The 72,089-nt window shown below is 39.1% G+C and overlaps 2 protein-coding genes and 1 non-coding gene across 8 annotated transcripts in view; 2 read left to right on the forward strand and 1 right to left on the reverse strand.

The window, feature by feature from the left end:
• The first annotated feature begins 8,535 nt into the window (after positions 1-8,535).
• Positions 8,536-44,802, forward strand: MAX (MYC associated factor X). Of its 6 annotated transcripts, none has more exons than XM_027843754.1 (5): positions 8,536-8,841; positions 9,590-9,616; positions 17,167-17,274; positions 41,871-42,000; positions 43,201-44,802. In XM_027843754.1, the coding sequence occupies exons 1-5, from the start codon at positions 8,806-8,808 to the stop codon at positions 43,386-43,388; spliced, it is 489 nt and encodes a 162-aa protein (XP_027699555.1). In that variant the 5' UTR covers positions 8,536-8,805; the 3' UTR covers positions 43,389-44,802. The 6 variants fall into 6 exon arrangements, with proteins under 6 accessions (XP_027699555.1, XP_027699556.1, XP_027699558.1 ...); XM_027843755.1 differs by having other exon boundaries at positions 41,877-42,000; XM_027843757.1 differs by lacking the exon at positions 9,590-9,616.
• A 4,097-nt stretch (positions 44,803-48,899) lies between these two features.
• On the forward strand, positions 48,900-49,027 carry LOC114029375. The gene has a single exon (XR_003567485.1). It is a non-coding gene; the product is annotated as a U6atac minor spliceosomal RNA (small nuclear RNA).
• Positions 49,028-56,836: 7,809 nt separating this feature from the next.
• Positions 56,837-72,089, reverse strand: part of LOC114029326 (protein farnesyltransferase subunit beta) — a 108,860-nt gene continuing 93,607 nt past the window's right edge. The window contains exons 10-12 of the mRNA XM_027843715.1: positions 60,809-60,920; positions 59,656-59,770; positions 56,837-58,554 (exon numbers count right to left, since the gene is read on the reverse strand). Coding sequence (XP_027699516.1) covers positions 58,429-58,554; positions 59,656-59,770; positions 60,809-60,920 — 353 coding nt within the window. The 3' untranslated portion in view covers positions 56,837-58,428. The remainder of the gene's footprint in view (positions 58,555-59,655; positions 59,771-60,808; positions 60,921-72,089) is intronic.

Consider the following 72,089-nt stretch of genomic DNA (forward strand, 5'->3'; position numbering starts at 1 on the left):
ATTTTAAATATAACCTTTTTCTACTCTTTATAGATTGAAATACTCACATCTTTTTATGGTTGTTCATAATAATGAAAATTTTTAAAACACATGTGTCATAAGAAATTACTAAAATGATGGATTCAGAGAAACCTAGAAAAAAAGTATACAAAATGATGCATAATAAGGCAAATAGAACTAGGAAAACAATTTATATGATGATCATAATAATGTAAAGGAAAATTGCTTTAAAAGATTTTAATATGCTAATCAATGTAGTGACAAATCATGACTTTCATTAGATGGATGATGTAATATGCCTCCAACCTCTTATCTTGTTTAGAGGTGCAGAAAGAGGCATACATATATTTATAGAGTCAATGTGTTGATTTGTTTTGCTTGACTATATTTACTGGTCATAACAGATAAATGGCTTTGATACATAGATGAAAAGAGAAGTCGGTGCTTATTGATAGTGATGCAAAAAAAAAGAAGAGAAAAACATATTAGATATTTTTAATATATTTTTTAAAAAAGAGTAAAAATAGTCCAGTTTTATTACTGTCACGTTAAATTTAATATATTTTCTATGATGACGAAGAAATAAGTATTCCTTCAGAACCCTAATGTCTTCAAGGATCATAGAGTTTTATAGACAAACAGAAGGCCTGTGGACAACTTTGTTCTTTTTCAGATGATCTTAAGACAAGTAGGAAGAGAGGATAAGAAATATATAAGGGGGTAAAGAGGAGGAAGTGGGTAGGATTTACTATCATCTCACATAATCCTAGTGTGGGAGATTATACAAATGTGGAAGAAGGGGAAAGGAATCACATGAACCTTACTTTCATCTGAACAAAAGCAGATTAAACACACACATACATACATAAAGACACACAATTTGGCTTAGAAATATATGAAACTTAACAGAAAAACAGAAAGGAATAGGGAGGGAAGAGGATGGGGTTCAATTTATGGGTAGAATGGGGTGAGATTTGTTGTTGTTCAGTCATTTTCAGTTGCATCCAACTCTTCATGACCCTATTTGCGGTTTTCTTGACAAAGACAATGGAGTGGTTTGCCATTTCCTTCTCCAGCTCATTTTACAGATAAGGAACTGAGACAAACAGGGTTAAGTGACTTGCCCAGGGTCACACAGCTAGTAAGCGTCTGAGGCCAGATTTGAATTAGGAAGGAAGGAAGAAAGGGAGGGAGGGACGAAAGGAGTGAGGAAAGAAGGGAGAAAGGAAGGCTAATAACAAAGGCAGACCTACATGATTAGAGAGACATTAATTTTTCATGGGTGGGCCATGCCAATATAATAGAAATTAAAATACTACCTAACGAAACTGCCAAGGTATTATTTTTATAGAACCAGAAAAAAATGACAAAATTCATCTGAAAGAATAAAAGTGAAGGCAAATCAAGAAAACAATGTAAGGAAGTAGTAGGCTTACAATTACCAGATCTTAAACCACAATACAAAGCTGTGAACATCACAATTATTTGATACTGGTTAGAAAGAAACAGAAAAGTCAATTAATGTACAAAATAGATACATACAATTCAGAAGTAAACATACTATTTGATAAATCCAAAAACTGTAACTATAGAGGAAAGGATTCACTATTTAATAAAAACTACTGGAAAAAGTAGAATGCATCCAACAAAATATTTAGTTTAGACCAGTATTCTCACACCTTCTAACACAATAAACTACAAATGGATACATGATTTAAGATATGAAAGATCACATCATAAATAAAGTAGAGAAGCAGGGAAGGAGATACCTTTCCCAACTACTGATAGGGGAAGTATCCTGGACCAAACAAGGCATAGAGAAGATCACAAGGCATAAAATGGACAGTTCTGATGACATGCGATTGAAAAGATTCTCCACAAACAAAAGCAATGCAGTTAAAATTAGAAGAGAAACAGTTAAGTAGGAAAAATATCTTTTCAATATTTCTCTGATAAAAGGCTGATTTCCAAGATATATAGGGAATTGATCTAATACCCCAAAACAAGAACCATTCCCCAGTTGATAATTGGTCATTGGCTATGAACAGGCAATTCTCAAGGGAAGAAATCCAAGTTATCATCAACCATATGAAAAATGTCACAAATTCCTAACAATAAGAGAAATGCAAATTAAAATAACTCTGATGTCTGCTTTATACTTAGAAGATGGGCAAAGATGACAAAAAGGGGAAATGATAATTACTAGAGGGGATGTGAGAGATCAAGCAAAGTAATGCATTGTTGGTGGAGCTATAAAATTGGTAAGCCATTCTAGAGGACAATTTGGAACTATACTCAAAAGTCCATAAACTGTTCACATCCTTCGACCCAGTGATACCACCACTAGGCTCATTCCCCCAAAAGATCAAAGATGAAAGGAAAGGACCTATACTTAACAAAAATATTTATAATAATACTTCTTTCTGTAGCAAATAACTGCAAACTAAGGGAATGCCTATCAGTTAGGAAACAGCTAAAGAAGTCATAGTATATGAATATAATGAGAAGGGAAGGAGAATAGGCATTTATATTGTGCCTACTATGTACCTGGCACTATGCTAAGCACTTTTACTACTACTACTAGTAATAAAAATAATAATAATAATTAACATTTATATAGTACTTACTATGTGCTAGGCACTGGGCTAAGGGCTTTTACAAAATTATCTCATTTGATTCTCACAATAACCTTTCAAGGTAGGTGCTATTATCATCTCCATTTTACAGCTGAGGAAACTGAGGCAGACAGAGGTTCAGTGACTTGCCCAGGGTCACACAATTATTAAGAGTTGGACAAAAAAAAATTTAATACATATCTTCCTAATTCTGGGCCCAGCACTCTATCCACTGTACCACATTGTTGACCCTAATGGAATCCTACTGTATAATAAGAAATGACAGGGGGCAACTAGGTGGCACAGTGGATAGAGCACCGGCCCTGAAGTCAGGAGGACCTGAGTTCAAATCCAGCCTCAGACCAAACACCTGACACGTACTAGCTGTGTGACCCTGGGCAAGTCACTTAACCCCAATTGCCTAAAAAAAAAAAAAGAAAGAAAGAAATGACAAAGGGACAAAGTTGAAGAAATTTGGAAAGACTTGGATGAACTAGTAAAAGTGAAATGAACAAAACCAGAAGAACAATTCATACAATGACAATAATACTGTAAAGAAAAATAACTTTTAAAGACATAAACTCTGACCCTTCCTGACTCCAGATTAATGATAAAGCATGCAATCCATAACAAAGTGCTGATGAATGGGAGATGTGTGGGACAGAGATCACTACTCAAACTCAAAACAAAGACTTAGATACCTCAAAACCAGAAAGGAGTTTATTGCTTTCTCATGAGAAAGGGTACCGCTTCTCCTCACCCTAATGGCATCCGCCAGGGAGTACCAGTACATACAGAAAGCAAGACTTATTTATACCCTAACTTGAGTTCCTTCTCCCTAACCCCTTTCCCCTTATACCATTGGCTGGGCTTCAGGGGGCACAATCTATTCACAGAAATCTTCCTCAGCAACAGAGAACAAAGGTGGCTACCTGCTTAAAAACAGGGTCTGAGAAGAAGGTTTTGACAAGGTCAGAAGGGAATGTGTTTCAACAATACAATTAGAAGGCCATCTGCAACAGGTGCCTCCAATTTCTCTCCTCCCACTCTCTTCTTAATCTCCTATTATCTGGCTTTTGACCTTATCATTTAACTGAGATAGCTCTCTCCAAATGACTAGTGATCTCCTAATTGCTGCCCTTTGTGAGAACTATTAACAAGAACTATTAACCCTCTGAGGAAGCTTCACTTCTGAGAGATCATCCCTCACAGAGATGCAGAATGATATACACACCTTAGAACAAGGCCAATGTGTAAATTTGTTTTGCTTTTCTATGCTTGTTTGCCACAAGACAGGGTGTTGGGTTTGTTTTTTGTTTTTTTTTTAAGGGAGGAAGGATGGGGTGTGAGGGCAAGGCCTAGGGATAATGATGTTCAAAAACAAAGAATGAAAAAAGGGTCACCAAAACATGTGGGAAATAAGACCATACATAAATATAAAGAAATTGGTCCAAAGGGAGGTATAGACAAGCAAAACAGCTTTAAAATTAACACGTAGAATTTATGTGCTTTTTTTTTTAAAAAAAGGATAAGGTATTTACAATGGAGATTTATGGTTTTACATACAATTCTCTTCCTTCACTTTTCTTTGCATACGGAAATGCTCATGTTAATTGGTGTATGGCAAGTGTAGAATAACACAAAATTTTTTTTAATTTAAAATTTTCATATATTCCAAATGAACTGGACATAACAGAAGCTCAGTTTCATAAACGATACTCTTCTCTGTTCTCTGTAAATTAAAATATTTATGTTTGTTGATGTATAAATTCATAATAAAAATTTTTTTATTAAAAATTAAGGTGCTGGAGAAAAGACAATGTTGCATACCTCCTTCCTCATTGCAGAGAGCCAGGGAACCATTAAATTAGAATATTTTATATATTATCATTCGAGACTTCCTTACTGGATGTTTTTACCTGTTTTTCTTTATCACAAAGGTAGGGTTCCATCTGGAGGGAAGGAAGAAAAGTGACTATGATGTAAAGATCAAAGGCATCAATTAAAAAAATTAATGAAATTGCTGAAGAGAAACCTCCTCACTCGTGGCAGAAAGGTGGAGGAATAACTGGGACAACATTAATGTTTCTGTTTAATTGGGTTTGGGTTTTTTTTGTAACAATGTTGGGTTCAATTTGGAGGGTTGAGTGACAGAAGATTGTTATAAAGGTATAGACAAAAGATTATAAAGTTATCAATAAAGCACATTTTAAATAAACTGATTTCACACCTTTTGTTGGTATTTTTGTCACCAAAAAATTATTTTTAACTTAAGAGTCAAATAAGTAACTTCAAGGACTCCAACTAAGGTTGAGAATAAACTATGGCTTGAAGCCATTCTCATGCTCTCCACACCGACCAAAAAGTTCTTAGGCACGAATGCCAAAAAACAATCTTCACAGAGAAGCATTAGTACGGATCAGCACCACTATCAAGCGTCCTGGCATAATATCACTGTGCCAAGGAAATAATCTCTTGGGTTTCTGGAGAATATATTTCTCATCTACCACACGAATGTTAATTCCACATCAACCAGGTGAACCTTAAGTCCAATAAGCAAGCTCTAACTGGGAGGAAATTGAGCAGTTCAGAAGACAAGATAATTTCTACCTTCCCATCTTGGCCTTCTAGGAGAGTATAGCTTGTCCATGAAGTCTTTGAAACACAACAGGCTTAAAACAAACAAGTAACCCTTGTCAATCACAAAACTAATTATGGCATCAGTGATTTATCACCTGGATTCAAGTTGAAGGAGAGCTGCCTAGTTCAAAAGGCAGATATAATTATAAAGTACAGATATTGTGCTGATGAATAATGGTTTGCTGGTCCAAATACAAACATAACGAAGCATAAGTACACAACAAAAAATCTATTTAACCTGGTATGAACTGGAGTGGCAGTATGGTATAGCAGAGAGCAAGACTTGGAGTCTGAAAAGCTGTAGGAGCAAATCCTGCCTCTGACACTAACTAGTTATGAGACTCTAGCTAAGTCACTTTACCTAAGATTTAGTTTCCTCCTCTGTAAATTAAAGGAAATTATTTGTAGTACTTACTTCAAAGGGCTGTTGTGACTGACGATCAAATAAAATGACGTAGGAGAAGCATTCTTCAAACTTAAAAGTGTTATTTAAATGTTATTTATAAATTTGATTGATAAAATTCATCATTCATGGTCTACTTACTTCAAAATTTCAGGGATTTGTGATTTCAGCAATGTCAGTATTCCTCCTACCAATGAAGATCAAAATTCCTCTGTGATTTAGGTGGTTTAGTGAGTTCCTGTGACCAAAAAAAGCAACATTAGGTTAACCATTTGGTGACATGCTTCTCCAAAGCTCCGAGCTAGTCTGGTCTTTACACAATAAACATATTGTGTCTTTTACCAGTCCTGTAGCTGAAACATTTCCAACTTGATAAGACCTACTAGATCTTATAGTAGGTTGGCATAACTTTGAGAATCCAGTGCCACTTTCACACCAGAATGAAACACTAGAGCGAGGCTTTGGAGGTTCATGTTATACCTTACGATAGTCTGAAATGATATTCTCATCCACTCTTCCCACCTATTTCAAAAGGTTTGCTTGTTTTTGCAGGGGAGGATCTGGACCTGTCATTTCATAATAGAAGGTTCTACCACCACTCATATTAAAAAAAAAAACTAAAAATATATCTAGTTCTGATTAACTAGGTTGCCATCCCTTGAATAATTTTATGCTCTCATGCCTCAGGATCTTTGCTCTTCTAGCCTTCCATTTAATGTGAGATCAAATGCTGAAATTTAAAGGTGTTGAAAGGTTTAGAGAGAGGTGAGATTTAGACACTTTAAAAAACTGGGCAGAAGTCAGTTACAAAAAGGAGAAAATAATCATCATTTGGGAGAGGGTGCTGAGTTGAGTTGCTGCCTGTATGGATGGTGGTAAATTAATCATGTATTCTAAAGTATTTAATGTATTTGGGAGGTTGCTAGGTGGCCTAGTGTATGGCTGTGTGACTTCAGGTAAGACACAAACTTTCCCAGTCTATTTCCTCATAACAGTGTAAATGTTAGCTATTATTATTAACAATACTAATAACAATAATTCCTTGGTAGAACTATGTGAGCCTCAAGGTGAAGATCATTTGGCTTTTGTATATGGTAATATTTAATAAGGGGCAACTAGGTGACACAGTGGATAGAGTGCCAGGCCTGTAGTCAGGAAGACTCATCTTTCTGAGTTCGATTCTTGCCTCAGACACTTATTAGCTGTGTAACCCAGGGCAAATTACTTAACCCTGTTTGCCTCAGTTCCTTATCTGTAAAATGAGCTAGAAAAGGAAATGGCAAATCACTCCAGTATCTTTGCCAAGAAAACCTCAAATGGTATCACAAGGTTGGACATGACTGAAAAATGACCAAACGCACACAAGATTTAATAAAACGTTTGTTGAATTAAATGTGGCAAACACACCGCCATGCTACAGTGGCAAAGGTACTGCTTTTGGAATCACAGACTCTGGTTTCACATGAGTCCTCTAGAATTAAAGGATCATAGATGATGGTACTAGGTATTTACAGCTGGGAAAAAAATTTAAATGTTAATTAGTCCAATCCCTCCATTTTTCACTTAAGGAATTATACAGGTAAGGTTTCAAAGTCATTTTGAAACCCACATCATCTGACTCCATACCCCACACTCTTACCACTATACTATGGCTCTTTCAGCTAATTTCTCATTTTATAAATAATTTTATAAGTAAAATATATTAATTTAGTCAATTGTTTATTATTTAACCCTATTCAGGTTTTCAATTCTGATCCCTCAACGACACTTATTAGGTTCAAGGGGCTGCTGGGGATTCTAAAAGAAAAATTAAACAGTCCTTCCCTGAACTCAAGGAGTTTCCATACTACTGGAGATATACAACAGGTACATAAGTAACACGAAGCATATACAAAATAATGGAGTAGGGGTGAGAAGACAGATGTCGAGGGAGAGAAGTTCAAGAAAGGCCTTGTACAAAAGGTTGGCACCAAGGCATTTCCAAACTACAAAGTATCAGTTTCCACTTCTCACCTTTGGCCAAGTTTCATTTGCTACTTCTGTTACTTTAAGTATCCTAAAAACTATAAAGGTGGTAATTTCCCTTCCATGTATTTTAAAATTGGAAGGATTTCATGGCAACTGTTACATTTTTGGGCCTCCTCTGACACACTAGAAATTGTAAAGATGCTCACAGCCTGACACTCCCAAAATAAACAATTCCGGGTCTGAGACGAGAAGGTTCACACTCCCGGTATGCAGTTCACACCGAGAATGCCTTTGCTCAGACTCTAAATACTAGTGGCAGATAAGCTGTACCTCCCACTGGACCAGGGGGTTCTCCCTTCCGTGGAGTTCCTCCCTGCAGCCCCAATGTAGGTTACACCTAGAAGCAAAAACACGTGGCTGGTGAGTCAGTAGAGAGGTCAAATTATAAAACCACGGCGACGTAAGATAATTAGGACGCTCTTGCGCCGCGCTGCATGCGTGAGAGGTTTCCCCACCCTCTCCCGCAGGCCTGCTGCCCAGCGAAGAGTGCGTGCCCAGACACCCCACTCCACTCCCGGAGCTCCAGCAGCCTCCACGTGTCCTCCCTTACCCAGCAGCCTCTACGGCTGCCCTGGGAGAAAAACCTCCTGACAACTCGCTCCACACTCCCACCACGCCGAGTACTACAGCTCCCAGAAGGCTTCACGTAGCCGTTTCTCCCTTCCTCCTCCGCGGGACACGCAGGCGCTCTTGTTCTCATCAACATGCCGGAGCGGCTCTGAGTGTTGATCGTGCCTAACGGGATTTGTAGTTCTTCCTGGACCTTCAGTCCTTGGGCGGCTGAAGGAGAGTGGACTCCAAGTCTCAGCGGCCCTTGCGCGGAGGAGGCCGGTCACGTGGGCGGGGGGGCCGGGCGTGCGTGCCGCCGTTGATCCGGTGCTGCAGTGAGGAGGTGGTTCTAGCCTTGTTGTGTGTGAGTGTGTGTGTGTATGTGTGTGTGTGTGAGTGTGTGTGTGAATGTGTGTGTGAGTGAGGGAGTGAGTGAGTGAGTGAGTGAGCGAGCGAGCGAGCGAGCGAGCGTGTGCGGCCCGGCTTGTTGTTGTCCCTGACTTCCCCTCCCCTCCACCCCTCCCCCTTTCCCAGCCGCCGCTGCAGTGGCCGCTCCCTGGGCCGTAGGAAATGAGCGATAACGATGACATCGAGGTGGAGAGCGACGTGAGTCTCGGGGTTTCTTCCTTCCCGTGCGTGTCTGTTCGGGGGTCGGGGCCAGCGGACGGAACTGGACGGGGTGGGAGGGCGGGGGAGGCGTGCGGAGGCCGGGCCGCTTCCTCCTCGCCCTTCCTCTCTCTGGACGGGTCCGCCGTCGCCGTCTCGGTCCGGGCACTTCCCTCCCTTGCCCGGCCACCGCGGCCTCTGGAGTCCGGATGGGGAGGAGTGGCCTTGGGGAGCCTTTCTTTACCCCCAACTCTCCCCTCACCTTATCCCCGCGGGGGGGAGGGCAGCATCACTGGGGCCAGTCTACCCCCCTCCCTGACCCCCCGGTGCCGGGATGGGGGTACACTCCGCAACTCATTGTCCAGATCCAGGGAACGGGGGCTGTGCTCAGGACCCTTCCCCCGCCCCCCCCAACCACGTCCAAGATCCCTCGTTCTTTTTCTGTCTGGGGCGGGTTAGGGTGCCCAGAATGCCCTTGGCATGGGCTGACGAACGGGTCATTCAGGACCTCTTCCCCCCAGCGCGTACCCTCTGGCTGGGCTGGATCCTGGAAGAAGGGGCGGCGCACAAGACACACGCCCCCCACCCCCCCAGCCTAGCACGGGGATCCCGGCTGGGGGGAAGGGAGGAGGGTCGGGCTTACTCCCCATCCCCTGCTTCCTTCACCGCCGGCATTTTCTTTCTTATTCTTGAATGTGAAGCGTAAAAATAACTTCTATATTTTCTATTTTTTTCTCTCTTATTCCAGGAAGAGCAACCGAGGTTTCAATCTGCGGTACGTCTCCTTCTCTCCATTTCATTTTCATTTCCGTTCAGTTCTAATCCTTTTCGGGGTCAGAGAGAGTTCTGTTACTTTCAATGTTATGATGGTAAACTGCACTGTGAAATGCTGGAGGTGAGGTGGGGGTCTACCTCGGGGATTCTAGATGGGGAGAAGGGTTGCAAACTTAATCATTCTAGATTCTCAGGTGTTAGGTTCCATTGAGTCTAGGTGAGTGGGAGGAGCTTTGTCCATAGGAAAGGATCTGATTCTTGAGGGATCAAGTCCAAGGGATCTATATACTGTTTGGATTTAGGAAAGAAGAAAGTTCTGAATTAAGTCGTCATTATTTGAAGGCAAAGTAGCCAAGAGAATATTTGGAGGCAAATAGCTTTTAAACCATTGTTACTCTGGAGGCACATATGATCATCAGAAATGTAAAGAGCCATATGAATACTGTATTCTTTAAAGAGCCTAACAGTATTATGTAAGAATGTAATGCAGAAATTAAAGCCACAAGTTGCACATACAGGAACAGTAGCAGAATGTCACTGCTCTAGGCCCATGGGTTGAAGAAGGTTTTGAAAGTAAAGAGAAAAAGCTTTGGAGTTGGTGTGGAAGAGAGGAATGCCAAGATAGAAGAAAATGTGTTAGATCATTTCTTTGGTTTTCTGTATTAATGTACTCAATATTTGGTTCAGTGGATGTCGATGTGTATCTTAAATTGATGGGAACCTGGAAGTGTTCAGTGAATTTGAATGGGGGTGGAGGGAAGAGACTTTTTTGGGTAATAAAACAAAAGGAGATTAGAGTGGGAAAGGGGAATGAAGCACAACAGAATTCCTGATAGTTTGCAGTTGGAAGCAATAAGGAATATTAATTATTTTGAAAAGAGAAACTCTTGCTGAGTTAGATTTGATTCAATAGAGCAAATTGGGATTCAGAATCTTTTCCAGAGATTTAGGGCTTCAGAAGAATTTAAACAGTATTAACAGAAATCCTGGGATGTAATTGTTTTATTAGACTTGAAAACTGTTTCTGATTGTCGTTTGTTAAAAAATAATTTGTTTTAATGGGCTGAAAGAAGCCTTATTTTGGATTTTTTGTTGTAAATCTTCTTAATAGTATATCCACTTTAACACTGTACTTTTTTTAAGCAAAATTTTAAAAAATACTTCACTTTTCTCCTAAATTCCCTCGATGTGATTTGAAAATGGCCCCCAAATCAAGGGTGGTAAGAGGGGAGAAAGAGTCCTTGAAGAGCTTCTTTTTCAGACTCTTATTTAGAACAACTAGTCATGGTTTTTCAGCAAGAAACCAGATCTCTTTGTTGAGAGATAATTGGATTTTTAAAAACCTTTTTAATTTTAAAATAATTTATGCATTGATTTTAAATGGCCGTGAAATGATTAAAATGTACTTCTCTGCACCTTAACATCTAATCTCAGAGCTTTGTCTGGACATTTATGGTTAAATGTTAAGGTGTCTAGAGTTTATCCCTTTGATTTTATTTCTTTTTGGCTTTTTAATTTGGCTTGGAGAGACTTTCAGACATCTTGCACAAGGTAATCACAACAGCATAGAGAAAAGGCAGGTGTATTACAAGCATGTTTTTCGGTATCACAAACAACTATCAGGACCTGATAGAGGAATAAGAATTCCCCTTCCTATGATGAAGAAATTTGTGCTCTGAGGCCTGGGAATTTTTTTGTTAAACTGAAAGAAATTTTTTGTTATAAAGAAGCCATTTTTAGGCCTTAACTTTTGAAGGACAATCAAGCTGAAATAACAGGAAAGAATATTGAATAATTTGGGTCAATATTGTAAGAGTTTTAAAAATTATTTAGAGAATGTTATGTTTTACAGGTGTAAAAATCCTGTGTCATGAGATATGAGACTGACATGAAGTAGGAAATAAAGCTAACTGTAAGAGAAAGTGAAACTGAATTTAATATTCTCTGGGAGCCATGCAAAAGATAAAAGACTTTCATTGGTAGAAAAAAAAATAAGTTTGACTAGAGAAAACAGTCTGAGTAACCCAGAAGAATGACTTGGAGAATATTTGAGCAATATTTCCTGTAACAAAAATTGTCATGTTGCAAAAATCTCAAGTGATGTGATTTTCCTTTTATTTTAATTCTGTGAACTTTTGAAAAATAATGGAAGGAAGATAAATTCCTTTTGCACATAATGTTTTTATGCTTTCTTTCTGTTTTGATGGCATTCCACAGGAAGGGGTTTAAGTTTTGAATACAAGTATGTGAGACCTGAGACTATTTCTAAGAGATTGTCCTTCATGCTAGCTCAGCATACTGCAATTGCAGCGTATCTTCTAGAAGTTTTAAAACAGGTTTGTGCAATTCCATTTCTGATGTGAAGTGTGTCAGCCTCTCCAGTATATTTGCTTTACAGAATTGTAATGTATTCAGAAAGAAAGGAGAGATCTGTGTTTCAGATTTGAACTTGAGTAGCAGAGTACTGTATTTTAGTAGAAGGATTGAGTTTTATGGCACAGATGATATGTACTCTGCCTCTTTTAAAGTGGTTAACCACAATGCTGAAATTCCAACATCATTGGTTCCTGAATAGACCTTTATTACTATTAATAAAGGAACTGTGCCTTGCTGTTATAATCCTATTTAAAAGTGATTTTCTATAAGATGGCTGCAGTGTTGGAATAATTGACCAGTTTGGATAGGACTCCAGGGTTCTGGCCAGAAGTTTACTAGGCTCAAAAAAATGTTTTCTCTAATAAATGACGTATAATGTGATGCCACTTTGTGCTAGTCATATTCCTCAACACCAAGGATTAATTTTCAAAGGAAAGCTGGAAATTTGGTCAGCAAGCACTAGTGAGTGTTGTAGCCTTGCCTTGATATTCTGAGTCAGTTTAAAAGTTATTTCCTCAAATAAACCTGTGGAAAACTGGAATTAATATTTTTGTTCCAAGGGCTTTGGTACATTTCTATCATTGCTGGCCACCACCATTGTTGGTTGGGATTTTCTGTTGATCAGGTTGAATCTTTCAAGTGGCTGTAGAGTAATGCTTGGTTTTTGAGGTAAGGTAATATCAATTGTATCTTCTCCAAGTAATGACGGGAACTCCTAGCTCTCTTATAAGTTTTGAGCCCTGATTAATTCATTATTAATGTCAGGAGCAGTGTGATAGAGGATAGAAAGCTTATCTTTGGAGTCAGGACAAACTGGGCTCAAGGCCCACCTGCTACATACTTGCTATATGACCCTGGGCAAGTCACTTAACCTCTCAGTGTCCCAGAGTCTCTAATACTATAAATTGCAGAACAATTGTAGATATGTATAATTGGGGGAGATTTCCTCAAGGGGAATTCCCTGCCCCAGTGGAGTCACAGGGCCAGGACATAAAGTCTTTTTGCAAGAAATTTAGTTAATAGTGAAATAGTAACGATGATGGAAAAGAGCTAAATTAGAGTTGGGAGACCAGTATTCAACAAAAACTATGTGACTCCTGGGCAGGTCACTTAACCTCTTAGTGCTCCAGACACATATGTCATTGGTGTAGTATGTACATGGATGAAATCAGAGATATGGATTAAAAAAAAAAGTCAAGACTATCTTAATGGTTGTGGTAATAAACTATAAAGGTTCAAACTCAGAAATTTCTTAAAAATCAGTGAGTTGTGATGGATTGCTACCCTGTGTCAGGCAAGGTAACTATCTGTTTCCCTTTACTTGGAGGAGATATGTGTGTAGCTGGATTAGTTGTGAAAGAATTCTACTCACAGAATTCCTTAACTATTTGGGAACCAGCCTGATGAGCTCTTTCTCTGTACTATCTGCCATTTGCTTGGCCTTTTCAGGAAAAAGGGATGCTGGTTAACAAAAAACATTGAATAAGGATAGAGTCTATATTCAGAAAGTTGGAAGGAAATAATTTAAATAGATTTCCCCCAATTTTAAGCAGAATCCATCAGACTATATGAACTCTCCTGCAACTTAAGCAACTTGGCTAAAAAAAAGTGGCATTTGCTTTCAACATTTAACAACTTAACATGTACTTGTTAGTGTCAGGGATGGATGGACAAATTGTAGAAGATTTTTATTCTGGCTGCATCTGTGGGAAGTTCAGTGGAAGGAGAACTGAATGGAAGAATAAAGACCTTGGCAGAGAAGTCAAAGCTGGAAGCTCTTTTGTGCCTGAGTTCCTGTTGAGCATCTGTGGGCCACTCTTCAGTATCTCATAGTATTTTTGTAAGCCTGGGATGGCCTGAAGGAATGCTACTTTGGCAGGCACCATGAATCCAGTTTACTTAAGAAAAGGCAGGATCTGCAGCTGCTATCTGTATGGTACATGTTGGTAAGTTTTTCCCTGGGCTTACTGGCCACTCCAGGAATTTTCCTGTCATCCTGTAGATAGGGTTTGTCTGACTGATTTTGGAAAGGTACTTTCATTACCACTTTACCCTTATGAAAGACCTTTCCCAGTGCAGGACAGAGCAGAGTCATCCTAATTTGACTTCCTTTGTACAGAGCATACATCTTTACACATTTTGTGCATATGCCTGTGGGAGGAACCCATATACTGTACACTGGCAGTAATCACTAACCAAGGTGAGGTTTTCTTCTTAGTAAAGGAAATGCCAATCTGTGAAGGCACTTAACAAGGCGTTGATGAACAGTAGTATCCTGGCAGCTGGCCATACCATTCTGATGAATGGGGGACAGTGTTGTCAGACTGCCCTGATTTGACATTGAATGTATCTGTGCCAAGCACGGTTGTCTGCTCGGCCTAAGGGATTTATGTATGCTCCAGAGCCCCTGGAAATATGGATGAGAGCTCTGTTATTTAGTACAGATTTGCCTTGGTTGTGACTTGAAGAGTGTAGTTAAGTCAGTCCTCGGTGTTGCCAATCTAACTTAGATAAGTGTAGGTAGGGCTAGTACAATGTATTTTCCTCTTCTTGTTCATCTCTAAGAGTTTCACAGATTGGCCATTGATAGGTGTGGCAACTCAGGGGTAGACATGGCAGCAGGGATTGTTTTTTGTTTCCTCTCTTCTGCTAGTTAAATTGGACCTGGAACTGCTCTTGTAATTCCATCCACTGCTTTGAGAACAACAGTCTCCAGCCCCGGCTTTCTACCAGGCAGCAAACTGTGCTGCCTGCATTGTTGAGCCAACTTCTCAAACTTGGCTTGCTCCCCAAATGACAAGCCAAGATTTCTGCTGGTGGTTGAATGCCAAGTTCACTTACAGTTCTCCAACCAAAAGGCTTGTTGTCCATTTCAGTCTTTTCAGGGCTCAGTGAATGGGAAGGGAATAGTGCATTGTGGGGGTGATTTTGGTCTTAAATTGTGCTTAGCTCGACCTAACTAATTTAGGACCTAGTGAAACCAGGTCCACCTTGATTTTTAACTTATATTTGCAGGGCTCTCCCAAAAAAAAGGGGGGGGAAATCTTTTGCAGAGAGGTAGAGAGGGAGGATCAGGATGGATTATAATTGTATTTTCATGGTGGTGCTTCTATGTACAGCCCTTTAAGTTGAACAGCATTGAGACAGAAAGAAGGCCAAGAGTTAGGATAACTTAACAGGCAGCAGAATCTTGGACTGTTGGAGACTAGAGGTGTATATTTAATTTGCAGATAATAATGTCAATGGAATAGAGGATATTGGAGAGCCAGTTACATTCTGAATGGTCAGTGTATTGGCCACTTTAGATATTTTATGTTAGTGTGTTCTTCCAAGCTTTGTAGCTTTGTCCTAGGAAAAGGTAAATGGCAGTGGTGGGGAGGGAACTGGACTGGATTCTTAAATTTGTGTGCTACATGTTATTTCATCCCCCTAATTTTTACAATTAGAAAGTAGTCACAGACTGTACAGTCAAGTGTTCAGGTGGTATAATAGATGAAAATTCATTGACCTAAATTTGTCTGGCAAGCAAGGTTGTCTAATGGTTTTCTTCAGTTTTTCCATGCTGTTTTATGGTATGGCTGTGGTTCAGGATAGTGCACTCATTATTCGGTGAACAAGGTAACTGGCTTTTTAGAAGCTGCCCAGTCACATGCCTTGGAAAAGGAAAAGTTGTGTTCTCTGGCAGTTCGCTGTCCATAACCACGATGGGAACCATGTGTTCAATAGAATTAAAGCAGTAGATAGGATGCTGTTTGGAAATCAGGATGTAACTTAAAGTTATAACAGCCGCCACCTCTATGTTAGCCACCCTTTTTCCTTTAACGATCAAGTGTGTTCAAATCTTGTTACATCTCCTATCTAAAATTATGTTTTCACATCACAATATAGAACAAGGGCTTACTGATTACAGCAAATTACATCTTTTAGGACCTAGTATAGTGTTGTGCATCATTCCAGTACGTAATTGAATTATTGTTTATTTTTACAGCCTCATTTAAAAAGTTTTGATGCTCCCTATGTAAGTTTGTTACTTGTTTCCTTTTACACAAAAATTTGTTCTTTAGGTCACCCCCATGGAGTTATATAATGATGACATCATTGGTATGCTAAGGGTAAATTCTCAATCAAAAGTTTTTCCCCTAACTCTTTACAACCCACATGTGGTTTAAATCCTCACTTTAGAGCAATAGTAGCACTTGCATTCTATCATGAGGGTTAACTAAACCTTTTCACTTGGGTTGAGACAGTAACCTATACTTTCCTCCTTGAAGCCTTTGAGGCCTAGTGCTTTGACAGCCTATATACCTCTTCAGCTAATTGTTCTTGTTTATGATTCTGAGTGGTTTAAGGCAAAGAGAGTCTAGTTTGTGGATATTTGGATCCTGCCAAGTAAATGTGTTTTGCAACAGGTGCCTAGGGAGATTTATTCCAAGCATCTGAAGGTTGAAAGCTTTGCCGTCTAAGAACTGTGTCTCTCTGGCACAAGCTTTGTTGAAGGGGAAATGCTTGCCATGGGTTTTAAGAATCAGGAAGCCTAAATAGAGTTGGAATCTTTGTCCTTTTTTATTTTCCAAGCTAGTCTCAGATTTATGCATGTTGAGTTTTTTCATAGGTCTCTTTTTTTTGTTACAAACTGGAAGGATCACAAGTAGGGATATTATCATTTGGAAGCGCAGAGTAGAGAATTACTGTGATGGACTTCTTTGAGAAAGTAGCATAGTATGTGTAACTTCTTCCCTGGGCATATATGTTAGGGGAAACTTCCATTAGTGGATATGATTGCACTCTATTAATGTATCTACCTGGAATTTTGTCACTACCAATCACTGATTGTTGTCTCACATCAGTAAGTTTGGGGAAAGGATTTGTTCCAAGAGAATCACGTTTTGCTCCCATGAATAACTTATTTTACTTGTGCATGAGCCAGATGTGTCGAACTGCCTTGGATGTTCCTGTCACAGACCCTGCTGCTACTCACCGTTTTTTCTGCCTTTAACAGGGTCTAGTTCTGGAGATCCCTCCCCATTCAATTACCCCCTTCAGTCCAGTGCTTCCCAGTCCAGTTGCCAGGGAGATCACTGACAGCATACACCTCTGGATTGAAACCTGGACCCTCTGATACTGTGTACTGGGAATGTTGGTTTCTGATTTGCTCTTTCTCCTTTTCTCTTTCAGGCTGACAAACGAGCGCATCATAATGCACTGGAGCGGAAGCGCAGGGACCACATCAAAGACAGCTTTCACAGTTTGCGGGACTCTGTCCCGTCACTCCAAGGAGAGAAGGTGAGTTTATTGAGAAAGCTAGTAGGCTGCCCCTAGTTCGGTTCCCTTTCAGACATAATGAATCTTATCTGCCTAGAAAGAGAGAGCATCCAAAGGTAATCTAGTACCTACCATAATTCTTCCTTCTCTTCTTTTTTCTTTCTTTTTTTTTTTTTGGTGCATATATATTAAGGATGGATATTATTTTATTGTCTATGGTACCTTTTAAGTATAAAACAGTTGCCCTTGTTTGTCACCATTTAAAAAAATTTTTAATGTATTTTTTTCTAATTACATGTAAAAACAGTTTTTAACATTTGTTCTTTTAAAATTGTGAGTTCCAAATTTTCTCCCTCCTGCCCCTTTCCCCTCCCTGAGAAGGCAAGCAATAGTACCATAATTCTCAAACGTTTTCTGATTCTTGCTTCACTTGGAGCAAAAGACCACATAGACTCCCTGACCCTCCTTTTCCCATTTACCACTACCAAACTATATGGGAATTAATGGGTCTGTTTATGAAATACTCAGTTGGGTAATACTTTATTATTTATTAAGTACCAGGAATTTTGTATGGCTGAAACAAAATTAGAAAAATTATTTTATTATAAAAATATTACGTAAAATGGGCCTCCATCTTGTTTTGAGTATATTTACACACATACATACATACACACACACACACACTCTCTCTCTCTCTCTCTCTCTCTCTCTCTCTCTCTCTCTCTTTCTCCCTCCCAGACCCTAGTGATGGGCGCAAAATGGCAAAACTCATAACTGTGCTAGTGGTTGATGAATATTCTTTGTCAGAAAATAGTAAGTAGTGCCTACAAATGAAAATTTTCAGAACCATCTGTGAACCTAGTTCCAGTAATTTTTTTTCAGACCTAATCTCTACAGAGTGTGAACAGCCTGCTAAGCTTTGTGGAAAGACACATAAAGGAAAACTTTTGTCCTCATAAACTGGATTGGCCTTCCAAAAATTAGTTTTTCCTTGGAGAGGCAATTACCAGCTGATTCCATATTTGAAAGCAAAACAAGAGGTTGTGGGCAAGGATGAGTCTTTGGAATTCTGGGGAGAAACATCTGTTTTCACAGACAGTTTTATCTTCAATATAGAATATAAGTAGTTAAATGGATCATAATAGTTCAATAGAGTGAATGACCTTGGAAAGAAGACCTGCATCTTGGTGGTCCAGAAATCCTAAGACAAGCATTTCTTGATGAAAACCTTTGCTTGTAAGGAGTAACTTGAATAGCTTTCTTTAGATAGAAGTCTGGTGATAGCACTTTAATCCAGATCCGGTTTGGATTTGAATGTCTAGGATGTCCATGGAAATACGTGACATTTTTTATACTCACACTGGTACTTCAGTACATCAGAATGCTGGATGCCCTAAAGTGTGGTCAGTCTTCCATGGCACTAAATAATGGTTTAGGGCTGACCTTTATCAGAAGAATTAAGTAAATAGGCCATGTGAATACCTGTTGTCACAGAACCAGAATTTTCTAAGTTAGATTTATCTATTGTAGACTTGATTTAATGGCCCTGAAGCAAAGGTATTTATCTTAAACAACAGCATTTCTGGGTGTGGCACAGTCACAGACCACAGAATCTGAACAGCTGGTGACAGACCCACCCTCAGTCAAAGTGCATGTGTACAAAGGGCTGTCATATCAGTCTGAGTCATTGATAATTGGTGCATCTCCCTCTTGTATATCTGTAAACTTTAAAGTTTAAATATAAACTTTGTAAATTTCAAAGTACTATATAAATGAGCTTTTGAGTATTGCTATGTTATAATATTTCTAGCTTTAGGTTGGTATATCAAAAGGGAAACAACTCTAGTGGCCTAATAGAGAGCCACAAAGTATGATTTTACAAATTTTGTTTTTGTCTCTCATATAGATAATTTTTTTACACATAAAAAATCCTCCTGAGAGCCCTAATAACTAATCTTGATTTTGTTCTTTGTTTTAGACCTCCTGTATATATAGCACATTATACTTTTTTTTTACTTCAAGTAAAAAAATTCACATGATTTCTGGCTGCATTGTATTAAAATAAAGAACCTAGTTCCATAGCTAGTAGTTTGTAGCGTGGAGTATTGAAATTACTTGCTATTAATCATACCTCGTCAATGAGCCTAGTTCTGAAGTTATTGGGTACCCCTTTAATTCTGAAATCCAACCAGCATTTTCCCAGCAAAAGTGATTAAAGGAAGTTGACACTAGCAACTCTGAACCCCTTAGTCCTACTTGATTAAAAAAAAAAAGCTTGGGAATTCAAAGTTGTTATATACCTCATCACTCCTTTTTCCATTTGGTATTGTTCCATATGTACAGTGAATCCAATAGGCCAAATAGATTTATCAGGCTTCCAGACTTACCTGTTGATGCCTTTTTTTTCTTTTAATGTATTTAAAGCAAAGGAAAGTGACTCATTCTTGATCTGGTTTGTGTTAATTCGGATTGTGACAGTGAAAGACAGTAAAAGAAGGTCTTTTCTGTCTAGACTTCTGGCAGCATAGCTGTAATAGCTTAGGCCAGATGTCCCTGAGTCTGTCCTAATTTTGAATATCCCTAATTTTCAGTGGATTTAATGATGCTAATTATAATAATTCTCATTTTATGGTTCACCATCTCTTAGTATTTGAAGACAGTTTCAGGCAGTGTACCTTTAAGCTAGATAATCACTCCTAAACTATTTTATTTAATGTATGAATAACCGGTGGTAGTTCTTTAATATGAAATTAAGGTTATGATAATAGTAACTTACATACATATGCATTAAGCATCACAGCCAGGGGTGTGCCTAGAGCCAGCTCGAACTAGCTAAATTGTCACTATTTGTATTTACACCTCAAGAAATCAGCAAACCCAACAAATCAGGACTTCTTTTGTTGTTTCGTTGATTTTTCTAGACTTTAAAAATCAATGGGAAAAAATGTTATTAATGCATATTAAAGTGTGTCATGTACACATATACCATAGAGCCAGTTTTTAAAACATTTACCCATGTTTACATTTACCTGATTTAAATTTAAACAGTTACCCAGTTATAACACTATTAAGTATTTATTAGGACTTCAGCGCAGTTTTTCTCTGTACTTCCTTTCTGGCAACATGGATATTTACATTGATTGAGTTGGTCTTTGACTTAGGCAGAGACTGCTTACAGAGAGAGTCTGTTCCTGAAATATAGAATCCAGATACTTTTGGTCCTTTGTTTCTCCGACTGGGAACAGATCCTATTGAAAATGATCACCTTTTGCTTAAGAAAAATAAAGCAGTCGTTATGTGTGCTGATGAAATTACTACTGGAATGGTTAAATTTTACCTCCTTAGCATCTTCAGTTTTTTATAAATCTATATCTATATCTATATCTATATATCTATATATACACACATATACATACATATATAATTTCTATACTTTTCTAGGCTGTGTAACATTTCTGTGCTACTGAAAAAATACCTTGGCTACATGTATTAGGTAGTTATTAGGTTTGTACAGTCTGGAACCATTCAAAGATGATAAACTTTTTGGTCCCATATGGCTGTGTTAATAGAGATGAATATGTAATTGTTATTATCATTCTGGGAGGCTTACACAGCTGGAAGGTTAATTCCTATTGGTAGCTAGTTTGGACCATATATACTTCCCATATAGTAAGCATAAATTTTGACCTCTTGCAAAGCGTGTTTTTCATCTGAGGTTTATTGTTGAATCCAGTTCACTATTGTTTATGTGCATTGTGCTTCTGGTAAATTTGGAGCTAGGACCCAAATTCTGCTAATCAAGAAGGACCTGGTACCAGTAGTAATAAAAGCAAATCTCAATTGAATTTTGGCTTTGGATATTCACTAGTCTTTGACAAATCTTACTCTGATGTGCTACTGACCAAAGAGATAGTTTTTGCCTCAAAAAATGCTATTGTTCATTGGCAATTAAGTGAAGGCTTCATCAGCATTAAAATTGCATCCTACTTATTTGGTGAGGATCTGAATGGTCTGATATGTCTTTTAAATAGAAGTATATTTCTGCTATCCCATAAGTTAGCCCTCAGCACCTGGACTAAAGGGACTACTTTTTGCCATCTTGGTCTTCTGGTTGAAGTTGGCTATGGAGCTAAAGAGCTATATTTCAGCAGTCCCATTCGTATGAATAAAGGAGAGAATAGCCTTCAATAATCCATGCCCAAACTCACTCTAACAATATTGCTGTGTCATTTAATTATCCCAGGCGGGGGTGGGGGGGACACAAAACGGGAGGGAAGACAGAGACAGAGAGACTTCCTATCTTGTTTGGGCTGGAAGTACAGCAGTCATTCATGGACCCAATCCCAATGCTGACAAGTGTGGAAGCTTAACCTTGCTCTGTTTTTCTAACCTAGACTAGTCCTCCCCTCTTTAAGAAACCTGGCCCTCCCCTCCTAAGTACTCACCGTATTAGCACTAGACACAGTACAGATACTGCATCAGTGTTAGCTCTGTTGCAGCTCAGAACTCCCTAACTCAAAGGATCCACCAGCCTTAGCCTTCCCTAGTGTCAGGTATAAAAGGCATGCACCACCACTCCTGGCTCCAGAGTCATGTTGGAAAACAGGGCTTTGTCCAGTCAAGACAGATTCCAATTTTCTTATGAGACTGAGACAGGAAGTCACAGTTTTGGCTCTGCAAGCTTCCTATAACAAGCATTCTTAAGTCTGTATACAGTGTTGTATTTTTAAAATAATCATTATCCAGTCTTGGTCCAGGGGAACAGATAATGAAATACTTCCTCTTAGTAGAGAAGTAGGAACTATAGATGTAAAATGTGCCACATATGTCAAGTATAGTCAGTTTATTATTTTTTTTTTGTTGTCATAAGGCTATAGGTTTCAGTGGAGTGTATAGAGGGAGATGATTGGTATAAAAAAACTTAAAAGAACAAAAAAAATAGGAAAAGAAAAATTTTAAATAGTCAATAAACATCTGAATATGTAATGTCAGGAGTAGGGTTTTGTAATGGACTTTGGGGACATAAAGATATATGACATGAGCCCTTCAGAGGGTTTATAATATGCGAAAGGTATGGGTGTGTATATATATATATAGATATATAGATATATAGATATGTTACATGTATATTATACGTGAATGTGTAAAAAGATAAATAACATTAATGGTAGCATACATGCCAAATGAGTGGTATAGAGAGTTTTGTGACTAGTTTCTTTTTATGTTTTATTAAATCCTGATTTCCTTAAAGGGGGGGGGAGGACATTAAAAGATTGTGTTCTGCATTAAATAGAATATCACATGCCTGCCCATTTCACCTCACTAAAATTCTTATTGCCCTTTCACATGACTTGTGGTGACCAGGTCAAAGTCTACCTTAAGGATAATATTTGCACTGTTTATCTGTCAGGGTTTTTATGGAGATGAAATTCAGTTAGATTCAACACATTTGTTAGGTGCCTACTATGTATGTGCTAAGCGATGGGGCTGAACAAAGACAAAAACAAAACAGTTCCAACCTTCAAAGGGCTTACTTTCTACTAGGAGTATACAAGATGTACAGAGATAAATGCAAGATGATTTAAATAGGATATCAGGAAAGGCTTTGGAAGGGGCAGTGGAATCAAACCTCTAAAGAAACTATGGATTCCAAAATTCTAGAATGTCAGTTTGGTTAGGACATAAGGTGGAGTAATAGTATAATCAATGTAATAAAGTATAAATAGCATGGAAAGGTCAATTGGAACCAGATTGTTGAGGATATTAAATGCTATAACATATATGAAAAGTGCTGTCACAACGATGTCTCCAGCCCTGACCCATCTTCTTAGTTTCAGGACAGAATCTGTAACTACCTCCTGGATATCTTCAATTGCATCACTTTAAACTCAATATTTTAAAACTGAATTTAGCCTTAAAACCAGCTCCCTCTTGAGGCATCCTTAGGTAATCATTCTTATGGTCACTAAAGCCCAGAATCTTAGAATTGTCTTTGATTTCTTGTTTACTTCCAACCCCTGCCCAACCACAATTCAGGCACTCTTCAGTTCTTCCTTTGCAATGTCCTTTGACTCTGCCCTTTTCTTTCTATCTGCACTGTCAATAGCCTAGTCTAGGACTGATCATAGTTTCCTAACTAGTGTTGATACTTCGTTTCTCTACCCACATTTATCCAGCCTACATACTGCTACATAAATATATACCTAAAACACTGTTTATGCGTGATATTAAACTGCTCAAAAGCTTTCATTTACTCCATTGCCCAAAACCTGAAAGTCAGATTGGCATTCAAGGCCCTCTATAGTAAGACATCATCTTATTTCTGTATTTCTTCTCCCTCTTTTTTCTGTGTTAACTCTATTCTTGCCAAATTGGTCAGCTCGTTGTACCTGAACGTGTGATTTGTATATGAACACCTACTCTCTCTGGTTGTATAAATCTACTTTTCCTTTCAGGCTCAACCTTTATGTGAATTCTTCCTGGCCTCAGTAACCACTTGATCCTCTTAAACCTTGAAATATCACTGATCATTGAGCATTTAGCTTGTTATCAAATATTTTTGTTTGTTCTCATACATATTCTGTATCTCCAGCTAGATTTCAAGCTTTTTCTGGATCAGACTGTCAAACTTTATATCTCATGCCTGATCAGTTAAGCACATGCTTACCTGAATGCCACCTCTTTTTTTTTTTTTCAATTGATGTGATATCTACAATAAAGTGGCAGCGGATGTGGCAACTCTTTATGAAGGTTAAACTGGGGACAAGTACTACCTTTAACTGCATACGTCCACATGATTGAAATAAGATCCAAGCCACTCTATGGGCCCTTGTCTATGGTTTCCAGAGGCAGATGAACCTGAACTGTAGGCTTCAGCAATTCAGAGAGTAAGAACAGACTAATTCTTTAGCAGTACTGCTAAATCTTTAAGATAGAAACTGACTGATTTAGAATAATAACTGATATTTTCTGTAGTTTTTTAAAATTTGCAAAGCACTTTGTATATCTCTCATTTGAGCTTCACAATTACCAAGTGAAGGAGGTACTATCAGTAGTATCATCTCATTTTTACAGATGAGGAAGCTGAGGCTTAGTTGTTTATTTGCCCATAGTTACACAGCTAAGTCTTTTTGACTCCAAGAATAACATTCAGTCTACTTTTTCATCCTTCCTCTAGATTGGTTTAGCTTTCCCATCAGTCATATCATCTACAGTATGGCCAATCTTAGATTTTATATAATAAACCATTCCAAGAGAGACTTTGGAGATTGGAAATTTGAGTCCTTTGAGTGATAGGTAGGATGCCACTATTGGGTCTGTCTGCTGTGTCTGAGAGGATAGTGTCCCCTCACGCTTGTGCCTTTCTTGGCTATGAGATGTTTAACAGAGGACGATTTAGGAAAACTAAAGCTTTCTGATAGGGGCAGTTTCTTTGAGAGGGAATTAGTCTGACCAAGTCAGAGTGTACCAGAACTATTATTTCGATTATCTTGGACATTAACCTTCTTTTAATATACTGCAAAGATCACTTTAGATTTTATGGTTGCCATATGATATTGTTGATTGATTTTGCATTTGTAATTCACTAAAAATTTCAGATCTTTTTCATATGAACTATGCCTACCTTGTTAGACATCAGGAATATTACTGAGTGAACCAATTTGACCGAAAGCTTTTTTACAAAATAGAATCTGAAAGCATAGTCATATATTCTGAAGTCCAAGCTATAAAATTCAGTGTTCCATTCTGGGTTAGTAGTGTTTATGTATTACAAACTCTTTTTATAAAATTAATGCAACAGTAAATACTAGTTCACCATAGTAAACTATTTAGTATGTTTGGTTTATTGTAGCTAAAAGATGGTTTCACAACATAGTTCTGCTGCCTGCTCAAACTGAACAACAGATATGTGTATCTTGGAGATGGTTACCTAAGGTCCAGTGTCTGGTCCATAGCTCTTCAGTCAGAAACTTAATCTACCTGGAAATGATCAAGCTCTGGAGAATTGGGGAGGGAAAGAGAATAAGTATTTATATAGCACCTACTATGTGCCAGGCACCGTGCTAACTGCTTTTACATATATCTCATTGACAACTCTGAGGTAGATGCTAACAATAACCTCTGTTATACAGTGGAGGAAACTGAGATAGAGGTTAAGTGACTCGCCCAGGATCACAAAGATCACAAATCCAGTCCCAGAAACTGGATTTAAACTCAGGTCTTGACTCTACATCCAGTACTCTAATCCACTGAGCCAAGCTGCCTCTAAAATTGGTTTATACTAACCAGATTTAGAGGTAATTGACTTAGAAACCAGACTTACCAATTTTAAAATTTTAAGTGAGAGATTCTCTGTCAAGATAACTAGTGCTAGTTATTTGTAAAAGTCAGTCCCTCTTTTGATTGAGTCCAAATTTAAAAATTTCTGATGAATAGTATGAATGCCAAGGCAGCCAGTCTACTAAAAGACTCTTTGGAAAACCAAATTAGAGATAGAAGACTTTGTAGCCACAGAATCATAGTAAAAAGTTCATAGGATCAAGATTTCAAGCTACAAGAGACCTCAAAGGCCATCAAGCTGAACTTTTATTTTATAGGTAAAGAAACTTGAGTTGCGTGATCTTGTTGCATATTACCCTCCTATTATGCCACCATTTCTTGGCCCAGCTGTATTTTACTTGAATAGAATCATATCTTTCTTTTAAATCAGTTATATTCCAATGATAAAATTAAGGAGCTACCATTGATTGAGTAGTCCCCTTGATTTATGTTTTAGAGACCTGTTTGGTTTTGTTTTTTTTTTTGATTGAGTAGATAATAATTTTATTATTTGCCCCAAAACATTACCTCAAGTTATGGCTAATAGGTCAAATAATAGGTCACTACTTTTTTTTTACTTGAATCAAAGATTGGTTTCCCCAAGGAAGACATTCAGTTCATTTCAGGAAACATTACCTCCTTGACATCTACAGATCACTGTGCAAGGAAAAATACATTGTAGATCAGATAAAGAGCCTGTTGTCATAGAGCCAAAGAGAGTAAGGGGTGACACACATGTTACTATAATATAATACTTACATTACATTTATAAGAGGTACAGAGAAATGTGTGAGGTCTGTGGGGAAGAGGAGTTTATTACCAACTTAAGAAGAGGATCAAAGTAGGATTTATGAAAGAGACAAAGGATGAGAGAAAAGGATGAAAGGTTAAAGTTTGTCTTGATTGTGGAGCACTTGACCTGCTAACTCTTCTTAGTAGATAGTTTCTATTTGAGGGGCAGGAAAACTTTTTACATTTTTCAGATAGTCTAAGCCAGAGGTGTCGAACTCTGTGGGCTACTCCTGGTTGTGGTTTGAACCAGATGAAGATGTAGTTGGGAAATGTTCCTTGTCTAAAAGAACAGCTGGATCTCCTACTTGGAAACATTAAACCCTCTGCCATGGCTCTTGATCTCATTTCCTCCAAAATTCATAAGTTAGACAAAATAAATAAAAATACAATACAACCTATTACAAATCTTAATTTGTTGTTATTTTCTAAATCAATATGCTGCCTGTTTTCATTTGAGTTTGATGCCATTGGTCTAAGCCTGTCATAAGGAGGGCCTTTCCTAGGGTGGTGATCTTGAAAGGATAGAAAGGAACAGGATAGATGTAAGAAATACTGTGAAGGTGAAGTAAATAATAATTAGTAATTGGTTTTGACAAGTTAGAGAAAGGGAAGAATTGAAGATAATAGCAAGGTTTCAAACATGAGAAGTAGTGAACTCAGTTTCAAGTTTTGAGGGAAAGATAATCAGCCTCATTATGGATGTGTTGAATTTAAGTTGTCAGTGGACTTTAGGGAGTGGTGGAGGAGGACGCCCCCCCCCCCAAAGGCAGAGGATAGGACTTGTCCTTGAAGTACTTAAGGAGACAAGTCATGAATGGAGATACAAATACACCTTCAAGTATAGGTGAGAGTTGAAGCCATGGTACTTTGGCAAGGGAGTAACCAGAGGCTGAGAACAGCCTTGGGGAATACCCACCCACCTTACAAGGCTGAGAAGAAGATGAGGTTCTAGCATACAAACCATTAAAGTTCAAATCTGGCCTCAGACACTTGACACGTACTAGCTGTGTGACCCTGGGCAAGTCTCCTCACCCTGATTGCCTCACCAAAAAGAAACAAACAAAAAAAAAAAACCATCAAAGAGACAGAAGAAAAACCAAGATGATTATGTCTCTGAAGCCAGGAGGGGAGAGGGGTGGTCATCAGTGTCATGCTGCAGAAAGATCAAGGAGGATGACTGAAAAAGGTCACATAAATACAATATGATTAAGACATTGGGAATATGGGGAGAAGAGTTTTAGTAAAATGATGGTACTCAAAGCTTTATTGCCATAGGTAATAGAATGAGTTGATGGTGAGAAAATGTGGCCAATTTTTAAAGGAAATTTCAAAATGGAAGAGAATAAAGAGAAGGAAATAATAAAAGGGTTGAGGTCAGGCTTTTTTTTTCCCCTTGAGAATTGAACATATTTGGAATTGAAGTTATGAATTTTGGAGGGAATGAGATCAAGGGCCATGGCAGAGGGTTTAACATTTCCAAGTAGGAGAACCAGCTGTGCCTTTTAGACAAGGAACAGAAGAGTAGATAGGTGAGAAGTTTTGACTTAGAGAGGAGACAAAGGTACTGAAGTTGAATTGTGAGTCTTCTCTAAAGTAGTAGTGTGGGGTGGAGGGTTGGACTTGAAAGTAGAAAACGGGGTGGTTGAAGGTGTATCCCTAATCAGTGGAGGTTTCTGACTTTCTACAGCAGTTGTTAGGCCTCGAATGAAAGTGGGGGATGTGGGGCAGCTAGGTGGCGCAGTGAATAGAGCTGTGACCTTGGAGTCAGGAGGACCTGAGTTCAAATCCAGCCTCAGACACTTGACACTAGCTATGTGACCCTGGACAAGTCACTTAACCCCGATTGCCTCACCAAAAAAAAAAAAGCAAAAAAAGAAATTGGGGGATGAGATTTTCTTAGAGTTAGGGAGTAGAAAATGAATTTGAAGAGTTTTAAAGTGTTGCTGAATACTTCAGCTATGTCTGACCGTAGATTCCAGGCTATCCAGAGTTGCAAATGAAATCAGAATGAAGGGGATCAACTGAGATAATGATGCGTAGAGATTAAGGAGATATGGTGAAGATTAGTAGTAGTGAAGAAGTGGAGGTGGAAGACCGGAGCTTGTTGTCAGACAGGATCGTGACAGCAGTTTTGGTCTAGAAGGTGTTGCAGTTATGTTTGATAGTGAAGTCTTGGGTGTGAGCATACTAGTGTTTGACAAATAGAGTGAATATTGTGAGAATTTTACTCTTAAATGGAATAGTGGAGCTTAAATAGAGCCGATCTTCATGCACTATTTTATTCACTGTAGATTTTAGTGTTCAACTGGATCTTTGTTAATAATTGTAATGAGCTAAATGAGTTTTAGATGAATCTAATACTTTACTTATTCCTCCTTTTGCCTTCTCCACTTTGGCTATAACACCTGTGCAAATGCTAGGGAGTTTGCTTCTCCTATTTAGTTAAGTGAATCATAGTAGCAGGGTTTTTTTGGTTTGTTTTTTCCCCATCCTCTGCTGAATTTGAACCTTCTTTAGATCTGAAGGAGGGATGGAGTGGACAGGATTAGTTAATGCTGTTATTTCCTATATATATTCTGATACATTGTAGGGGTGCTGATGTGTACTGTGATGCTTCTAGTTTCAGTGGAAAGGATTGTCATACTAATAATTTCATGTGCTGTTTTTCTCAGTTCTAAGCCAGACTCATGAATTATTCTCTTGCTTATAAAGAATTGAACATTCTAGATAACTCCGAGTTTTGTCCTTATTCATAACTTGAACAAAAATATAGATTCATGCTTGAAAAGAAAACTGAAATCACTTTGCTGTCTCTCTTTACTCTCTCTTCCTTTTTTAGTCAGCTATTTGCTTAAAGGGCAGTGAAGTGGTACAGGGCCTGGAGAAAGGAGACTAATCTTCCAGAGTTCAAATCTGGGCTCAGACATTTAATAGCTGTGTGACTGTGGGGAAGTCCCTTAACCACATTTGCCTCAGTTTCTGCATCTGTAAAATGAGCTGGAGAAGGAAAGGGCAAACCACTCCAGTATCTTTGCCAGGAAAACCCCAAGTGGGGTCATTAAGAGAGTAGGACAATACTGAAAAATGACTGAACAACAAAATTTGCTAAAATCCTTTTGTCTCTAAAGAATCTTGTGCATTCTGTTTGGGGTCTTATATTTTACTCATGGTGTTCCACTGTAAGGAGACACTGAGTTATAATAAAGTATGCCATTTTGAAACTTGCTGCTCATCATCAAAAAGTGTTCACAGCTGACAGCTACATAAGATTTTACTCCCTGTAGAAGATTAAATTAGATGTTTGGTCTTGCCATCCAGGTACTCAGTCAAAAACAAATAAGGGAAGGCAGGGAGATACAGAGCTAAAACTCATGGGTTTGAATCCTAATTGTGCACTTACCCTCTCTGGGCCTTGGTGTCCTTATCTGTAAAGTGAGGGGGTAAGACTCGATGGGTATCTGAAGTCCCTTTTAGCTCCAAAATTTATGTTCCTTTGAACTTTTACCTAGGTTATGTAAAAAGATAGATAGGTAGATAGATAATATGCATATCTATTGAAGGTAACTCTGTTGATCATCTCCCCCCTCCCCAATTTTCTTATTTCTTAATCATGTACAAGTACTACTATAGCAATAATGGCATACATTATAAAACTTAAACAAAAATAGGAATTTAAAAAGAATGAGATAGAGATGAAATCATATTTTATCCTAAAGTTATTAGGGAGCCACTGAATAGGATCAGACTTATACTTTGATAAAAAATAACTTTGGTAGCTGTATGGAGAAAGAATTGGAAAGAGGAGAAACTTGAGGCAAGGAGACCAATTAGAAGACTGTCACAGTAGTTGCAATGAGAGGTGATAAAGGCTTGAACCAGGATGATTTCTATAAGCAGAGTGAATGAGACAGATGTAAGATTTGTGGGTGTAGAAAGGATGCAAGAGGTGGCAACTGGTTAGATATGTGGGTGAGGGAAGGTGAGGGGTTTAAGACAAGACAGGTTATAACCCTGGGTGATGGGAAAGATAATAGTGCCTCTAACAACAATATGAAAATTTAAAAGAGACATTTTGGTTTGGGGGAGACATTATAATGATATCTGAAATGAAAATGACAACTTATCCATGCCTGTGTGACTCCTTTTGCCCCACCCAAAATAGAAAAGGGAGGTAGGTGTTGGGGGGAGGAATTTTCCAAAAGGCACCTGGGCAGCTGCTGCTTTGGGTGCTTAGATCAAGGTTAGGTTATTACTATTATAAAGGGCAGACACTGTCCCAGAATAGAAGTTGAAAGTTTGCACAGTAACAGGAGCATGTGGCCTGAGGGAACATTGAGGGATGAGAGTAAGTGTGATTATTTTGAAGAAAAGCCAGCCCCACGATTGAATGTTTGGAACCATCCAGTTGGTTGATCACATGCGCACGAGCACACGCACACGCACACGTATGTCAATAGCCCTCCACTTTGGAAACCACCTATACAGATAATAGGAATCACATAACTTCAGAACCAAAGATCAACCACCCTAAAGACTTCATCTTATAGATGGTGTTGAGGCTCACGGTTACACAACTAGTGAGAAGCAGACCTCAAGATTAGCATTAAGGCCTCTCGAATTGAGTGTTGTTTACATTTCATCATAGTGCTCCAGCAGGGATAAATATGTCTTTTTTTTAATCTAAAGTACTAAAAAGGTTAATTCATTTACTGCAAAATACTACATTTACTGTAAAACACAACATTTGGTTTCAAAGAACCAGCTGCTAAAGTGTCTAGATGGCAGTTCATGGGAAAGGGATTTGGAATTTTAGTGGCCTACAAGTTCAAAATGAGTCAGTAGTAGTATATATCAGCCGGCCTACAAAGCTTCACCAGACTGCCAAAGTGGGATGGATCCTTGACACAAAAAAAGTTTAGAACCTCTGGGCTATATGAACAAAAGCTTAATGTCCTATATGATGTAGGTCTTCCTAGTGTATTTTCTTAGTTTTGAGGTAATCAGTCTTTCCTCTCCACAAATCATCCTGTCTGTCCATCCGTTCCCTCCCTCCCCTCCCCCCATCCCATTTAATGACAAATGCTCTGTAAATGGGTGGTTTTAGGTTTTAGGGTTAAGCCAGAGGCCATGCCAAAGAAATGAAAGATAAAACCACACACACAAAAAAACCCTTACATATCCTAGCAAGATTTATTGAAGGATATTTTTCTAGCTAGTTGTCAAGGACTCCATGAAAGGAACAAAGGCTCAAACAGGCATTGCAGAGTTGTTTTAAAGTTACTCCTAGCAAGATGTCTTATTTCAGGTCTGTAGATCCAGTCTCATGCCAATCATCTGTGCCTCAGATCAGTTTGGGAATTCTATCAACATAAAAGTGCCTTCTCAACTTTTCTGCCTATATACAAGAAAGGTTGCATTTCTGCTATGGTAGTATTGATTCACTAGCTTTTTGTCTTTTTTTAAAATTCTGGACACCAAAAGAAGTGCTTTTCTATATACGAAGTAAAACATAAGAGAATTGTATAAGAAACTTTTAATGTCTATTTCATACTGCTTACTTTTTTTTTAAGTACATATTTGATTGAACACATTACTATGATAGGACCATTAATTTGAACTGAAAGGAGCTTTAGAGGACTACAAGCCTGGAGCTTTATCAAAGCTGACCTTCTCATCTATGCTTCCTTTTGAACTTCCTCTTATTCTCTTCTTTGCGTCCCTCTCCCCCTTCCCTGTTGAAAACAGAAGAAAAAAAACTAGAAAGAAGTAAACAATCATTCCAAACAAATCTACCAGTGACTGTGTCTGAAAATATATATCAACTTTTGCAACCTGGGTTCATCATCTCTCTTATCAATTGAGTAACATGCTTCATCATAGCTATTTCAGAGATAGGTTGAGAATTGGTATTTCAAATGTTTTTCTTTACAGCATATAAATTGTTCTCTTCTAGTTTTGCTCACTTTACTTAGTATCAGTTCGTACAGGTCTACCCAAGATTTTTTTGAAATTGTTTCTTTTGTTATTTCTACAAATTATTGCTCCATTCATCTGTATACAAACTGTAACAACAGCCATTCTCTTCACTTTCCGGTTCCTTTACTTTCCTTCCCCTTTTTTGTTTGTTTTGCTTATAACTATTTCCTTCCTCTCATCTTCCCACCTACCCATCACTGCCTGTTTCCTTTTTTGATGTATTAAACACCAAGGTCACCAAGAGCATGTTTGACCCTCCTTTATTTAGTTCAGGTATGAGTAAAGTTTTTGTGATGCCCATTCTCTTCACCCTTTTTCCATGCTTATGTACTCTTCTCACACATCTTGATTATGGGAAACATTTAGTTCCACATCCTTTTTTTCTCCTTTATATGCCAATGTATTCCTTTTATTTGGCCTTTTCTTTCCTCTCTTAAAACCCTCAGAACAAAGTCAGTCCAACCCTTTGTCTATCTTAACTCCCTTACTAACAGGTATAGTAACATTAAGGTTTGGAAGGGACACCACTTCTTTCTCCCTGTATTAAAAGGTTGACATTTATCATATAGCTTCTTGAAGTTGCTCAAGTAAGTTTGTCTTTGCTAAATTTTTCTTGACTCTTCTGTGCGTGTATTTTAAAGTTCCTACCCAGCTCTGGTCTTTTCATTAGAAATGCTTACAAGTCATGTGTTCTATTAAAGTTCTTTTTTACCCCTATAGGATTATACTCAGTTTAGTAGGGTACGTCATTCTTGGTCATAAGTCTATCTCTTTTGCCTTTGGAATATTATATTCCCAGATCTTCTCCAATTTCTACTAGGAGGCATAAGATCTTGTGAGATCCCGTCTCTTTCTGACAGTTTGCAGTATTTTTATTTTCTTTGTCCTGGAATCTCTGAAATATGACTGTGACTTTCATGGGACTTTTATTTTGGGGATTTGTTTCTGGAGATGATTGGTATATTCTTTATATCTTTACTTTGCCCTCTGGGTCTAATAAATCTGAGCAGTTTTATTTCTTTGAAGTATGTGTCCAGTCTTTTTTTTTTTTTAAGTCACAGTTTTCAGGAAATCCAATAATCCTTTTTTTTTCCCCACACACAAATTTATTTCACTTCTGAGAGTAAAAGGGTGTAGACTGCTAAAAGATCTTTTCTTGATGTTTAATTGTTTTAGAGACTGTTGAAAATACCAATGTCAAATCTAAGTGTTTTAATGTGAATATTTTGACCTCCATCCTAGAGCTTGGGGTCAGACTTAAATTGTGTGGCTCTTACAGCACCTGCTGGAGATGGGATGGTTCTGGTTTATTTGCCACTTCAGAGTCAAATATTGGTTCCATATTTGTAAGCGTTTCTGGTTTGATATCTCTTTTAAGCTTCATTTCTTTTTTTCATCTGTTTCTTTTTGTATCCAGCTTGTCTACAACACAAGTACATCATAAATTACTAGCTTCTAGCATATGCTTTTTTACCTAGTAACCTTGCTAATTATTGTTGCCTGAGTTGAATAGCACAACACATGCTTCTATAGTAGTCGGTCCCAATGGATAAGTAGTTGTCTTGAAATCAGAGACTTTTTTCTTTTGCTAAAACCAAGGCCACCAAATCTGAATAATAATTTCTGGAAGAAAATATAGATGTGCTTGTTCAAATAAACATAGGCAGCTTACTGACCAGTTGTAGTTCAGATGGAAGCAGTCCCATTTGCAAATAGCCATGTTTGCAGAGTGTTCTTCAACATATTTAGATTGGAGAGGTGGTACTTTATAAATGAGAAGCTTACTTGGTTTCACTGGCAGCTTTTTTTTTGTTTTGTTTTGTTTTTTTCTGTTACGGTATGCACATTCAGAAAAAAGAAGCAAGTAGTGCTGCCAGCTTTCTCATTCTCACACCCACCATGTCTGGGCAGCTCCCTCTTCTCCAGCCTAGACTTCTATGAGTCCTATCATTCTTAAATGATATTTTGACCGTTTTCCAGGTCAATTTTTAGCAATATTAGCTCTCTTAACTTTATTACCATTTTTTCAGTCCTTTGATTTTGTTCTAATACTTCTTGCTGTCACTGATTTATGTTTCATTTATTACGGTTTTCAGGGAGTCTTACTTAGGTAAGGTTTACATCTTCCTTTTCTAACCTATTCTCCCTTCTTCTTTCTTCCATAGCTCTTTTTTCATTTTTGATCCCTTGTTTCATTCTAACTAATTCATGTAGTTCTTACAGAAAATCCATTTTTTTCCTTTGGTTCTGTTGTGGAGTTATTCTTTTTGTAGGCTGGATGTTTGATATGTCTTGATCTACAATATGTTTTTTATACTGACTAGTGCTTTCTTTGGTTTGCTCATCTCTCCAAGTTTAATTCTTGAGTTAGTACTAATTAATACTTTATGCCAGGACCAGGATACATACCCCACTATGCTGCTTTGGGAAGGGGGAGGTAGTCTTTGCTTGGGGTCTGCCTTGTGTCACCTGTATTCCTGTGCTAACCTCCACCTCTCAGGATTGGGCCCTTTCTGCATTTTTGAGTTCAGAGCACTGAATCTTCTAGGCCCTCTGTAGCATCCCAAGTCAGTTGTTTTTTATAGCATACTTTACATTTTCTTCTGTTTTTTTGAATCTTTAGATTTTGTTTTAATATTTCTTGTTTTATGGAGTGATTTTTTTTGTTTTTTTTGGGGGGGGGGTCTAGTCCAATTTTCAGGGAGGCATTAATTGGGTAAGATTTTCTACTTTCTGTTTATTTTCCTTCCAATTCCTTCTTTCAAAGCTTTTATTTCATTTTTAATTTCTTGCTTCATTTCTTTTAAGTATTCATGCAGTCCTTATGGAAAATCCATTGTTTTCCTTTGGTTCTGCTTACTGTTGGGTAGTTAATTCTTCTAGATTGGATTTTGGGGTGTGTCTGTATTAGAGGAATGCTTAATGTCAGCATTCTTCTAGTTCAGGTTCCATTTTGGGATTAAATGAGGTGCTTATAAGTCATTTAACAGTTAACACAAAGGAGCTTTACTTTGGCTTCACACAGGAAAAAAAATACAGTGATACTACTTTCAGTTTTGATAGCCTCTCTTACCTCCTTGTGGAAGCACATCTGGTCATTAGGTCATCAAGGCAGGATCTGCTGACTTATGTCATCTTGGGCACCCACAAAACCGGAGAACCATCAGTCCCACCTGAGTGGGTCTTTTTATGCCCTTTGGTGACCAGGAAGCTGCATCAGGAAAGCATGAGTCCATCAGGTCCCAGGGTTTCCTTTTAGGGAAAACTAATCCCTGTAGCAGGAAAGAAGGGGGAGAGGAAACGGGTTTAACCCATGTTATGAGGAAACTAGTAGATAATAGTTCTAGCATACTCTGGATTTGTAATTCTTTATAGTAACTGGTATCTTCTGTTGATTCATCTTTAGCCTTAGTTTCTGAATTGGGAGTTTGTACTAGGACCAGGCTCTAGTGCCTACTATGCTTTGGGTAGGGTGGTCAGTTGTACTTGATCTTGACCTAGATCATGTGGTTTCCTGTACTGACCTTGAACTCCCAGGGTGTATCTATACTATGGTAGGTTTTGGACCTTCCTGGATATTTGAGGTTCAAAGTGCTGGATCTTCAGGGCTCTCTGGTATTTCAGGACAGAGTGCTAAGGAAAAACAGCCCCAGGGCTTGGCGTGTCCTAGTCTGAACACTGCTGCTCAGACTTCCAAGGATTACAATGTGTTCTGACCACCTTGGTGCTTTTTGGTGGTTGTTCATTCTTTTGTTGTATCTGACTCTTTGTAACCCCATTTGGGATTTTCTTGGCAAAGATGCTGGAATGGTTTGCTATTTCCTTCCGCAGCTCATTTGATAGATGAAGAAATTGAGGCAAACAGCCATAAGTGATTTGCCCAGGGTCACACAGCTAAGAAGTATCTGAGGCCAGATTTGAACTCAGGAAGATGTTTTGCTGATTTCAGGCCCTGCACTCTATTCACTGCACCACATAGCTACTTAATACATTTATTGAGCCTATTCCTATGGCCTTGGCCTTGGTTGGGGTTTGTAAAATTTTATCTGACTATACCCAAAGGGCTATATAAACTGTGCATACCTTTTGATCTAGCAGTACCATTACTATATCCCAAAGAGATCATAAAAAATGGAAAAGGACCTACATGTACAAAAATATTTATAGCATCTCTTTCTGTGGTGGGAAAGAATTGGAAATTGAGGGGATGGCCATCAGTTGGGGAATGGCTGAACAAGTTGTGGTACATGAATGTAATGGAATACTATTGTGCTATCAGAAATGATGAGCCATCAGACTTCAATAAAACCTTGAAAGACTTACGTGAACTGATGTAGAGTGGAGTGAGCAGAACCAGGAACACATTGTACACAGTAATAACAGCATTGTGCAATGACCAACTATGATACGCTTAGCTCTTTTCAACAATACAATGATTTAAAACAATTCCAAAAGACTCATGATGGAAAATGCTATCCACATCCAGAGGAAAAACTATGGAGTCTGAATGCAGATTGAAGCATCCTGTTTTCACTTTTTTTTTGTTTTGTTTTTTTCTTATGATTTTTCCCTTTTGTTCTGATTCTTCTTTTACAACGTGACTAATGTGGAAATATGATTGTACATGTAAAGCCTATATTGGGTTGCTTGCTGTCTGAGGGAGGGAAAGAAATTTGGAACTCAGAATCTTAAAAGTGAATGTTGAAAACTATCTTTACATGTAATTGGAAAAAATAAAATAATATTAAGTGAAAGGAAAAAAGAAAGAAGCCTGAAAAAAATTTTTTATCTGAATTTCCCTGTGTCTCGAGGCCCAGGGCCTCATCATACCAGCCAGATGGCCATTATCTAGATAGCTGTAAGAGCTCATGGGGCATTTGGATAAGGAGCTGCATGACTCAGGGAAGACAAGTCTGGCCAATGACAAAATAAGAATAGAGGTTGCATTAAGTTTATTCATAACCTAAATTTCTGACTTAGTTCTTAATATTCTCCCAAGAGTATGCAGACTCTTAAAGCAAGCTGTCTGTGAAAAAATAGAGTGATCAGGTTAAGATGAAGTTGGAGGTTTCTATTCAGAACTTTCTATTTAGGGATGTGTTAAATCTATGAGAGGCTGCAGGCCTCTGAGGGCCAGATCAAACACTGGGTAAGAATACATCTGAAGTTTGTACAGTTTGGGGCACTATGTTTTAGAAAGAACATTAACAAACTGGAGGAATACCTCTGACAGATAACATCCAGAATAGGTAGGAGAATTAAAACTATGCCATACAAGGATCTTGCATGAGCTAGGACTGTTTAACTTGGAGAAGAGAACTCAAATGATAACTATCTTCATATATTTCAGTGGAAGTCATGTGCTAGAGGCACTAGACTTTATTAACATGGCCCCAGAAGATAGAAATAGGGTCAGTCAGTAGAAGCTAGAGAGACAATATCAGCTTAATATTAGAAAAAGCTTAGAAAGTAGAGCTTTCCAGAAGTAGAATGGTCTGCTTCACGAAGTGGTGAGCACTTCATCTGGAGTTTTTTAAAGTAGAGAATGGATGAGTTCTGAGGTCCTTTCTTCTCTGTGCTTTTGTGCTACTCTGTATTTAAATAATGTTCCTGGTTTAATTTTTTATTGTCACTGTTCAGTCATTTCAATTGGTGTCTGATTCTTCATGATCTCATTTGGGGTTTTGTTGGCAAAAGATATTGGAATGGTTTGCCATTCCCTTGTCCAGCTCATTTGACAGATGAGGAAACTGAGACAAACAGAGTTAAGTGATTTGCCCAGGGTCACATAGCTCGTAAGTATCTGAGGCTCAATTTGAACACAGGAAGATGAGTTTTGTTGACTTCAGACACTGCCATCTATTCACTGCACCATTTAGCTGCCCTGTTTGATTTTACTACTTAATAATTAAAAATCTTATTAAGTATCCTTTTAACAATGGGAAGCCACATTTGGATAGCCATACACACAGAAGTTTGGACCAAAGCAAATCTTTTTTTATTTCACCCTATTTCCCCTCCCACTATGAACCCTCTGCTCCAGCCAAAGTGGTCACCGGCGGTCCTTAAGATCCACCTTGCACTCTCACCTCCATTGCCCAATCCTGAATTTGAACTATCTTTCTCTTTTGAGAGCCTCCTTTCTTTTTCAACTCAAGTGTTATCTCCTGCAGTGAAGCCTTCTCATCAACCCAACAAGAAGTAATCTGAATTCCTGTAGTTTTATTGTTTCTGCCATTCATGATAATGTCAGTGAACCTGTTATCTCATTGATGTGATATTCCTGCCATTGGTGAAGAGGACAGTTCATCCATTTCCTTTCATCCTTTATGACTCTTGTCCCTGTCTTTCCATCAGTTTTCCACAGCATATCCATTTGGTGTTCTGGAGGCTTTCCTCTAGTTTTTTTAATGTTACGTAGGTATCAGTAGAGTATGTAGATCATAGAATCATAGCTGAAAGGAACCTCTAAAGATATCCATCACCCTCATTTTACAGGTGAGGAAACTGAGGCCCAAAGATGTTAGTGGCTGTCTGTTATTCCTTCCTCTCTTCATGTGACCAGCCCACCTTCCTTTACTGGCATACATTTTTCTGATGGCATCCTTTATGTAGTTTATTTTATGCAGTTCTTGATTGGTAGTATATTGTAGCCTACTCAGGTTTACCATGATCCTTTGGAAACGAGAAAAAGAATAAGCATTTATTAAGGTACTAAGTGTTTTGCAAATATTACCTCATTTGATCCTCCTCAAAAACTTGAGAGGTAGGTACTATAATTATCCCCATTTTACAGAGGAGAAAACTGAGAAAGGCAGTTTTTAGTACCTTGCTCAGGGTCACACAGCTAGTAAGGGAGCCATATTTGGAAATTTGGGTCTTCTTGGCTCCAGGCTCAGCACTCTATCAGTATGTTGCCTCAACAGTAGCATTTCATGAATTGATACCATACTGCATCATTGGAAGAAAACTGCTCTTCAGGGAGAAGCTATTCCAAGAGATCAGCTGTTTCAGGCTTTCTGTTGAACTGCATATGATAGTTTGGACACTAATCATTCTTTACCCACTTGATTTTTCTTATGTGGATAAGCCAAAAAATTATTTTGAATTATTATATATAGGACATGTATTCTTAACCAAACAAGAGATAAAGGAAATTATACAAGATAAAAATAGACAACTTTGATTACTTGAATGATTATGTATCTCATTTTGGAGGCTCTGCAGGACTTGATGCAGCCAACACAATGTTGGCAACAAACAGGAATATCTAGAGCACCTCATTATGTATGAGGAATTCCTTCTTCATTAGAATTTGCTGGGCATTCATCATGATGGTATATCTGTATGATTTCAGCATGATTCTTTGAGTACATTTTAGTTATATGATACTTAATCTTTATACTGTATTGTAATAGTTCATTCGTCCAGCAAGCATTTATTTAAAATGCCTGTGATGTGTCAGGCACTTTATTTTAAATTCTGTTAAAAGGAAATACCATGTACATGGAGAAGTAAATACAAAGCAATGACCTGGGGGTAGAAGGCAGTGGGCACTAGCAACTTAGAAAGGATCAAGATAGGCTTCTTATAGGAAATGGTATTTGAATGGAACTGTGAAGGAAACTAGGGATTTAAAGAGAAGAGGAAAAGATACATTCCAAGGATGGGGAACAGCCTATGTGCAAAGAAATGGAGGTGAGTCACTTAGGCCAGTTTGGTTGGAATATGAAATACAAGAGAGTAATACGTAATCTTGGAAAGGTAGGCTGGAGCCAGAATATAAAAAAGGGCTTTAAATGCCAAACAGAAGAGGAGCCAGTAGAGCTTCTTAGTTAAGCAAGGTCAGATCTGTGCTTTAGTAATATCAATTTGACTGCTTTGAGAAAAATGGAATGGAAATGGGTGGGCTTAAGGCCAAAAGATTAGGAAGCTTATTACTTTAAGAAGAGTGGATGAATGCCTGAAGTTGTGGTCATGACAGTGGTGAGAAGAATGTGGATCAGAAAAATGTTGTTGGAGGTAGACTTGGCAGCTAATTGGATTTGAGGTGGGAGAGAGAAAGAGGGAAGAATCAGGTTTGACCCTGGAGGTTGAAAACTTGGGTGATGATAGTGCCCTCAACAAAAATAAGGAAGTTAGGAAAAAGAAGGGTTTTGGGGGGGGGGGGATAATCAATTCTGGCTTGAAAATGTTGAGCTTTTGAGATGCTTATGGGACTTCCATTTGGAGATAGACAGTTTGTGATGTAGGACTGGAGCCCAGGAAGATGAGTTATTTGTGTACATGTGTCTAGGGTATTCTTTCTCACACAAACTTTTGTGCTCAGGGAGGTGATGAACAATATTTTAATACTGTTTTATGTTCCTCTAAGTACCTTACACCAAGTTGTTGGTACTCGGTAATGAATAGCTTTGGAAGTATTATGGCAGGAAAGCCAGATAGAACTGCAGGACCTTACAAACCACCATATCCTATAAAATCCTTCTGTTACCCAACCTGAGGAGTTATAAACTAACCCTGTCACTGTTTGATAAGAAGTTTTGAAAACCCGAAAAGGTGAGAGGTGATCCTTAGCCCATCTACTTTTGAAATCATTTGGATATTTATTAACTACTTGAGTTAGACTGCTGGATTTCCAAAGTACTTCACTGTCCTAAGTAAGAAATATTCCTGCTTCCCATTGCTAGGAGTGAGCACTCCATTGGGCAGTGATTCTTTTTGTCCGTGCGCCCTGTGCCACCAGTTTAAAATTAGGTTCTATTAGATAACCTGGCAGAGGGCAACTTTAAATAATTCTGGCAGTGTTTACAGCCTAAAAGAAACCTCCCAGCCAAATTAGATACCAGGAGCACTGTTACCTGACATCAGGTTCATTAGCCTACTAATTCATCCTTCTGGGTAGGCAGTGCCCAGGCCACCCACAAACTTCGGTAAAAAGAATATTATTGCTTTCTGAAATATCTTCTAGTACTACCACTTTTCCCCTGTGTTAATAGATCAGGCAGTTTGTGGTTTCACAAAATTGATTTATTGTTAGCTGTGATGATGATGATGGTGATGATGATAGAAGCTACAATGCAAAAAAAAAGGCAGCATTGCTTACTGTATATATTTTCTATGCAGATAATTATGTTTTTCTTCTAAACATTTGGCTGAGTCTTGGGAGCTTCTTAGAACAATTTTGTGGGCCCAGAATATCTCTGGGACAGGTCTGGCTCCCTTTTTTATGGACCAGGCACTCACAGTTTTGCCATAGTATGGTCAGGCTCCAACAGTAAATACCCTAAGTGGTTAATCATTAAGTGGTACAATAAGTGCCCTGGACACAGCTGACCTTGGGAATTGCTTCCCAATTACATGGAGAGACCCTTAAGGGAACTATAGGTTGTCATATTCATTTTATTTGGCTGCACTCTTAGCCTGTCCATGATCCTGCTGCCACTGCTCCTGCTACAGAAAAACACATTTGCTTCATCACTACCATGAGCTAGGTCTTTATTTTGTCCCCTGTGCTTTTCTCACTATTGCAACAGGCATCCCGGGCCCAAATCTTAGATAAAGCCACAGAGTACATCCAGTATATGAGAAGGAAAAACCACACACACCAGCAGGATATTGATGACCTCAAGCGGCAGAACGCGCTACTGGAGCAGCAAGGTGAGCCTCTTAGGCACTGGGGCAGCTGGCCCTCCTTTGCCGTGGCTAGCTGAGGGCCGTCTCATCTGCGCCGGGATCAAAACCAGTTGTGGAAAGCCTAATAAGCCTCAGTTCTGGATGTAAAGAACTTAAATGTTTGGGAGATAGAACCTGAGAAAGGAACTTGTGTTGCTTCTCCAAATCACAAGACCATGAGGAGGCAGGGGTGTCTAGGGAATTCAACCCTGTATTAGAAGGTTTTGTGTCTTTTCTGAACTGGAGCCAATCGTTTGCCAGTTCTGTGCCTTATTTGCCCTGTCAGCACCAGCTGTTTGTTATCAACTTTGAGGTCCTTGGATTTAAATATATTGTGTAAGTACCAAAGCCTCACAAGTGTCCGGTAACAAGTGAGCCCACTTCAGTGTAAATAAATAATTGTCCAATCAGGGCAGCATATGGGCCAGGTCCCTGCTGTTGTCAAATGCTCACAACCGCCTTTTCCTATAACCACAGGGGAAAGCGAGAGCTGATCAAGTTCTTTGTTCCTGGGGAATTCACTTCTCTTCCTCCCTCATGGAAGATGCAAGTAAAAGGAAATGCAAGTAACCACTTGGGTTAGAAAAATGCAACATCAAAAAAATGGGTTCTTAGCATTCCAGACTCAGACAAGCTGAGCAGGGGCCTGGGAAGTGGGGGGGTATTGGCGGGGAGGCACCAAGCTGGACAGCCTGCATGTGAGGGGTCTGTCAAAGGGCTCAGGTACCATATGTGGTGAGATGCTTCTGAGGGCTCAGATTTTCGTTATAAGAGTCTTTCCTGTTAGGGGGCTTAGGCAAAATTTTGCTTTGGCTCTCATGTCATCCTTTGCTGCTGTTGTGAATGATGTAATCAGAACTGATACAATCTTTCCCACCCCTGTCAAGACTGCCATTGGTGGAGATCCCAGCTGCTTTTGTGTCCTTCCATTGCTGGATTCCACAAGGAGCTCCATACTCCTGTCTTTGCAGTGTGCTTCTGTGACAGGATTGATAACATTAGCCTTCTCTCTAGAATTGTTTGGGAGGGGAGGGACATCTTCTGGAAGGGAGTACTGCTTCTGAACCACCCATAGATTTGGGGATTAGCAGACCCTTAGGAAGAACACAAAGGACCTTGAATCTGAGCCATCACTTCTGGTTAGCCTCCAGAGTGCCTTAACACAGTCCTTGTCTTGCCTTTCAGTCCGTGCACTGGAGAAAGCGAGGTCAAGTGCCCAACTGCAGACCAACTATTCTTCTTCAGACAGCAGCCTCTACACCAATGCCAAGGGCAGCACCATCTCTGCCTTCGATGGGGGCTCAGATTCCAGCTCTGAGTCAGAGCCTGAAGAGCCCCAAAGCAGAAAGAAACTCCGGATGGAGGCCAGCTAAACAGAGCAGGCCAGCAATAAAAAAACTGTCTGTCTCCTCCATCATCTCCTCTCCCAGTTCATCGTTAGATCCCTCCAAGCTGTTTTAAAGACTCTTTATTTTCTTTTCTTTTTTTAAAAAGTAGAAGCTCTTGGACTGCAGCTTTCATCTTCTGCCTTTTCCCTTCAGCAACCTTCTTCCCCCACCATGAATTTTTAAACCAAAACATCCCAACTTGGCAGCTTTTTCTGTGGAGGACAGACGGACACACCTCTGAGCACATGCTGCCCCTGACCTCCCCAGCCAGCTCCTCCCACCTTGTTGGGCATCATTGCCCAGGTGACTTCTCTGCTCACAGGTCTCCTTTCCCCCTTCCGTACGTCTTCCTTGTCCCCCCCTCATTTGATAAACTTTGTGAATCTGTGAACTGCTCAACTTTTAGAAGATGACCTGTTTGGAATAATCAGAATTATCCAGAATTTTTTTTAAAGGAAAAACTTTTTTTTTTCCTTAAAAAAAATTATTTATCACTCCTGCTGAAGGGTTAGGTTGGTGGGGGGGTTTTGTGGTGGTGAGGGTAAATGGGAACATCTATGCAGTCTGGTGTCTTGGGTGTATTTCACTCCTGCCTCTCCCAGCTAAGCTACATGGAGTTGGGAGGTTCAGCCAGCTTTTTTATTTTAATTTTTTTTGCCTGAGTTGCCAGCATTCAGGAGGGTCATGTGACACCATGTGGTATGTATTTGGAGACTGCAGTAGGGAAGCTTCAGCCACCAGGGGATTGATTTTGGGGTAGGGGGAGACAGAAATAGAGGGAGTGGAGAAGGGGGAGGGTTAGGGTTGGGGGAGGAGTGCATTTTTTTGTATTAAGGGCAAGTGATAATGTTTTAATATTTATTTCCTGCTACTGAAATTTGAATCCAAGTGGACTCTCCCTATTTTGATGATGTCGGTATTGCAAAGCGACAGATTCATAAAGTAATGATCAAATTTTCCTTTGTGTGTGTTTCTAAGAAATAGAGCCAACTGATTTTGTATATAATTATACCAAGAGCATCTTACCTGGTACTAAAAACCACAGACTAGTTCAGGCCCCTTCTGTTTCTTTTTCCCTTCTGTTTTGGGACCTCTCTCCCTTATATGACATGGCCCTGGTTCTGGCTGTGGTCAACAAACAGGTTCCGTGAAGGGTTTGTGTGTTAAGCCTCTTTTTTCTTTTGTTTTTCTTTCTTTTTCTTTCTTTTTTTTTTTGTCTCTACCCTACCTTGTTCTGGCGTTTGCTGATCTCTAGTGTGTACTATGTAGTCTCTGTCCATGTTTAATTCCATTCCATGGAAATAAAAAGTATGTTGTACATACTGCCGAAGAACTGTCTTGCAAGTTAAGGCTTCCCCCTTTACTATAAGACTATAAATAAAAACTTATTTTATCCTTAGTGTGGTGATGTCTTCTTGCCCTTGGGAAGGTGAGGTGGTTCAGGGGATAGAGCTTTTGACTGCTGTCTCTTGATGCAGATTTGAAGATTTCATATGCTTCTCTAGCTTTGTGGTTGCAATGCCACGAGCAGTAAATTATTCACAGGCTGAAATGATGTTCCCTCTTGTTCTGTGGACTGAGCTCAGCCCCAATTCTCAACAGATAGCTGTTGGCAGTCATGTATTTGAGATAGGTACTGTGTCAACTGTCCATTGGACAGAGAATCCGAGTCAGAATTTACTTTTGTATCCAGCACTAATAGGCAATCAGGAAGATCACAAACTACGGATAAAATTTTTTGGCAGTGCTTCTTCCTAAATGCTTCCTTTGCTAAAGGGGGATGGCTCAGAGGACTGGATTGTGCTGTAGAGCTCATTTTGGAAAGCTTTTGAGGAGCTGAAACACCTGTCCCGGGACAACCAGGGAGACCATATTCTACAAGGATCAGTTAAAGAAACTGGATTTGCTTCTTGCCTGCAGAAGAGATCTTAGCAGGGACATGCTCTCTTAGTTGTCATCCAGTATTTGAAGGACTGTCATGTGCAAGATGGATTTGATTTATTCTGCTTGTCACCCTAGAGGGAAACAGTGGTTGGACATTACACAAAGGGAGATTTGGGCCTCATGTAAGGAAAGAAATTCTAGCAGTTAGAACGGTTCAGACATGAACTGGGCTGTTACCTCGACCTGAAGGCTGGATGACTGCTTGTTGAGGATGTTACAGAGGAGATTGCAGGGCAAGTACAGGCTGAACAAGACAGCCTCCAAAGTTACTTCAGAGTCTGTTCATGAGCTAGCCCTCCAGCGCCTTTCTGCTTCCAAAAGATCTTAAGGCATTGAGAGTACAGCCGGACTGGCCCGCAGCTGAGATGACAGCAGTGATGTCTTGCATGTAACCACGTTAAGAAACCAGCATCAAACTAGCTGTGTTTAACCCTAGACTAAAGTTGTAAGATTTAGATCTGGTAAGAGATCTTAAAGATCTCCTAGTCCAACTACCCCATTTTACAGTAAGAAAACTGCCCTGTAGGAAGAATTGACCCAAGCTCCAACAAAGAAGTGACAGGCTCTCGTCTCTCCCGTTTTCTGTTGCCGCCGCCGTCATGGACACTGGCCACGTGCAGCCCATCGAGCTGGCTTGGGTCACCAAAGTGCTGGGCAGGAGTGGTTCTCAGGGCCAGTGCACCCAGGTGCACGTGGAGTTCATGGATGACATGAGCTGGTCCATCATCCGCAACGTGAAGGGCCCCATGTGGGAGGGGGACTTGCTCACCTTGATGGAGTCGGAGCGTGAGGTATGGAGGCTGTGGTGAGACCAACCAGTGGAGATTCCTAGGCTGCTGGTCATGGAAGGACTGCTAAGGGATGTGTAAAATAAAGAGTTTTGACTAAAAAAAAAAAGGGACAGAGGCAAAATTCAATCCCAGGCCCTTGGACTTAGAATACGGTGTTTTGCCAAACACTACTACCGACTTAGGAAACAGAAAAAAACTTGGCTGGTGTTTGCTGCCCACTTATTGCTCTACATATTTCCAGGTCTAGAAAAGGAAACTTCTTTGGATTGCTGAGACCACAAAAATTGAAGGCAGGAATTGCTCATCCAGCCATCATGAAATTTGTTACCAGAACTTGAAGGAGCACATTGATTGGGGAAAAGGGCTTCAGTATTTCTCTCTAGATTCTATTTATTAGATTGTAGGGTCAAGCTTAAGTCAAAAGAAAAAAGTATGATCACTTTGAGGGAAACAAAGTGCTGCCAAAGTAGTATTTCTGTTGAAGTAAAGAGTCACTGAAGAGCCAAAGCTGGGTTTTTCATGAACTAAGATCCTGGTGTTAACTGTATTAAAGGATGTGATGCAGGAAATAGTCTAACAGACTGAGTTTAAACCAATGCAAGTAATACAGATGAACAAAAATCATTCCAATTCTTGGCTTATTGGAGCAGAAATCAGATTGGAAGAACAGGATGTACAAAAGTCTAGGGTGAGCTGGCCACATTTTTAACTTGTTGGGAGATAAGAAAAGTGGTGGAACCTATTGACACTGAGCTGAGATTTAGGTTTCTTGCCCAAAAAGGGTTGCCTGGGTAATACTGAAAAGGAACAGGAAGGCCCTCACAGAAAATATTTAAACTTTTAGGCTGTGTAGTTCACTGAGGGATGGTGCTGGAAAGTGAAAACAACTGAATAAGGAAGTCTTTGGGATTGCTGAACTGGTAGTAAGAAGGCTGAATGGAAAACACACCAAAAATTCAGGCCAACATGAACTATGTGCCAGGGACTGGGTCAAGCAAGTGTATGCATGTTGGTCAGTAGCATTAAGATCTTTGAGACCAGAGTGGATAGAGGTATGTAAATTAAGCTATATAGCCTGCCCCAGCTGCAGAATTAAATAAAACACCCTCAGAGCACTCTTCAGTCTATTCTGTATGTCTAGAAAATGAATGGATATCTTCCCACAGGATGAAGTGGGTGGATGATAGTTTAACTTTTATATAATGACATTAAAATATTCGGCTTGTTTGCATTGTTTTTCTTGATAATTTCCTTAACAAAGTCTAACATCTTGTTTGTTTGCTTGGCCAGTATGAGCAGATGGCTTCACTAAGGGTCCTTATTAAAATCCTCCTCTGTCCTTTTCTTGACGATAATCAGTGCAGTGTTCCGAGGCTTTCTGCCATCTTTTTTCCTGCTGTGGTGAGTGGTAAGCAGAACTTGACGTTTTCTCCCACTATAAATGTTTTGGGGAGTGTAGCTTTTATAAGTGGTCTAGTTTTTAATGCTTTGGATATGCTACTTTGCCTACTTTTCTTATAGCTACTAGGGAAAATAACATGGGGAAAAGCTATAGGAGACAGGCCACTACCTGGAATAAGAAGGAAGAGCGCTGAAATCTATACTTAGTTTTATCCATATTCAGCATGTGACCAAGCCCTCTGTAAAAAAAAAAAAAAATTCTAGTCTCTCCGATTTTCCTTACAGGAGAGTGGAGATTAATTTTGTTTTTTTTTACTTTAAGGTATTTCCTATTCTTTAGAGGTGAGCACTGTGTAATAAGGCACTAGAATTAAAAAGATTACTAGGAAGATAATCAGGTTTGGAATGACCAGCAGAATCCTTTTTGAAGTTTAGGACAATGGCCCCATTGTCCTAAAGCACACTGGTGCTTTGGTGTCTCATCCTGAGACCCATTACTACTCAGTAAATATTTACAAGCTATAATTAATATATATTAGTTACAGATTAATTTATAGGATGACTTAGCCCTAGCAACAGTCAGAAACATTCTCTTAACTGGTGAATGGATAGCTTTCATAGAACAATGGAGGCATAGCTGAGCTGGATCAACACATTGACCCTGTTCTGAGTAGTCTAACTTCCAAGATGAGTGAAAGGATGAAAGAGATACATTCCCTGAACTGTTTATTTCATATTGCTTATGAGGAAATGTGAAAAGATAGTGCTTCAGCTGTGCGATCAAATCACCAAGGGAGTTAGCCAGGCCCATAAAAGGAGAAAGCAAGCTGGGGATTCTTCCAACTTTATCCCTTTCTGAAATACCAGCTGAGAAGGAAGTTATCAGGTCAGTATGACTTTGTGCACAGCAAGGATGCAGATGTACAGTGACTGGCTCTCAGTTAAACAAGAAAGTTGGTGCTTCCCAGTTACCAGCATGCAGCTTTCTAGGGAATTAGGTGTTGGCTTTCTTGGGAGAAAGAACATGCTGCCTCTGCACCATAAAGAGGCAACACAGCTCCTGAAAAGTTTATTTACCAGAAAACAGTAGCTGTACAAGCCAAAAGACGGGAGCAAAGAGCTTTGTGTTTGTCTTGAAACCACCACAAAAAACCTTATGATCCATCACAGACCATACACTAAATTTCTAACTGTAACCCTCAAATTTTTTTCTTGCTCTCAGGGAATAGGAGAAAGAGGCAAATGATAAACTAATACTTGTGCTTTTTTGTACATTTAAACTTTTTAGAGTGTGTAGCTAGTGTTACTACACATCTAACCTGATAACCTAAAGACTTGTTCAGTAAAAATCCATGTCCAGGTGTTGTATGAAAGGAGAGAAGGTTAGCACTCCCCTTGATAAGGATGGAAGAGGTCCTAGTGGTCTTTACAACACATATACAGTTAAGGCATTGTCACCTACTCTGTGGCATCTAACCATGTTTTTAAAAAAAAAAAAAATTCATGTCCAGGATGATGAGTCTCCCCACCCCCACTACCACTTTTTTCTTACAGTGTTCAAGGCACCATAAGATTCTGAATCTCTGAAGAATGATCCCTTTATGTTTTATATTTATTATACCACACTTCCCCTCCAATACATTTCCCCACTGCCAAGCTCCCATCAGGTACACTGCCCACTGCCAGCAGTCCTAGATCTCTATTTCTGCTGGAGATACTCCAGAGTTCTACCTTACCATGTAGGCCTTGCTATCATGTCTGCTACTCTCCCTGCCTTAAAATCAACCCAACATAAGCATGAACCCTCCTTTATGTCCCCCACAATTAAAATGTAATCTTGAGAGCAGAGACTGTCTTGATTTTCTATTTGTGTCCCCAGCACTTAATACAGTACTTGACGTATATGACCTTAAACACATGCTTTTAAAAAGGGCTAATTTATTCCTCCTTAACCAGAGTTAATCTAATATTGTTCTTTTCATCTTTTTGTTTTTTTGGCTAGGCAATGGGGTTAAGTGACTTGCCTAGGGTCACACAGCCAGTAAGTGTTATATATCTGAGGTTGGATTTGAACTCGGGTCCTCCTGAATCCAGGGCCAGTGCTATATCCACTGCACCACCCAGCTGCTCCTCTTTTTATCTTTTCTGTTGATCATTGCTTCCCCACCCTAGTATTCTGATTAGTCAAGATTTAACTACTTTGGTCTGGAGTAGCCTTAGGAAAGCATCATCTGGCAAAGAAGGTTGTTCAAGCCCGTGGTCAACCCAACTAACATATTCAACACAGACTGAAGGCATACCAAGTACTTGGGACCATCCAAGAATAAACATCGTCTCCATTCTCAGGGATTCTTGTTCTTTAGCCAGGGTGGAGAAATAGCCAATAAATATTACACTCCTCAGTGCAGTGTAGCTCTGAGGCTGAGCTCTTAAATTTCCGCTTACTTGCTTTGTTACTGTGGACACATCATTACCCCCTCCCTACTTCAGTATTCTGTTGCGAAGGTGGGAAGAATGAGAGTAACTTGCCCCCAGGAATACCACTGATAAAATGCTAAACATGTTGCAGAAATATAAAGTGGAGTTGGAATACTAAGAAAAAAATCAAGGGAATATTTTAATTCCAAACCCAACAACCAGGTCATGTGGTTTTATCAGGAAGTCTAATTTCCAGCTCTTGGCTGTCATTATAGGATTCTGGAAAGTAAACTCAAAATGTATTTGAGATCAATGTATATGAAAAATGGAGCTAATCAATATCATTTCACTGTCTCTCTCCCCCTCCCTCCCCATATAGTGATGTGATGGTTAAATGTTTTGAAGTCCCCAGGGGAAAAGACCGGCAGAGACATGCTCTAAGTAGTAATGAAATTATCAGTAACTGATGGTAGGTTGATTCAGGTTAAAATCGGGCAGGATCTTAAACTTACACCTGTTTTCAATGGACGTACCTGCTATGAGGGGAACCAGTATTTTCCTCCCCTTAAAAACTAAAGCCCCAGTTATTTTATTTTCGTTTTGCAACCAAACGTCAACCAGTATGTACAGGCATTTATTCCATACGAAGCCCTGCTAGATGCTCGGGGACTGTGGGCTTGCCTTTTAGGTCTGCAGTGTCTTCCGTTGTTGAAGACACTCGTCTGACTTCTTGAATAGTGGCTGCTCAGTGAGGTGAGGTGCTGGGGCAGAGCTCATTTGCTCTCCAAGGACAAATGACTCACTTGCCCTGCCTGGGCTCATGTGTACCCACACACTCACACAGCACAGATGAGTGGGTGTCTGCAGAGGAAAGCAGCTGGGAAGGCCCAGCTCTAACCAGCCTAGCTTGTTCTCTCCTACACCATCTAGTCTATTTGCAGTCTTAAAGCCAGGTCTGTGTCTTGGATTGTTGTTGTTCAGATAATATTCATTTCAGGGGTGGTGATGCATGTGTCCCTTTTGGGCAAGATAAAACTGCACAACACACTCTACTACCACTTTTTTCTAATATAACATTGGCAGAAGTTGAGGACTGAATGCCAGCCTTCAAAGCTTTGTCTTCAACAGTAAGCATCTCTTCCGTGATAGGCAGCAGGGTGATAGGATGTTATGATTTGTGAAAGGTCGTACAGCCAGTAAGTGGCAGACTCATGACTGAAACCTGTCTCCAGGCTCCAATCCCAGTAGTCTTCCCACTAAACCATGCTGCCCCTTCTCCCAGAACAAAGGCACGTTTGTAAAACCCTTTCTTACGAACTTTGGCCCCTCTAAAAAAAAGAGCGTGCAGTACAAACGATCACTAGTTTTAAGACAGTAGACTCAGGTGCATGAGTTGGCAACAGCATGGGGAAATAACTAAGTCAACAATCCAAAATACAAAGTTCCGTGCCTAGCCTGCTAATCCACAAACAATGAAATTCCCTACCCACAGGTGTGTCACCCATTATGACAAGCAAGTTAATCTTCCTCCTTACCTTTCTAAGTGCTCGAGGCTTCCATTGCTTAATACCTCTCCGTGTCATCAGCATGAGGAGTACAACTCTGTCAACTTAAGGGCTAAAGGACGGTGGCCAGCAGCTTCAGGTCAAAAGTGCAGAGTAACCAGCCAGGAATAATTAAGGCTATCAATATATTGCTGATACACGTGTGTAATATGTCAGGGAATGCAAAGCTTAGACTAGGGTTAATTCTAAGCCTCTCAGAAAGGTATCCAAGTTAGCATTTGCTAGGTTCTGTCCATCCTGATGTTGCTTATCCATCACTAGAAAAAATGGTACTGCGCAGTTTTAACATTTGCAGTGGCTCAAACAATGCTATGGTGTGCAGTGTGTGTACAAATATGTCATATTGAGAGCTTCAGCTCACAAAAGAGCAGGGGTAGCATATGTATACAGATTCACACACACACACAAGACTTAAGGGATTTCAAGGGTATTTCCTACACTGATACAACGCTGCAACCCCTCCATGCTTTTATATTGTCTTCATAAGTTTATGTGCTGAAAAACTTGATGCAGTAGAAAGAGTTGGAAAACTTGGATTTGAATCTCAGCTTTGCTTCTTTCTTACTGTGTGACCTTGAGACAATCAAGGTCACGAGGGGCTTTCAATTCCCTCTATCTAAAGTTCTTTTCCAAGCCCTAAAACCTAAGGTCTTCATAAAAAATCATTTCTAAAGGGGCAGCTAGATGGCACAGTGGATAGAGCAGTGGCCCTGGAGTCAGGAGGACTTGAGTTCAAATGTGACCTCATCAGCTGTGTGACCCTGGGCAAGTCACTTAACCCCGACTGCCTCGCCAAAAAAAGAATTATTTCTGAGCAACCAACCTTTTGATTATGAGCACCATCATCATAGCTAGCATTTCCATAGCACTTTAATGTTTATAAATAACCTGTTTTATCCTCCCAGGGATAGGTGTTAACCCATTTTATAGGTAAGGAAATTAGAACAAGGTAAGCTTGGTTTTGTCATTCTCTCCTAACAAGGTACATCTGTCCACATTGCAATTCTGAGTTCGCTCAATGCTACCAGTGAATGGCAACCACAATTTCCTCTTACTATAAAATCATAAGATTTAGAGATGGAAGAGACCACCTCACCCAACCCCTCATTCTCTAGGAAACTGAGTCCCAGAGAAATGCCTTCCCTGGGTCCACAGAGGCTCACTTAAACATGAGCACACGTTAATTTGGTTAACTTTCCCAGGAAACCATTACATGACTCGTGACAGAATATTCCAGGCACAGATAGATGGTTTGCATGTCACACCAAGGGTACAGAGGCACACCTGTTCCTTCCCCCAAAAAAGATTACAAATACCCTGGGCAAATCCCTTAACTCCTGTGCCTCAGTTTCCTCTTCAAGTAAAATAAGGGGGCTAGAATCTAAAGTGTTGTCCAGCTCCAAATCTATGATCCTATGATACTGCTTTTCATTACATTTGGACACCATAATCATATAGCACATAGCTCCCTGCTCTTCCTTTAATGTGTTTTCAGGCTGTAACACTGATGTGCACTATTACTGATTCTCATCATCCTATGTGAAAATAGAGACTATAACACCATATAGCTTTGCACAGATTCTACAAACTTGATACATCAGAAGGTATTAGAGTGATAGAAAGAGCTAACAAAATTGGCCATTGTTTAATTGCAGGGAAATCCTTAGCAACTACTCTAGTCAGGGGTACTGAAGGTAAGGAAGAGAATGGTCTCACATGGATGCCCTCAGTTGTTGGGCTTGTGGTCAAAGACCAGAAAAGCTGAACTGGATACTGTGCCACTGCAAATGACTCATGTGAGCTTTATGTTTAGAGAAGGGGAAGAAGGGAGAAAGTTATGCAGACGTTGGCAAAGAAAATCAGAGCATGGGCAGCCAGCCCCATTGGTTTTCCACAGTTGATGGGGAAATTAAGTTGGGAGTCTCAATCCTAAGAAGAAGTTAGGCCCAAGTCAGATGTCAAAAAGGAAACAAGTGGCCCCTAGCTCAATCAGAACACACCTACCTAAGACTACAGAGGTCATCTCAGCGAACAATTATCTTATTTCCATCTTAACTTTAGCTTCCATGAGTGAATGTGAAAGAAAAGACCCTTATGGAAAGGGTGATCCAAATTCCATGGTCATTAGTGTCAAACTTAAAAAGAAATGAGGGCGACTAAGTCAGATGTAAGGATTCCTGTAGGCCGCACACAATCTCAGTTTTAAAATATATTATCCATGTTTTATTGTATTTTTGTTTGCTTTATCAAATCTTTCTCAATTACATTTTAATCTAGTGTAGACAGCGCTTAGGAGTGCTATGGGCCACCTGTGGGTTGCTTGTTTTTACACCTTTAGATAACCAGAAGAATACTCAGTTAGTTTGGGGGCAAACGCTGGCCTGCAGGACAGGCCAAAGTTGTTATATTTCACCATTTCTACAAATATAACAATGTACTATCCTTCCTATACAAAGACCATACCACTGAGCAGGACCCATGGACTACTTGCAACATTTTAATGCTTTACTTGATCAAACATATTTGTCATTTAATCCCTGATCATTACTAAAGAGACCAAGAGTATAATAAGGTAGCCACTAAGAAACAAACAGTAAGCATGGAGGCAGATGTCAGTCTGATACAAGGGAAAGCTTCCTAGTAACTAAAGTTGTCTAAAACTGAAATGGACTGTTTTGAGGAACACCCACAGGAGGATATTGATAGGATTAGAAATCACGTCTTACACGGAACTGAGGGCATTTGGGCTGGAGAAGAGAATACCTAAGGGATAATGTGATATTATCTTCAAGAAGAGCTGCCTGTTTGGCCCCAAGGCTTGAGAACTCATCACTGAACTCTGTCTACCCCAACCCTGACTCCAAAAGGAAAGAAAATCAACCTTGTGCAAGATCTGCCACGGAAACACTGAGGTTAGACTGGATATCCACTCACTTATTCACCTGTCCCATTATTGTGACAGTTTCCATATCTGCAGGGTGAGGGCAAATGATATCTTGGAACCACTAACCATAGAAAGTTCATTGAGCTGAGCCTATCTTGAGGAACTCTCATGGGAACAGGACTTTTGGAACTAGGGTAAGAAATCTCTCTGAATCAGCTAAACAACACTAGAGTAGTTTGGGGGTATTTTTAACAGGAAAAACAAAATGTTACTATATTTATGAAATATCAAATCAAGACAATAATAATAGGTAAAGGATATTTTATAGTAGGTATAAACCAGGACCAAAAAATACCAGATACTCGGCCAAAGGGGAACAATGAATCAGGCTGAAATTTGGAAATGAAAATTGGAGTCTGATTCAAGTTGAATTTCTTTTCATTGGCCATCTCTGCCACCACAGACAACAGCCTTGGGATAAAGGCAAATACTGAGGCAGGAATTGGCACTAGAGGTACTGGACTGAATCAGACATGCAGCTCTCAAAAGAGTGAATGTGATCCTCTGAGGCTAGCCTGGAAGTGATACAGTCTTCCCAGAGTTCCAGAGATGACCCAGAGAAAGGTAGGAATTGAAATGACGCTATTTTACCCAAATCAAATCAACCTCAGGAATACAGCAAGGTAAGCAGCCATGTAACTGGCTTTGTTAACATTTCAAGTCAATGGTTTAGGCCTGGATCAGATACCAATTTAGAACCAAATAAGTAATGTGACATTGTGAGAATAAAGAGACTGGTCTTTCAACAGAGGCAAGGGATTCAAGGTAGGGGTATGGAAGGGAACCTCAGAAAGAAGACTTGCAGAACACAGAACTAGTAAGACAAGTCAGATGAGAAAGGAGTACGAACAGCAGCAAGTGAAGGATACATTCTGTTTTCAGTTTCATTTTGTGTTACCTTTATCAGGTGGAAGTTTGGGATTTAACTGGGCACTGAGCTTAACAGCAACTCTCCATTACTTTATTTGGGGGGGGGGGAGTACTTTTGCAAAGGAATTATCTAATAACATCTTGACCCCAAACAATCAACAAGCATTTATTAAGTGCCTACACACAAAGCACTGTGCTACAAGCTTGAGATACAAACACAAAAGTGATAAAGTCCCTGACCTCATGTGCTTACCATGTAAACAAACTGGGAAACCACCTAGTTAGTTCCCATCTAGAGCAGAAGGGCAGTTATGAGAGGGGCTCCTATCAAAATTCCCCTGAGAATAGTAGTATTAGGAACCCAAAACATTATCATCCCCTCCTCTCCATTAAAATCCTACCAAGATCCAATTCAGTTCCTAATAAACTCCATAAAGCCTGTCTTGAATCAGTTCTTTCCTTTCTCTGAAGTCTTATAAACATTCACAATTCATTTGTCAAGTAATGAACTGCCTCGTAGCTTCAGCTCTTGTTACTCAAAGCCTCTGTTTCAATACTGCTAACGTTAGCTGAAGTTTCTATAGCATGTTAAGGTTTGGCAAACACTTAAACCACATTATCTTAATTTCATCCTCACAACAACCCCCCACAGCTAGAGCAAGTATTGCTCTCATTTTACAGATGGAGTGGCTAAGTGAGGCTCAGCCAGAAAGGCAGCACCTCACCCATCCACTTGATGAAGTGGGACTTGATCCCAGGAAAACAAACCCTTCATCCAGTACTCTTTCCTTTCCACCACAGTCTCCTTCTAGAAACAGAGATATGGTCCAATGTCATATTTTATCAAAAAGTAGGTTACTAGTGATAGAAATATGTAGGTGGCACACAGATTAATAATAGGACACGGCCTCTCCCATGCTCTAGGTGGTTTGGTTAGGTGAGCCCTCTACTCAGCCAGGCACAAGAAGCCTGGACCAAAGCTAGTATCACTGTCTCTTGCCCTTAGCTGCTACTGACACCTACTCAGAGATGTCTTTTACAACACTCCCCAACCCTGCTTCCATACCCAGATGCAAGCTTACAGAAAGGGGCTCTGGCCTCCTAACTTTTCACATTTATGTTCTGCCTTCCAACCATGCCCTCCAAAAGTAAGGACCTTGTCTTCTTCTTTGCCTCTACCTTGCCTGTACATTGGGAGATGGACTTGACTTGTGATTCCAGTACTCTATGGATGAGAAAACTCCTTCCACCAACTGAACTGCAACTTACAGTCTTAAGAGTTGCCTCGAGCACTGTGACCTTAAGTGGCTTGCCCAGGGCTACAATGCCATGGGATTTGAACTCAGGTCTTTTTGGCTTCAAGGGCAGCTCTCTTACCTTGTGTATAATGGATAATAAATGTGTGCTATCAATAAAGCAAGATCCAGTAACCTGCAACATTACTTATTTCTGAAGTTTTTTTGTTATTGTTTTTTTACTGCAGAGGCCAAAAAAACACCATCATAATAAAAAATGTTACTATTTTATTATCTAAAGGAGGTAATACATAGCCCAGTAAGCAAAAGCAATAGGATATGAGAAGTGGAAAATGGCTAGAGTTTGACAGCAGAAATTCCTAATTCTGCATTTCTGAGCCACCCCACTATGGTCCATCGCTGCTTGGGCAAAGTCCAGGTCAGTAATGATGAGTTCCACTTTAACTGCAGCAGCAAATGGGTTTCAAGTCAGGAGACAGCCTTGAATGAGGTGACTAAGAAGAGATCCTCAGTATGGCCAGGCATCAGAGGCTCTGATTGGCCATAACCCTCCCCTCAGCATGAGCTCTCTCCATGACAAGTTTTACTCATTTAACTGCCTATGTAAAAGCTACTCGTCCTGAGGCTTAACCTCATTTCTATGACCCAACAATAGGCAGGACATTGAAGAATCCCAGGTCAGTGTTTAAAGTGAAAGCCTTAGTAGTGTTAACAGATGGGGGGTATGTCCTTGGATCTTCTTGAGGAGGATGGAGATTGAAGGAATGGGGGGCAAAGGGTGACGGTGCACTGAATGGTCACAGGCTCCAGCTACCTCACCCTCATGCAAGTACTCCCTGACGGATGCCAAGCTGTTTTAAAGGTACATGATGGAGGGGGCTGGGGAGTGAGACATAGGAATTTGCTTCCTCTTGCTGTGCAGATTTAAGCTGGAGGCTCATTTCCCACACTTCACTGGGCTCCCAGGTCTAGTATATAGCACCCAACAAAGAATAAAGTCCTGTCAGTGCAACTGTGGCCTCTTGGAGGAATTGAAATCCTCCAGTCTCCAATGCTAGAAAAAAAGGATTCAGTCTCTACTAGCCACAGGGAAAACTACATAGAACTTCCCACCACATCTACCTTCCCTTGAGATTTAGGGCAGCAGGTGGGAGCAATTACAGAAATGCACTGGGGCTTAGGTATCAATTGAATCCCTATCAAGGTCCTTTGGGACCTTAAAAGGACCTTTAGTGACGGCATGGCTTCAGATGGGCTTATTTGCTACTCCTGGAAGGGCATCTCTCCTGGCAAATTTACAGTGGAGTGCAAGCAGAAACAGCAGCAATTGATGCTAAAATACTCGCATACATTATTAGTTTAAATACAATTGTCCAGGCTTGGAAAGCTAACAGGAAGGTGACCACTTCCTTCTCAGCATGCAGTGCTCCCCAAGCACACCATAACTAGGCCAAAGCCGATCAGTGATTTTACATGGGCCGATTGGGTTTTGGTCTCACTGGCCCCCTAGGCATGAAAACAACAATGACAAAACACAGTGTTCTCCAAACCTGGGACCGTACGCGTGCACGTGTGTGTGTTTGTGTGTGTATGTGTGTGTGCGTGCGTATGTGTGTACACACATGCATGAATGCACATGTGCATGCACGCATGTGCGCGTGCACGCACACACACACACACACACACACACACACACACACACCTGTGTATTTAAGAAAGGGGAAAAATATAGCTCCATGGTAGCTAAGGCTTTCTTCAGCAGTGTGTACACCGTGGATACGCCGTGTACCGGGAAAGTGGGTATCGGAGTGGCGATCAGACGAGGCACAGGGCCCTTTAGTCAGTGGCAGCACAAGTTGCTGCCACTTCCTCCTCCACACATGGGATGGGCTTCTGCAGGAAATACATGACGGCCTGAACCACCTTGTCTGGTGAAATGTTGTACACAGGGTGAGTAGGTTGCTGCAAAACGAAGAACAGATAAATATACAATGAATACTTCCTTTCGTAGGGGTTCCAGTCTATGTTAATGTTCTTCTATTCTTTCCTTCTGAGATAAAAGCTGAAATCTCAGGTCTGGAGCAGGATGTCATCCTAGGTAAGTTTTCTCCAAACAGCAGCCTACCACTATCTCTCAGGAGTGCTACCCAAGTCTTAATCCGTGAAGTATCATTCTGGACCTCAATTTCTTCATCTATAAAATAAGGAGTTTGGATCAGATGGCTTCTATGGTCCCTACCAGCAGTAAATCTATGTTGCTATAAGCCTATGTTCCCAACTCAATGCATTTACCTTCACTCTGGCCAATATAAGCAATTGAAGTCAATAAGAATGAGTAATTAAAAAGGCATCAATTTTTAAAAATATAATGGTAATATTAAAAAGAGTAATGAAATTCTAAACCTGAAAACCACTTAAAGGAAAGATATGCAACTTAGACAGATTTAATGCAAATCTGTAAAGACTGTAATTTTATATATCTGAATTTTATCACTGGGGAAACCTTGAGTCTGCTAAGGTTCTTTGAGGGTACAATGTGGAGACTGACTCACTACTTCGCTGTAACTGCCATCAACCTGATTATTCTAAGTCTCCTGGATATTTGCAGACTGATCTGACTACAATAACCAACTATGACCTTCTGATTCTAAAAAAAAAAGAAATTGGAGGAGGGAGGCATCCACACACTAGAAAATAAACCAGCAGATAGATACCAAAGGCCATGGTGTGTGCTAGAACCATGGCCTTCCCCAGACTGTGGCTCTTTTAGACATTCAAAACAGGGAGATAGTTAGCTATGGTCTTCATTGAATCACCATCTAAACAAATCACCCCACATAAATAAGGGAAGAGGGAAGAGGCTTTGGTTTTGTGGGCTCCTTCCACAGTAAAGAAAATGCAATAGTCAGCTCTAGAAATTAAAAGTAGCTACTCTATTCTGAGCAACATTGTATTAAGCTTTCAGGGCAAGCTCTAGATTAGACAGCAGGCCAAGTGCAATGGTGACTCAAAGGACACAGGGAATTTAAGGCTGTGGTGTAAGAGGCCTCCCTCACATCTTACCAAGCGATTTTCTGGCACTCCCAAGACCACATCACATAGAATCTCTCCACTGCCAAAGTGCTGTGCTATGGATAAGCCGCTCAGGCAATAACAGGTGTGGTAGAAGTCCCTTGACCTACAGGGAAAAAAAACACTGTTGAGGAGAACTCTCTAGTTCAGAACAAGCCCCACAATGCAAGCTTATATTTGGCGTCTTTCTTTGGATCAAACAGTTGCCTAAAGACTCCAAGTTCAAGAGTACAGACAAATCAAATATATTGAACATGACAACAAATGCAAAGGAATCCATGTAGTTATAGAAAATGCAATTTTCCCAAACAGTTTTAAGGAAATTCTTTCATTTTTAAGCACTCTGCTCAGCAGATATGGATTCTATCTCCATTCAGTGAAACAATGTGACAATTATTTATTCCAGATATCTCCCAGAAAAGGTTGTGAAGAAAAACTCTTCAGGAATAGACTCGACACGAGAACAATCAATCTCCTCTCAAATTAAAAAACACCTCTAGAAACAGGCAAAGTCCTTTCTGATAACCTGCCAAGTACTACTATTCTTGAGGTGGACTTTCCCTGGACTGCCTAATTATCAGCAGCAAGCTGGCTGAGGCAGGAGGCAGGAAAGTCATGGTTGGTTTGGTTTCCAGGGGGTTGTTTTTTTTTTTTTTAATCATAGCTTATAAAGGCAGCTTATATTTGTTTTCCATCACTTAATCCAACTCTGTAATTAGCTGTTGTGATTACAATCTCTGTCAGGTACAATTACGGACTTTTAAATCCTGTTGTTCTTTTAAGTCAGCCTAATATTTAAGAAAAGAAAAGCCCCTATCAAGCCTGTTTGCCTACTACTGTGCTTCAGATTTCTGGAAACTAGTGGTGTGATGGGGTACATATGTTTAGGTATGTGTTAGCGGAAAGGACTAGAAGTCGACAGTGGTATCTGGACCAGGGGCACTTAGAGAAGTGAAGGGCCCGAACTGAGATTCTCTCCTTTTAAAGCACTAGCAATATGAACTCAAGGGAAAACCAGAGGGAACTAGGCCCCATCCCATATCAGCCTCTAAAGTGGTTGACATCTACCCATCACTGGAAGTCATCTAATTGTATATGGATGACTTCTGATTTTCCATCTTCCTCCTCTCAAAATAGAACTTACTTGCCAGGTTTATCTAGAAGCCCCCCTGCAGGGCACTGGCAGCACAGGAGAATATATTCCTGCAAGGCCTGTTGGTGAAACATCCAGCGACTCATACTAAGGGCAGGATCACCTATGGAAAGGGGAAAGAAAGCCTACGTTAAATCAGACAAAATGAGTCCGGTAATTACAATTATTTGAACTTATCTTAAAAATGAGGTACTGAGGGGGCATGACTGCTTTCACCTCCAGCCCACTCCAGATCTCCTCTGGAATCCTAAATGACCCAAACAGGGTCCACTGTCGTGGCAGCACACTCATGTCATCACTATTACAGCATCAAACCTAGTGAGTAATCCCATATCATAGTTCCTTCCAGGCAGATTACTCATTTGGTTTCATTCTTCCAATGTTAATTCTCCTACCTTACTTAATCCTGTTTTCATACCTGGGACTGGTTTAGGATCTTTCATCCTACCTTTCTTAAGAAATTTTCTTTAGTGTTTCTGTGTCTAAATAAATGATACTGGTCCCATCCACTGTGCTCTAATCAGCTAAGAGAACTCTAAGCAGGAAGAAATGTGATTTTTATCTCTCATCTACTTCCTAAAAAAGTCTTAATTTTTAAAATTATTTTTTTTCCCTAAAAGAACTAGATTTTTTTTTTCCATTTTGGTCTTTACTTAGCTCCCAATGCAGGTAGATTTTTTTAAAAAATAAACAGTGTTTTAATAAAACACAAATTCATTTCAAAGTATTTGGTGCTAAGAATTTTCTCCACTAAAGAATGCTAACAGTCCTATGGCATTTTTTTTTTTAATTTTTAGTTAAATTTTTTTCAATCAGCAAAGATCCACCTTCTCTCCCTCACAATGATCCCCAGTTGAGAAATGAAGACAAAGTCTCTTTTACAAACACATGTAGTCAAACAAAAAAAATTTTCACATTGGCCATGTCAAAAAAATCATGTCTTATTCTACACTGATTCCTTCAGCTCTGTATCAGGAAGTGGGTAGAATATTTCATTATGTTATTGCTCTATAAGAACTGATGAGCAGACATTTCAGAAATATATGGAAAGATTTACATGAACTGATGCTGAGTGAAGTAAGCAGAACCAGGAGAACATTATACACAGTAATCAGAGTCCTTAAATCTTTCATAGTTATCTTGCCTTTATAATATTATTATCATTCAGTGATCTAAAACAATTCCAAAGGACCCACATGATGAAAAATGCTATCTATCTCCAGAGAGAGAATTGATGAACTCTGCAGATTGAAGCATACTTTTTTTTTTCTTGTTTGTGTGTGTGTTTTCTTTAGCAACATGGAATACAGAAATATGTTTTGCATGACTTCACGTGTATAATCGATATCAAATTGCCTGCATTCTCAACAGGTGGGGTAAGGGTGACAGGAAGAGAATTTGGAACTCAAAATTTTTAAAAATGGGGGCAAGCAAGGTAGCACTGTGGATAGAGCATCAGTCCTGGAGTCAGGAGGACCTGAATTCAAATCTGGCCCTCAGACACTTGACACTGGCTGTATGACCCTGGGCAAGTCACTTAACCCCACTTCCTAGCCCCACCCCCCCAAAATTTTTTAAATGAATGTTAAAAAATTTTTGTACATAACTGGGAAATATTTAATGAAAGAAAAATATATTTAAAGAGAAAATAAGTGAAAAAGCAACACTATTGTCATTGTATAGTATAAATTGTTCTCTTAGTTCTACTCACTTTACTCTGCATCAGCTCATGAATCTTCACAGGTTTCTCTGAAATCATCACCTTCATTATTTCTTACAGCACAATAGTATTCCATCACATTAACATATCGTAACTTATTCTGCCATTCCCCAATTGATGGACACCTCTTTAGTTTCCAATTCTTTGTCACCAGAAGAACTATAAATATCTTTGTATATCCTTGGAGTTTGTTTTGTTTATAACTAATCCCTCCTTTATCTGCCCTCCATCTAATTCTCCCTTCTCCTTTTTTTTCTTTCCTATTTCCCTGTTGAGTAAAATGTATTTTTCTACTAAATTCTGTGTATATGTGTGCATTCTCTCTCCCTTTGACCAATTCAGATGAGCGAAGCCCATTTTTTGTGTGACTCCCCTTTTCCCTCCTTTCTTGTTTATATAGATTTCTGCATGTGTACCCTGATTATGTGAGATAAATTTCCTTAATTTTTCTCTCCCTTTTACCTCCAGTGTATTCTTCTTCCTTTCCCTTTCCATTCTTCTTCAAGATCATCAAGACATAAAAGAACCTATGCTATGCCTTTTGTATAATTAGACTATGATCTCTGATGATGATAGGGTTCAGAGGGGGCGCATGTCATTTCCCCATATGAGAATGTAAGCAATTTATCCTTGTTTTAGTCCCTTATGATTTTTATGTTTCATGTTTAGCTTTTTACATTTCTCTTAACTCCTGTGATTGCACTTTGAAGTTTCTGCACAGCTTTGGTCTTTTCATCAGGAATGCTTGTCAGTCGTCTCTTTCACTGAAGGACCATTTTTTCTCCTGTAGCCTTCATTTTACTCAGTTTTTCTGGGTAAGTTATTCTTGGTTGTGAGTCTATATCCTTTACCTTCTAGAACATCATATTCCAAGTTCTCCACTCCTTTACAAGAGTGACTATTAAAGCATGTGTGATCCTGATGGTGGCTTCTTGGTACTTGAATTGTTTCTGAATTCTTGCAGTATTTTTTCTTTGACCTGGAAACTCTGAATTTTAGCTCTAATGTTCCTGGTAGTTTTCATTTTGAGGTTTCTTTCAGGAAACAGAGTATTCTTTCGATTTCCAATTTTCCCTCTGGTCTTAAAAGGTATCAGTAGTTTTAGGATTTTAAAAAATATGACTAGGCTTTTTCATTTGGTCATGGCTTTCAGGTAATCCAGTGTTTCTTAAAAATGTCTCTCCTAGATATGTTTTTCAGGTCAACTGTTTTTGTTGAGAGATGCCTTATTTTTATGAGGTACTTTTACATTATGAGATACTTTTTTTTCCCAGTCTTTTGACTTTGTTTTAATATTGTTGTTTCATGGGATCATTAAGCTGCTATTTAGTCAATTTTAATTTTCAGTTTGTTAAGGTTTTGTAAATTTTGTGCCAATTTGTTAATTCACTTTCCAAGTCTTTCTTCCATAGTTCTCATTTCTTTTCCAATGTTTTCCTCTAACACTTTCATTTAAATTATTTTTTAAAATTTGACTTTTTTTTTTAAACCTTGCTTCTTCTCTTCCACGAATACTGGCTGAATTTTTGCCTGAGATTTGTTTTTGAGACCTTGCTTGTAGGAGTCATTCTCTTCTTCGAGGTTCGTGTCTTAAGCATCCCTGTAACCATAATAGCCTTCTATTGTAGAATTCTCATTTAATCATTCTTCCAACCTACTTCCTCACTTCAGACATTATGTTAGGGCCAGGCTCTACACAGTTTTGCAGAGAATGTCTGGGTTGGTCCTACTGATGTTTCTTGGGAAGAATGTTGTGTCATTCTAAGATCTCAGGAGCAACACAAGCTATAGACCTTCAAGTTATGTTCCCAAAATAGTCTGTACCAGAACAAATTCTAAGTTCTGTTCCCCTGGTCTCAGCTCTACAAGCTCCTGACCTGGCTTTGGATCTGGCCAACACATCACTAGGCTTGCCTCCTTTGGCACTTCAGTAAACTGCCACTGAAGTAGGCTAATAGCTTTGTAGTTCTTCTAGTTCAGAGCAACAGAACTGTAGGCTTCCCTTTAGTCTGAGACTCTTGGCCTGATTAGTTATTTTTGGGCTTCAGATTGGGCTAGAAACTGGAACCTCTGAGATCCTGCTTCATAACAAGGATCTGATCCACATAGCTGATTGCTTCTGAACTTGTTCTCTGCCTGGCACAACCGCTCCTTACCCTGTTATGTCACCTCTAGGTACAGGTCCCCTCCTCAGTCTACCCTAGATCTATAACCCACACCTGAGTACAGTGAGCAACAGAGCTGACAGTTGGAACCTTTTCCTGAACACTACACAAATTTAGGCCCCTTTATGCTGGATCTGGGACCTCCTCTTGCTCTGGTGCACAGTCTTCCCTGTACTGGAATATTCCACTGTCTGCAGAACTCTCTATGTCTCTCTATGCTGACTTGGGCTCAAAAACTATTCACTTTTTTTGTTATCTCGTATTTCCTAATCAGGATTCAGTCTGGTGCATTTTATTCAAATGATTCAGATTTTTTTTTGGTGGGGGTGGGGTGGGTAGGAGGTAGAAAAGGAATAGGGGAAGCTCACTGCTTCTTCCTGCTACTCTACTATCTTCCCGACACACTTACTAGGGTCTTAAAGTAAACCAGAAGAGTTTCATTATCTTTCCAGGGTTTTTCCTCTACCTTTTTCTTAGCTTGGAAAATTGCCCTATGAAACATTTCCAACTATTCCTCTGACACTAAAGAGGACAATGACAGACTACCTAAGCTTTTATAGCTCTCATAATGAACCATTATGTGAATTTTGATAACTGTGCCATTTATTAGGCATGGTGGGGCATAGCTGTAGTCCTTGGTACTGAGGAGACTGATGGATTGCTTGAGCTCAGGAATTCCAAGCTATAGTAAGTGTAAAGCCGATTAGCTGTTCATACTAAGTCCAGCAACTGGAGGAGTTAGGGGGTGGGAAGGGAAGCAGCAAGCTGCCTAAGGAGGAGTAAACAGGCCCAAGACAAAAAGAGAGCAAGTCAAAGTTTCCATGATGACCAGCAGTGGGATTGAGTTTTCCTAAAGCTTTTGTGCATTTTTTAATTTTAATAACTGAAGCTGTAGGTATGGGAAAAAAAAAGGATCTGTGAACAGGACTGAAAAAAAAATTGGCTAGGGGCAGCTAGGTGGCGCAGTGGATTCAGGAGAACCTGAGTTCAAATCCAACTTCAGACACATAACATTTACTAGCTGTGTGACCCTGGGCAAGCCATTTAACCCAACTGCCTAACCCAAAAAAAAAAAAATGGCCAAAGATTAGTACAACTACATTACACAATTGGGTATAATGCATTCTTACTGCAGATTTTGTGACAAGTGTAAAATGACTTAAATAGATAAACTAAGTCTATAGCTTTCAGTACTGGACTCCATATCAGGAATGAGAAGAAAATTCAAATGATTGGAGAGCTATGACTAACTAACATGTGCCAATATAACAAACATGATGATGCTACCTAGTTTATTGACTTTAGCAAAGGATTGTTTTATAGAACCAGACAAAATAATAATGAAGTTCATCTGGAGGAACAACAGGTGAAAAATCTCAAGGGGAGTTAAGAAAAAAAAGTGAATGGGGCTTACAATTACCAGAGCTCAAATTTAACTACAAAGCAGCAGTTATCAAAATGACTTGGTACTGGTTAAAAATTAGAAAAACAAATTAGTGGAATACAATAAACAAACAAATAAGACCTAGAAGTAAATGAACTCTAGTGTTTCCTAAAACTAAGAACAAAAATTATTGCTGGGTAGAAATCCTTATTTGAGAAGAAGTGCTTGAAAAAATGCAATTTGGCAGGAATAGGTTTAGACCAGCATCTTATATCATGTCACATTAAAATAAAAATGGATATACAACCTAAACATAAAAGATCACATCATAAAAAAAATAGAGGAAAATAGTAAATAACTTTTCCAATGATAGACTGGGGAGATTTCTTAACCATCAAGGAACAGAGGATATCAAAACACAGAAAATTATTTCAGCTATATAAAATTTAAAAGCTTTTACATGAATCAAATGACTATTGTTAGAAAAAGAAAAGTTGTACAATATAAAAATTATTTGCATCAAGTGTATCTGATAAAAGTTTAATTTTCAAGATATACAGGAAAATGACATAAATGTATAAAACCAAATGTACAAAACAATTTCCCTAACAGAAAAGTAAGCAAAGGATATGGATATAGTTTTATTCTTTAATTTTTAAAATACATTTTATGGATGCCTTTTCTCTTTCCATCAAAGCTATGTCTCACACTCTGTCTAAATGGAATTTTTTTATTAATAAATTTATTTATTTTTAGTTTTCAACATTTACTTCTACAAGATTTTGAGTTCCAAATTTTCACCCCATCTTGCCCCTCCCCCCACCCCAAGATGGCATGCATTCTGACTACCCCTTCCCCTAGTCTGCCTTTCCTTCTATCACACTCCACCTTCTCTTATCCCCTTCCCCTTCTATTTTCCTGTAGGGCAGGATAGATTTCTGTACACCATTTCCTGTATTTCTTATTTCCCAGTTGCATATGAAAACATTTTTTTTTAAACATGTGTTTTTAAAACTTTGGATTCCAAATTTTCTCCCTTCCTCCCTCCCCACCCACCCTCACTGAAAAGGCAAGCAACTCAATATAGGTTATACATGTTGGAATTTTTTTTAACAAGGAAAAAGAATTAAGAAAAATATCCCATATGGCAACTATGTCTGACATACATAGAACTTTCTGTGTGCAATATTCATTATTGTCCTGGCCCTTGCAAGTGAGCATTTTAATAGGATGACTATAAGCAATGAACAAATGTGGAGGAAAGATGATGTGCCGGTAAAGTCCTGACTTTAACCTCTCCCACAGATAGTTGCAACAGCCTCTTAATTGGTCTCTTCCTACTCCAATCCCTCCTCTACACAGAGGCCAAAGTGATTTTCCTAAAACACAGGTCTGACCATGCTAACCCTAATTCAAACTCTCGTGGTTCCCTATTCCTTCTAGGATCAAATAATCCACCTGGCATTTACAGCTGCTCACTGCCTAGCCCGGTCCCTTTGTTCCAATATTCTTATGCATAACTCGCCTCCTCGGCAGCCTCCTTGCTTTCCTCCATACATGAGGCTCCGTCTCCTATTTCTGTGCTTTTGCCCTGTCTGTCCTCCATACCAAGAATGCCTTTTTTTTTTTTTTTAACAGTTCCTGGCTTCCTTTAAGATTCAAATCAAGTCCTACCTTGTATACAAGTCCTTTCCTAATTCCCCTACCCCCTCGACCTGATGGTGCATTCCACTCTAAGGTTACTTTGCAGCTACTCTGACTGTATCTTATATTTACCTGCTTATATACATGTTCTCTCCTCTACGAGAATATCAGGTCTTTGAGAGCAGGGGCTGTTTTTTATTTTCTTTATAGTTCCAGTATTGGCATAATGCCTGGCATATAGTAAGCACTCAGTATATGTTTATGTCTCAATAATCCCCTATACCTCTTTGCCATGAGAGGGGAGAGCTGTTTCATTATTTGTTCTCCAGGTCTTTCACTGATTTTCCATTTATTCAGAGTACACTTTCCTTTTAGTTATCTTTTCATTAACATTGTTATAGTCATTGTCTATATTATTCTCTCAACATATAAATTTAAAAAAAAAGAAATATAAACTATCATTAACCACATGAAAAAAAGTATCCTAAGTCACAAATAATGAGAAGTGTTCATTTTAAAAATTTCACTAAAATTGGCAGATATTTTAAAATAGCCAATGCTACATGGGTTGTGGAAAGTCAGGCACTCTAATACTCTGTTGGTAGAGCTGTGAATGTTAACTATTCTAGAAAACAAATTGGGATCATTTGAGAAAAGTTACTAAACTGTTCACTGGTTTAGCCATTCCAATTGGCAGATACCAAAAGTAACTCAAAGATAAAATGAAAAGTCTCAGATGTACCAAAATATACATAGCAGCATTTTCTGTGACATAAAACTGGAAACAAGGTAGGTACCCATGGAGTGAGGAATTGTTAAACATATTTTGATATTATTGATACATTATATTATGAATTATTGTTGCGCTACAAGAAATGGATATTAGGAATGTAAAGAAAAATGTGAAGACTACTATGAACTGATAGAAAGTGAACTAAGGAGAAAAATATATACAATAACACTAATAACTCAAATAATACAGAATGATAACTAAACTCAGAATACATTCAATGATCAAGACTGAATCCAAAGGTCAGATAACTATGGATTCCAAACGTATCACAAACAGCTGCTATACTGTTCTACTTAACTTCATTACAAAATGACAAGAAAGGGGCTAAATGGATTTTGAAGTAAATTCTACCAAACATTTAAAGAACACTTAATTCTAATATTATATAAACTATTTTTAAAAATAGGCAAAGAAGGAGTTCTACCAAATTCCTTCTATGACACAAATATGGTTTTGGTACCTAAACCAAGGAGAGCAAAAACAGAGAAAGAAAACTGTAAGCCAATTTCCCTAATGAATATTGATGTAAAAATTTTAAATAAAACATTAGGAAGGAAACTACAACAATATATCACAAAGATCGTAATTATGACCAGGCAGGATACCAGGAAAACAGAGCTGGTTCAATATTTGGAAAACTACAGAATAATTTACCATATCAATAACAAAACCAATAAAAATTATGTGATTATCTCAATATATGCAAAAAAAGCTTTTGATGAAATACAACACCTATTCCTATTAAAAAAAAAAACACTGAAAGCATAGGAATAAATGGAGCTTTCCTTAAAATGATAAGTAGTATCTATCTAAAACCATCAGCAAGCATTATCTGTAACAGAGATAAGCTAGAAGCCTTCCCAATCAGGAATTAAGCAAGGATGCCCATAATCACCACTATTATTCAACACTGTACTAGAAATGCTAGCTACAGCAATAAGAAAAAAAATTGAAGGAATAAGAATAGGCAAAAAGGAAACAAAACTATCACTCACTGCTGATGATATGATACCTAGATGACCCTAGAGAATCAACTGAAAAAGTAGCTGAAACAATTAACAACAACATTGCAGGATATAAAACAAACCCACACAAGTCATCAGTATTTCTATATATTAACAACACAGAGGGAAGAGACAGAAAAAGAAATTTCACTTAAAATAACTGAAAACAGTGTAAAATATTTGGGAGTCTCCCTGCCAAGATACACTCAGAAACCAGATGAACAGAATTTAAAAAAAAATTTTTTTCATACAAATAAAGGCAATTAGAGAAATATTAATTACTGATGGGTAGCCAGCCAATATAACAAAGATGACAATTCTACCTAAATTAAGTAATTTATTCAATACCATACCAATTTTATAGAACTAGAAAAAACAATATAAAAATTCATCTGGAAGAGCAAAAGGTCAAGAATATCATCATGGCAATCAAGGAAAAAAAAAAAGAAGGAAGGCAGCCTAGCATTACCAGATTTCATACTATATTACAAAGTGGTAATCATCAAAACAATCAGGTGCTGGGTAAGAAACAGAGTGGTGGATCAGTGGAAGAGATTAGGTACACAATATACAGAAGTAAATGACCATAGTAATACAGACTCAAAGATGCAAGTTTTAGGGGGCAAGAACTCGATATTCAACAAAAACTGCAGGGAAAACTGAAACGCAGTCTAGCAGAAACTAGGCATAAACCAACATCTCACACCATATTCCAAGATAAGGCCAAAATGGAGACGTGATTTAGACATAATGGGTGATAGCATTTGTTTTTTGTTTGTTCTTCATTTTTGAAGAAAACCAATGACATCCTGGGGGCAAGGGAGGAGGAATGCTGTTTTGACTCAGGCATAAACTGGATTTAAGTAAGGCAGAGTTACACAAAGTCATCAGCCTCACTCTCTCTTCCAGAGTCATCAAAGTCCAATGTTAAGACAAAAGTCAAGACAAACTGGTGATGGCCTGGGATGCAGTTGATGACTTTGATGTCTTCGATGTCCGACCAAGCTCCAAGTGCTCCACGGAACCTGCTTCAGCCACCTTCATGGCCATTAGAACAAATTGTTCTCATCTGCACATTTAGCTCTGGGGAAGTCTTTACATGCTTGGGGTAGACACCTCCCTAACACACTGATGGTTTTGAGGCTTGTCAGTTACCCTCAACTTGATTTAGCCAGTCTGCCGAGATGGTTTAGCAGGGTGTCACCACTGTGTATTCTATGTCTTCTTAGAGCCACTATGTGAGTTGAGCACCAGGCAAATGCCAAAGGTGAATGAACAGTCCTGAAAAGGGCTTGGCAAGCCCTCACACCTGAGGTGCTAGTCCTCCTTGAACACCCCATACATAAGCAAATTAGGAGAGCATGGAAAAATGTACCTGTCAGATCTATGGCTAAGGGAAGAGCTTATGGCTAAATAAGAGACAGAGGGGATTGTGGGAGGTAAAATGGATAACTTGGATTACATTAAATTAAAAAGATTTTGCACAATCAAAACCAATGCAGCCAAAATTAAAAGGAAAGCAGGAAACTAGGGAAAACTTTTTAAAGCAAGTATCTCTAATAAAGGCCTCATTTTTCAAATATATAGGAAAACAAGCCAAATTTTTAAAAATAAGAGCCATTTCAATGGCCATGATTTATATGAACAGGCAGTTTTCAGATGAAGAAATCAAAGCTATCAGTAGTCATATGAAAAAATGCTTTAAATCACTAATAATCTTTTGTTTGTTTGTTTGTTTGTTTTGACGAGGCAATTGGGGTTAAGTGACTTGCCCAGGGTCACACAGCTAGTAACTGTTAAGTGTCTGAGGCCAGATTTGAACTCCTGACTCCAGGGCTGGTGCTCTATCCACTGAGCCACCTAGCTGCCCCTAAATCACTAATAATTAAAGAAATACAAATTAAAACAATTCTGAGAAACCACTTCACACCTATCAGATTAGCTAATATAACAGACAAGGAAAATTACAAATACTGGAGGGGATGTGGAAAAACAGAGATACTAATCAAACTGTTGGTGTTAATTGTGGTCTGAACATTCTGAAGAACAATTTGGAACTATGCCTCGTCAACCATTTACCAAAGGTTTGGTCCAATGAAATAAACAGAATCAGTTTCTCCCTTAACTGAAGGTTTGCCCTAGAACAAATAGAATGAGGGTCCCCTTTAACCAAAGGTTTGTTCAAGAACAAACAGAATAGGGTTCACCTTACCAAAGGTTTGAACAAGGAACAAACAGAATCAGACTGTACATGTGCTATAATATGTTTATTTATTCTCATTAAGTCAGAGAATCATGCATGATGGAGTCAGAAAACAATTTTGAACTCAGAGGTAAACAAGCAGAAGGAGATCCTTTATACACTTAGAGCAATTCTAACTCAGGATGCCTGTATCACCCCAGATTTATAGTCTCCGTACGTGTTTAACCATAATGTGAGAAAGGAATTTTTTTTTAAATTAATTTCTTTTTAGTTTTTAACAATCACTTCCATAAGCTTTTGAGTTTTAAATTTTCTCCCCCTCCCCACCTCCCTCCCCAAAACAGCATAGAATCTGATAT

The sequence above is a fragment of the Vombatus ursinus genome, unplaced genomic scaffold (assembly GCF_900497805.2).
Source record: "Vombatus ursinus unplaced genomic scaffold, bare-nosed wombat genome assembly UNPS02014926.1, whole genome shotgun sequence".
Taxonomy (NCBI): domain Eukaryota; kingdom Metazoa; phylum Chordata; class Mammalia; order Diprotodontia; family Vombatidae; genus Vombatus; species Vombatus ursinus.

Coding starts and splice junctions, on each gene's coding strand:
- MAX (XM_027843754.1), top strand. CDS start 8,806: ATGAGCGATAACGATGACATCGAGGTGGAGAGCGAC. Junction 9,617..17,166: donor AACCGAGGTTTCAATCTGCG/GTACGTCTCCTT, acceptor TTTCTCTTTCAG/GCTGACAAACGAGCGCATCA. Junction 17,275..41,870: donor CGTCACTCCAAGGAGAGAAG/GTGAGTTTATTG, acceptor TTCTCACTATTG/CAACAGGCATCCCGGGCCCA.